Here is a 72,089-nt window from a genome sequence, read left to right as displayed (position 1 = left end):
TCAAATATAGCTATTGCTTGTGACATGTCTAGAATGTCCATGTTAGTCCTTAAACTTAAAAAGTGGTGCTTGGTCCATTTTTGGTGAGTTCATTCTGTTGCAATTTAGAACAAAATAAAGTGAGGACCCAAATGCAAATCACTAAGGAGGCAGGCACGTTAAAGTCCATAGGACAAACTTTATTTCACTAAAGCTGATGAATACAAAAATCAGAAACCAAAAGGTAAATCAAAGTTACAACAAAAAGGAGCAAAACACTCAGGAAAAAAACAAGAGGAACTAACATCAGAAACATGCCACAGGGTAACAGTGGAAGACAAGAGAACAGGCTTAGGTGGAACTCATGGGAACTTAGGACAAACTGACATAGACATGAGGAAGGACACAGACTATATATACACACAAGGGCTTAGTACAATAAAAACACAGGTGGACAGAGATTAATGGTGGGAAGTCAAACAACGAGACGACATTAAGTAAAACATGTCACATGAGGGTAAAACTTCAAAATAAACAGGAAACCACAGAGGAGGCACAAGCAGAATCATGACAAGACTGTTTTGTTACTCATGCCTGTAGTTTATTTCAATTACCTGCCGGTAAACATTTAGAGGTGAGCTGCTTGAATCTGAGTAGACCGACACCCCAATACCAAGACAGAGATTTACTGATACTTAAGCGGAAACCATCCGGCGTCCAAGGAAGGAAAAGAAGAAAAGCAAAGGAAAAAAAAAACATGAAGAAGTTAGAGGTACAGAAATGTCAATGTGATGAAGTGAATGAAATTAATAGTTTAATGCATTGTAATTACTGTTGTTGGAGCAGAGTGTTAGCTTGCTAGCTTACTTCAGACAATGGCAGCATTGTTTAATAATCAGTAAATAGTTAAAGTCAACGTAAGTTCATGTTACTCCATGTTAAATTCATCAGGGACATTTGGAAAGTTAAAATTAGGCCTGTTCAGGTGTTATTTTAACCTGCCGGCTGCAGGCACATGCACACATAGCGCCCAAGGGGTGCTTGAGCCACTGCCCCTTTAGTCTCATATTAACATGACAGTGGAGCGACTTAAACCTGTGAGTTAAAAATCCATTAACATAACTTCCTTGCCCTCCAATAAATAGCCTAATAATAAACCAGTGTTGTATTGCTTTTTAAGAATTGCAGCTGAATTGCATGTCTTGCTATGCACATGCATGTACTGCCCTTACTGACTTTGAGCCCCTGCCCCTCTATAATCATATGCACGTCCCTGGTTGGCTGTGTTTTCCTGCCTTTATGTCAGTTAAAATGCAATTAGTTTTCCATCCCCTCTTTAAGCAATAGGTCGTTGTAAGCCTTTGGTTTATTGTGTCACAGTTTAAGTTTACATCTGTGTTAAAGTCCAGTTAGTTTGTGTGTATTACTGTTAATACTCCATACCTTGGCTTTCCCATATCAATGAATTTCATTGCAATGACAATAAAGTTGAATGAATTTCCATTATTAGTCTAATGTATAGCACACATCAATCATCTGTGTGTTTTTTTTTATTAAAATGTAACATCCAGTGGTTGCATAAACTTCTCTTCAGATGTACTTTTACAATATTTAAGCACCACCCCAGTGACACATCATCAGATGCTCCTGTCCCTCTACCTCAGCACAGCAGAATGACACAGCATGTTTTTATTTTGTATGTAAATAGAATATTCTTAAATATATTTGTGCAATGCCTTATTTATATTGTATTTTTATTTTATCATTTGTTTTGTTCTTCAGTTTTATTTTGTGTGATATTTTTGACGTAAAAGAAGTAAAATCTTGAACATGCAGTTTCTGTGTGAGTGTATGGAAATTGTGAAATAGACTGCGATGCAAGAGGGGTGCCAGCTAAAATCTTGCCAAGGGGGCCATAATTGGTCAGGGCCGGCACTAGCCCTACGTGTTATGCCTTGTTCTCCACCAGGTGTCACCCTTGTTTTTGTTTTTTTTCCTGTCAAGTTATTGGCCTGCTGTCTGCCTTCATGTAGTGGAAGGTCTATAGCAGGTGAGTCTTGAGCAGTCAATTTTGATGAAAACTTAATGGTATCCCTTTTTCACTGGTTTGCAGGTGTGTCAATGTCAATGTGTCAACAAGAGAATGAACCGTGGATGTGATTGACGTCCTGATATAAATGCAGGCCCCAAAAATGCATGAAAATGGCCTTTGATGTTATGGTTCACATTATATTTTAGGACCCAAATGCAGACAGTGACAAGAAGTACTGAAGTGAAGATTTTTTTAACAAACTGTGCTGGAGGATTATGTGGACAAGATGATGAGGGTTGAAGGAAGGCAAGGAAGGAGGGTTAGTGGAGCTGTTGTGGAGGAACTCAGGTAAACAGATGAGCAGAAAGCAGAAAGCAGAGCAGAACGATGCTGGAAATCACTAGAAGGCAACAAAGAGAAGGGCATGAGCATAAAGGTAAAAACACACAAAACACAAAGTAGCAGCACCATGAGGTCACCATATTAGATGCAACGATCTAGTGCTGAGGCGGTGGAGCAGGTCGATAAAGGCAGTGGATGACAAGTTGATCCTCCTCAGGCGTGCCACTCTTCTGCTGCAGCTGCCATGCCCACAGACACACACACATGCAAGCTGTGTCTCAGTTCAGTCTCTGCATCCTTCGAAGGACCTGGCCTTTGCGATCTTCAAAGGCAAGTCCTTTGGAGAGATCTTTTTAACCACATCAGCTGTTGTTAAATGGGACTTGCCTTCGAAGACTGCAATGGCCGGGTCTTTCGAAGGATGCAGACCTTGAATTGAGACACAGCAACAGAGAAGGAGCAGGTGAGGGAAAAATGAGTGGAAACACAACCAGGCTGCCACAGTAGCACCGTGACATTTGAGGCAGATTATAATGTACAGATGTACAGAATTTAGACATGTATTTCTGTCATATTTCTGAATCATTTATGAGCAATTTTTGTAAAAATAAATACATAAATAAATAAATAAAAATAATTAAAAAAAATATTGAATGGTTGACTTTTTTAACATTTTAAATCATTTTGGGTTTTTTTTATAAAAGTTTTTGAATTAATATTTAATCTACATGTATTTGTTCATGAAATGAAATGTTTAGTTTAGTTTCTTTTTCTAATGAGGGCAGGCCCTATGGGGCCCTAGGCAAAAATTCACAGGGGGCCCACTGAACAAGCGTTCATAACCATTATGTCATAAATAATGTGACAACAATTGTGAAATGTAAACTTTTTTTCCATTTCAAACAATGCTACTTTTGTGAATCTACATGAAGTTGAAGAAAAATTATATTCTTAATTTGTATTGGTCCTCTTGTTACAATTGTGCACTTTTCTGGATGGTTCAACACATCTGGCCGTGCAGGGTCATCTGATATTAGCAAAGTGGTGGTGATACAGCTGGTCAGGGGTGATGCGTCTTCACTATGAAAACATGTTGCCGTATCACTTGAGGTGAGGTGGATGGTGACTGCCTGCTGGAGGTGGATGCTGACTGAATTGATATGACCAAAAAAGAAACATGGCATCACATGTCACAAGGCATATTACATATATTATTTTGAGTGCAATACATATGCAGTTATAATCAATCAAGTGGAATACTGAATTTACTTTGAATTTATTGGGTATAGCTTGTTTGTACCATTGTTTACTATTACATTTAATTTGATAGGGACAATATAATTTAACATAGTTTCAACACAGTAGAACTAACTTATGTGCTCGAGCATGCACTCTGGCAACTTAAGTTTTTACATTTACAGCATGATGAAAATACACAGTGTTTAGTAGGCCTATCATATAACCACTTGGTTCAGTCAACCCCAAAATACTTAAACTCCTCCACCTGAGGCAGTAGCTCTCCCCCAACCCGGAGGGGGCAAGCAAACTTTTTTCCGGTTGATAACCAGCTGCAAACCGTCCCAGGACATGCTGGAAGTCCTGGCTAGTCGGTGACAAAGGGCAGCCCTGCCGGAGTCCAACATGCACCGGGAACAGGTCTGACTTACTGCCGGCAATGCGAACTAATCTCCTGCTCTGGTCGTACAGGGACAGGGCCCCCTTAACAGAGGGCCTCCGACCCCGTACTCCTGGAGCACCTCCCACAGAATGCAATGAGGGACACGGTCGAATGCTTTCTCCAAGTCCACAGAACACATGTGGACAGGTTGGGCAAACTCCCATGAACCCTCGAGCACCCTGCGGAGGGTATGAAGCTGGTCCAGTGTTCCACGGCCCGGATGAAAACCGCATTGTTCCTCCTGAATCCAAAGTTCGACTATCGGCTGAATTCTCCTCTCCAGTACCCTGGAAAAGACTTTCCCAGGGAGGCTGAGGAGTGTGAACCCCGATAGTTGAAACACCCTCCGGTCCCCCTTTTTGAATAGAGGGACCACCACCCCGGTGCCAGTCCAGAGGCACTGTCCCTGACTGCCATGCGATGTTGCAAAGACGTGTCAACCAAGACTACCCCACAACATCCAGAGACTTGAGGTACTCAGGGCGGATCTTATCCACCCCAGGTGCTTTGCCACCGATGAGCTTCCCGACTACCTCAGTGACATCAGCTTGGGTGATGAATGAGTCAACCTCTGAGTCCCCAGCCTCTGCTTCCTCGATGGAAGACATGTCAGTGGGATTGAGGAGCTCCTCGAAGTATTCTTTCCCATGACCGACAATGTCCCCAGTTGAGGTCAACAGCTCCCCACCTCCACTGTAAACGGTGTTGGTGGAAGACTGCTTCCCCCTCCTGAGGCGCCGGATGGTTTGCCAGAATTTCTTTGAGGCCGACTGATAATCCTCCTCCATGGCCTCTCCGAACTTTTCCCAGACCCGAGTTTTCGCTTCCACGACTGCCCGTGCTGCGCTCGCTTGGCCTGCCGGTACCTGTCAGCTGCCTCAGGAGTCCCCCGGGCCAACCAGGTTCGACAGGACTCCTTCTTCAGCTTGACAGCATCCCTTACTTCCGGAGTCCACCACCGGGTTCGGGGATTGCCGCTATGACCATATGGCCACAGCGCCGGACAGCCGCATCAATAATAGAAGTGGAAAACATAAAAAGGAAAACATAAAGACCTCCCTGACAGAGGGATCTGCCAGACGTTCCCAGCAGACCCTCACACCACCAGGTGGAGATCATTGACCTCCGGCCTAGGGTGTCCTTGTGCCACGACACATATGGACACCCTTATGCTTGAACATGGTGTTCGTTATGGACAAACTGTGATTAGCAAAGAGGTACAGTAACAAAACACCACTCTTGTTCAGATCGGGGAGGCCGTTCCTCCCAATCACACCAGGTAACAGTGTCGCTGCCCACGTGAGCGTTGAAGTCCCCCAGTAGAATAATGTAGTCCCCAGTTGGAGCACTCTCCAGAACCCCTCCCAGGGACTCCAAGAAGGTCGGGTACTCTACACTGCTGTTCAGCCTATAAGCCGAGACAACAGTGAGAGACCTATCCCCGACCCGAAGGCGCAGGGAAACGACCCTCTCGTTCACTGGAGTCCACTCCAACACATGGTGGCTGAGCTGAGGAGCTATAAGCAAGCCCACACCAGCTCGCCACCTCTCACCGTGGGCAATTCCAGAATAGAAGAGAGTCCAGCCTCTCTGAAGGAGTTTGGTTCCAGAGCCCAGAATGTGCGTGGAGGCGAGTCTGACTATCTCTAGCCAGTACCGCTCAACCTCTCGCACCACTTCAGGTTGTTTCTCCCCAGTGATGTGACATTCCATGCCCCCATGGGTCGCCGGGGCCCCTGCCCATGACCACCACCCAAATCACATGCACCTGCTCCTTCTGGACCCTCCTGCGATTGGTGAGCTCACTGGAGGGCGGGCCCACGTTGCTCCTTCGGGCTGCGCCCGGCCGGGTCCCGTGGGCAAAAACCCTGCCACCATTATAGCATCTGCAATAGCTTCATTCAGATATGATCTTCCTCACAGCAGAATTGGCCTTGGTAATCCAATATTTCCTCCTTAGTGCAGATAGTGTCTGGCTTCGACCACTGTGACCCAAAAGTTGGTGCATGTCTTTGAGGATAAGCAGAGATATGCTGATCCTTGGAGAGGATGAGGGAATGTTTTCCCCCCATAGGCATTGCTCCCTTGCTTAACCTCTTTCCAACTCTTAGGAGTCCATCTTCCCAAATAGCATCCAGTTTGTAAAAGGAACTTTACTTGCTTACTGTTCCTTTTTCAGCTAACAGTTTCAGCAGTTCACCAGCCTGATGTAAGTCACAGTCCTGTAGGCATCTTTACTGGCATCTACAAAGTGATGTAGTTGGCTGTGTATGGGCTCACCAAAGTCCTTTGGCTTTCTGCGTCTGTCCACCTTAAATTGTGCCAACAGCTCAATCTCTTCCAAGCACTGTTTCCACAGTTTCAAAATATCTGGTGGTGGGGCGGTCGGTTAGGAGGTTGACCAGCAAACTTGTATAATTAACCCTTATTTTAAGAAATACTAGATTTTTTTTAAATTTCAGAAGGCTCTGGCTTGAAAATGGTTTGAGATAGAGACAAAGTGTAAATGAGAGAAATATTGAGAATGACTTGAAGTTTATCTTATTTGCATATTATGACGTCATATGGTGGCGGCCATATTGGATTTTGTCATTTCCATGAAATACCTGATATTTTGAAAGAGAGTTGAACTTATTTCATCAGATTCATCCCCTCCATCCATTTGTTATGTTGTCCACACATCAAGTGAACAGGGAAAAAGTAAATTCTAAGCCAACAGTTGTAAACTAGAACTATTACTACACCACAAAACTCATGTAAACAGTATGCGTTTTCTTTTTTTTTACCCACCACAACCCCCCCCCCCCCCGTACACTTTATCTTTTTCTTGTCTTTTTTTCTTCCCTTTTTCTTGTTTTCTCTTCTCTTCTTTATTATTATTATTATTATTATTATTATTATTATTATTATTATTATTATAACAGTAGGCATCTTTTAGCTGCAGAGGCCTTATCTGTGCCCATCTATCCAGATAAAAGTTTGCAGTATTTGTAGAGTGTGGAGCCTCTCATTGCAAGGCACAGAGAGAATAAGAACTATAGCTCTGTCACCATGATATCCAATTTGCTCATCAGAGAGCTTTATCCATTCCCGATATACTTCCTCATCTCTCAAGCAAGCCCATCCACCACTACCATCATCATCATCATGCCCAGCCCTGTTCTGCCTTCCCCTGTTTCCCCTACGAAACCCATCAGCCCTTCTACGGACACTTCGCCCACGTCTCCCCCTGCCATCCCCTCTAGTGTTGTGAGAAGAGTTGGACTTGTGTGTGCTCTGTGCTTCGTGAACACTGCTGCGTCGCATAGCTGCACCACTGCCGCGGATGGAGGCTACATGACCATCGCGGTAGAAAGAGTGAACACTAATGCTGGTCCCAGCGCTGTTCTCACCACCCCCGCTACTTTTACCACATCCATTCACTCCCCTACTGATACGAGTTTGTGTATCATTTCCATTCCCACCTATGTTGGGCAAAGGGTTGTATGTTTGTGCTTGTGCGTGTTCCTCGCTCTGCGCGGCAGCGCCATTGCTATGCAAAGACGCACCGCGACCAGCAAGCTCACTAATCGCCCGACCGTCATCTCCCAAAGTTAGATTTTCCATTTCAGAATCAGAATCAGCGAATGGGAGCTCAATCACTTCCCTACGTGTCAACTATTTGTTTGCCATTGTCGTTTATTTCGGCTCAATAACTTCTAAATCCACCAATACCACTTCAGCAGAATAGCTTTGTTGCGTGCTGTCTCCGGTCTCTCACCCAGCAGTTTGTATGGGATTTCCTCGAACATTTTGCATTGAAGCATGACGTATTTATGAGCTACGGTCTAAATAAGAGATGTCTGCTAACTAGTGGTGAGGAGTATGAACGACATGTAACCCCCCTTTAGGAGAAAACAGCTGTTTTGTTGAGTACAGTGGGGTGTCGCAAATTTGCGACTTTGGCGCCTAAAGGGTTAAAGAGCAAACAACACCACCTTGGGATGTCACCAAGGCATAATATACCTCAGATTAAACAGACCTTCAAAGACACAGAGGTTTGCGATACTTATGAGGCTAGAGACATGGTTCCATTTAACAATAATTCTGTTACATTTGAGACCCAAAAGTGGACTTGAGGCGAGAGTGTTTTGTAAGGTTCTTTATTGAAACCGAAGTGCAATCAGATGAGGGAGCGAGCTGGAAGTGGTTTGAGAGCAGTGTGGCAAAGACTTATAAGCGTGCGCTGATTGTCGATCTGCTGCTGGTGTGTATGATGGTCCGGAGACTGCAGCTCCGCCCAGTTCTCCAATGCACCTCTGCAGGCAGACAAACACACAAGCACAAAAACACAACACCCACACACATACACTGCAGCCATATGATTGTGACAATTTCATTTTTATTTTAACACCATACCAATAAAAGGCCAATAACAAAACAAGGACAATGATGGAAGGAGGGGAAAAGGAATGGCCGAAGCTGGGGATTACAAGTGGGAGGATGGGTCACCAGGAGTGAGGTATCCAAGGGAGAGAGTTGCCCCAGTCACACATGCACACACATCGCCACACCCACACCACCACACAAACACACACACGGGGAGGATTACACCACGGATCGACGCACAGCACACAATGAGGCAACACCATCACTGATGGGCACCACCCAACGCCACCTTTAGGCTCTCAGCTTCTGCACAGAGAGGGGACAAACACGATAATTAGTCGTACTCGGTGCACCGGAAATGACGTGTAGTTTCTGTAACAGAGACGGGAGAGCATAGGACCTCTACCTGTCTTTATAGGTTGCCTGTCTACAAAGAAACTGGAGCATAATATACTGCAGCCCAATTCTGCTACAGTGGTATAGCATTGTTCCAGTCACAGCTTCTCCTGCAGAGCTCTTGTTGCATCATCTTTGCCAACAAAGTGACTGGTGCCACTATAGAGTCTGATTCAACACACCAAAGCAAACCTAAAGCTCTCTTAATAAGAAGCTTATCTCTGTCCAGGTTCAACTCCTTTAAATCCTTGGCCCATTTATCTTCTGCAATAGTCTGCAACACTGCTCGACTATTGCTGATCCATTTCTCCAAATGAAACCACCTAATTTACAGCGGGCATTGAGTTCTTTAACCATACGTATTGCCTCCTCTTCTGAGCCCAGGCTCATCAAGCAGCTGTCCACATAAAAATTGCACTTAACCGCTTCAACAGTGTCAGCAGAGAGGTCCCACTTGTTGTCCTCTGCAGCCTTTCTTAGTGCATAGCTAGCGCAACTTGGTGATGACACAGCTCCAAACAAATGTACAGTCATCCTGTATTGCTTGGGCTCTCCACTGAAGTCTCCTTCTGGCCACCAGAGAAAGCAGATAAAATCTTTATCCTCCTTTGCAACCACCACAATGCCACAGGCTCCTGCCTGAATCACGTTAGAGCCCCAAGCAGAGAGCTGGTTAGGTTAGGACCTTGCACTAGGTTGCTATTTAATGATGTTCCTTGAAAGTTGGCTCCACAATCAAAAACCACACATAGAGAACACTTTCTTGGACGATGTACACTGTGGTGTGGAATGTACCACACTTTTCTACCTTTCCTCTGCAACTGCCACTGAGGTACTGGTTATGCATAACCTTTATCAATGACCCCAGTAAGGTAGCTTGATTACTCCTTATGAATCTGCGGTTTATTCACAAACTTTCTTCTTAGTCCAAGTATCCTTTGTTTGGCCACTGCAAAGTTGTTTGGAAGGCAGATATCAGGTTTCCTAAAGGGCAACTTCAGACAATACCTTTTGTCTTGTAGCATTGCACAGAAATCTGTGATTTTCATGAACATGAGGTCCTCTCTAGACATTTCTTTGTTTTCTATGGTCCTTTCATTAAAGTCATGGTTGTACTGATTTTTCAACATGAGCTCCAGTTAAGAGACAGATATTCTATTCACCACAACGTCCTGAAGCTCCTTACCACGACTGCTGCTATTTTCAGTTAAAGGACCATTAATGACCCATCCTAACACTGTTCTTATCGCGTAGGGTCCATTTTCACAACTGTTGACATCTTCCCAGGGTTCCAATATCTTGGGAGCATTGGTTCCTACCAACAAGTCAGCGTGGGCAGTTATGTCTGTATCAGTAATAATGTCATTTACAGAGACTGGGATAAAAGTCATTTCTCTCAAGACCGGACACCTCCAAATAAGGAGTATGCTGGGATGACACCTTCATGTCCTATGGTCTTCAAGAGAATAACCATGTCCTATGGTCTTCAAGAGAATGGGCCCCTGTAAGTCTGAGGAAGAGTTGATGATGTGACTTCTGGTGGTTTGTTGGTTTGATGTGACTCATTCATTGCCTTCTTGATGTGAAGCACAGTGCGATGTTGTTTATCACAAATTTCACAAGTCAAGCGCTTATTACAATCATGGCTTTCATGTCCAGTAGAAAGGCATCCAAAACAGGTTCCTTTCTCTTTAAAAAGAAAATCTTGTCTCTGTGCTTCTTCCCTTTAAACTGTTGGCATTTATCCAAAAAGTGAGCATGTGAACAGCAGTGACACTGCAAGCCTTCCTGAATTCTTGAGTGATTTGTCATGGTCTTTTCCTCTTCTGAGTTATCTGATGTCACTGTAGTGGCGAAACTATTACCCTTTGCTATGGTCTTTTCCTGTAGATGCAACTTGGTGGAAGGTCTTAAGCCAAGTGTATTTTGTGATGCATCTGCAATCTTTCCAAAGATCAGGTTAGACAGGATGCTCACATGCTTCTCCAGAAATGCAACATCAATGAAGAGAGCCTTTCCATTGGATCTTGCTATGATGTCATGGGCCTTAGCTTGCCATTCTTCAATGAGTTTATGTGGCAATTTAGAAACCATCAGTCTCATGTTGGTTGGCAGAGCTTTAACATCCTCAGATTTTATTGTTGGCCAAGATAGAGCAATCTTGTACTTGTTTCCAAAATGTTTTTGTAGAAGGCCCTTGGCCACATTGTAGCCATGTATATTGAAACGCTGTGATGCCGCCTCCTGTGATGCCATCTCCTGTGACGCCGCCAGTAATGTATATCAGGACTTCTGTGAGATCAAAAGCTGTGTTTACTGTGTCTCTCTCCTTCTCCGTCTATCTTAGCTGTTTATTCTTCTTTGATTTCTTAGTCTTTATAGTCACACAAGTTTTGTACCATAGTTAACTCTAGACTTCATAACCTGTACGTATTTTGTTGAATTGAGCTTCTTTTACCGTATAGTCTGTTGCTGTGCGGTTAGCTTCCTCAGACTAGCTTAGCTCATTGCATCTTTGCCTTTCACTGCAGTCAACACAGCTTTGATAAACAAGTGTTACGATGGCCTGTGTTGACTGTTCTGTAGGGTGTCTCTATTAGAGAGATGTGTCCGTGAGCTTCATTCAGCTAGAAACACAGGCCCTGTAGATAGTATTAGCCCCAGGCCTGCTAGCCTTAGCACTAGCTCAGTCTTGTCGGCAGCTGCTGTGGAGTTTGTTTCTGCTCGGTCGCGGCATGGGAGAGGGCGCAGGAACAGGCCATTGGTTGTGTGGGCTAGTCAGCAGTCACCCCTCCCGACTGCTAACCACTTTTCTGTCCTTCCTAGCCCACTTGTTAGCCCGGCTGGCCCGCGCGCCTCCCCAGTCCTGGCCGACGGGGCTACACTCCACAGTCAAGTGATAGGGGACTCCATTACCCGCAACGTTAAGTTAGCGTCATCAGCCACTGTTTACTGTTTACCTGGGGCCAGAGCTTCCGACATAGAGGCAAATCTTAGGGTGCTGGCATCATGCCGGGATAAACAGGGAACTCAGCACACAGTACCGCAAACTACAGCAACATTGTAATTCATGCTGCCACCAACATTATTCCTCAGAAGCAGTCTGAGGTTACAAAAGATAGCCTAGCCAGGAATTTTCAGGCTGCAAGAAAGATGTGTCAGCATCGATTAATTGTCTCTGGTCCCTTACCCCAGCGGAGAAATGATGAGATGTACAGTAGGCTTACAGCTATGAACCGCTGGCTGGCGCATCACTGTGGGGAGCAGGGATACAGGTTTGTGCGTAACTGGCTCTCTTTCTGGGGTCGCCCCACCTGCTGAGAGCAGACGGCCTTCATCTTACCGGAGTCGATGCCGCTGTTTTGCCTATAGACTATTTGCAATATAGACAGGTGTTTGAAGCAGGTTCGACACTAGGGATGTTGCACTCAGCAGGTTGCAGGTCTCTAGAGAGCCTGTTAGTGTTATTGTTAGTGCTCTATGGAGTCCACTAGCCTAGTTAACATGGTTAGTCAGGGACATAGCACAGAGTACCAGACTGATAGTTTAGTTCATAACATTCAGACTCTCACCGTCCCTCGCCACTTTTTCACTGAATCCTCTAAATGTGTAAATCATAATAATCTAATCTTGGTCTCCACCTCTGACAGTGGGGAAATGTCTCAGCAAGGACCTTACACAGTCTTACATAATAAAATACCGAAGCTAATCACTTCGGCACCCCGGCATCCCTACCTGCACAGGCAGCCAAAACCTACTACTACTAAAAGGTACCTGGTTCCAATTCCTAAATTATCTACCATAAGCTCCACCGAACGGCCGGTCATTGGAAACTGCAATGAGCTTAAAACCCTCAAATTGGGCTTTATTAATATTAGATCACTGTCAACCAAAGTGTAACTGATTAATGATTTGATCACTGAGCATAAGATGGACATGAGTGGCTTATGTTAAACATGGCTGAAACCTAATACTGTTCTGCCATTAAATGAAGCCTCTCCTCCTGACTATAGCTACACCCATGTTGCTCGAGCCTCTAAACAGGGGGGAGGTCTTGCTCTAATCTACAAATCTATTTTCAGTTTAGGCTCCAACCGAGTTATTGAATTGACTTCATCTGAGGCTCTGGTTTTAAAACCATCCTCATCAAATAGTAACAGCCTTGTCTAGGGAACAGGCTTTCACCTGGTTGTACTGTACAGACGTCCAAGGCCTTACTCCCAATTCCTAGAAGAATCTGGTGAATTTCTTGCAGATCTTGTGACTCGCTCAGATAAAATCCTGATTATTGGGGATTTCAATATCCACTTAAATAAGCCCTCTGTGTCATGACTCCTGTTTGTTTTGTCCTTGTATCTGGTTTTTGGTTTTGATTCATGTCCTTTTTTCTATGTCTTGTTGTGTTCTGTGTTTTGGTTTTTCCTTGTCTTGTGTCTCATGTCTTGATTTTTCCATGCCCTCATGTGTCCTTTAAGTTCTCCTGTGTTCTCCCCTCTGGCTCCCTCTGTCTGTTGTCTTGTTCCCTCCTGATCTGTTCCTCTGTGCTCCTCCCCCTCATCATCACACCTGGCTTCCTTCCTCCTCTCTCCTCACCTGTGCCTCGTCATGTCATTAGTGTCTGTGTATTTAGTCTCTGTGTTTCCCCTCACTCTTTGTCTGGTCATTGGATTCTGTCTTGTGTATTCTGTCTTGTGCTTTCTGTTCTCTGTCTGATCCTTGCTCCTGATTCTTGTTCATGTTCCTGTTTGGTAGGTTTTGGATTTATTTTGTATTTTGTCCTGTTTGATTTTGTACTTTGACATTGATTTGAACTTTGTATTTTTTTTTGCTTTGCTACTTTGACTCATTCTTAGTTGTTACTTTGTTTTTCCATCCCTGCTTGTCCGCTTTTGGTTTTTGTATACAGCTTTTCAATAAAGCTCGCCTTTTGTTCTCCTTATCTTGCCTCCAGTAACTGCATTTGGGTCCACCTTCCCTTCCATAGTTTTCCCCTAAACCCCAACATGACACTCTGACCCTCTAGGGAAAGCTTTTTTGAGACTTCTTGATGTTTTCAACTGTATTCAGCTTGTCCTTCTCATTCCAGTGGTAATACTCTGGGTTTGATCATTTGGACTAGGTGTGTCAGCCCTAAACGTCGCTTCCGTCTCCTCTGCTGTGTTGGACCACTTAGCCTGTCCCTATGTCAGTGACACAAATGTTTTTACTTCTTGTCATTTCACCCTGGCAATCATAGCAAGACTAAATGATAAACTGCCTGAGGCCCTGGCTCCATTGGCGACTGTGACAAAACCTGTGGAAAATTTCACAAATTAAGTTAACTCAGTACTTGTTTCTTTCCTCGATTTTGTGGCACCGGTCTCTACAAAGACAATACGACAAAGAAATCTAATCCCTGGTTTACTAATGAAACCCAAGATCTCAAGCTGGCCTCCAGTAAAATGGAATGAGCATGGCGTAAATCTAAATTCTGGATGTCAGAAAACTGAGATGCTGGGGGGGTGTGGCCAACGAGCCAGAGTAGCTGTGTTCTAAGGAGGCTCTGCTTGATTCTTATTTAAACATAAATTTCCCACTGAGATAACTCTTTAAAACTTGCTGAAGCTCAGCATAAAAGGATGATGAAGACAAGGAACAACAAAGGAGGGGAAAAGAATGACTAAACGACTGATGAACTTGGTGAAACGAGTGGGCAGTTGGAGAATTAGCTACTGAGCTAAGCGAAGCTAGCTTAGGCGCAGCTACCTCGTGCACAGAGTTGAATCCATCCACAGCAGACCTCATGAGAGCCATCACCTCTTTGAGCCAAAACGTGACAGCCAAATTCATAGCCATCTCAGACACCATGGGCGCTGTGCAAGCTACCGTGAATGAACATGATGGCAAACTAACTTCACTGGAGACTTTGTGCAGTAACCTGCAAAACGATTTGAATGAACAATGTAAGAAACTAGCGACCAGTGGAGTTCATCACCAAGCTGATTCCAGCTCTGCTCAGGGCTGAACACTTCAGAAATCCGACGGTGGTTGTGGACCGAGCACACCACTCCCCGGGTCTGAAGTCAGTGGATGGAGCTCGCCCGCAGCCCTTCATAGTCAGACTCCACTACTGCCAGAGCTCATCCTCAAAGTAGCCGCACAGAAATCTCTGCCACAATACAATGGGACGAAGCTTTTCATCTTTCCAGATCTGACAGTGGGGGTTCTTATTCAACGCAGAGTGTTTAATGAGGTCCGCAAGACATGCAAGGCGGCCGCCCTCCACTATGGCTTTCTTCACCCTTCTAGATTTTGTGTGACCGTGGATGGTGTCACCAGGATCTTCAACAACCCTGATAAAGCAGAACGCTTTCTCTGTGACAAGTTATCCGCCTCCTCATCTTAAATCAGCGGTCACTGGGATGAACATGTACTTTCAATAGAGTCTTTCGAGTGGAGCCTGGGAGGGAAAAGAGCGATGCCTGCGCACCAATGGACATTAGGGAGGTTTGAAGCGGGTTTCAGTTGGGGAAGCCTGTTAAGTTTAAAGGGGTGGGGGTTAAGTTGTTCAGGGCGTTCAAACTGCTCATGTTTTATGTTGGTGGTAGAATGGACACATGTTATGCTGGGATGTTGACAGAGAGTAAGCATGTTGATGAGGTTATGAAAGGCACATAATATTAACAGTAAGTCACACAATGGCACAGTTAAGATAATAAGCTGGAATGTAAAAGCCCTGGGTAATCCAGTGAAGAGGGCTAAGGTTCTTGCTCATCTTAAATCATTGAACCCTGATGTTGTTTTATTACAAGAGACTCATGCCAAACGCTCGGTCCAGATGGTGCTATGTGCCAACTGTCTTTTGTTTAGGAAGAACATTCCTTTAAGACAATAGCAGACCCTAACGGCCAATTTCTAGTGGTGTCGGGCTGCCTGTGTTCCACTCCAGTAACTTTTGTGAATATATATGGTCCAAATTTTGACTGCCCAGAGTTCTTTAGAGTTGTATTCAACTCTATCCCAAATATAGACCAAACAAATGTCATTGTCGGGGGGATATTAATTGTGTTTTCAATGTAAAATTAGAGAAAACAAATTCAAAATCTTTGCAATAATCAAAATTAGGACAGTGTTTAAATACAGTCTTCAAAAACCTAAACATTGTGGATATATGGGGAAGTTTTCTTACTTCTCTTCAGTGCGAAAATCTTATTCTCGCATTGATTATTTTTTCCTTGATTCTAAACTTATTCCAGGGGTGGTTGATGTCACCTATCACCCTATCTTAGTTTCAGATGATAGCCCTGTTACCTTAACCCTGAAAGTGGCAAACTTGAGCACAAGAAAGCAAAAATTGGCGCTTTGATGCTGCCCTATTGAAAGATGAAGTCTTTTACAAACATATGGAGGAGCACATCAATTTTTTTATTGGATCAAATGATAAGGGTGACGTTGATGATTTGGACTCATGGGAAAGTTTAAAGGCAGTCATGAGGGGAAATATTATTTCATATACATCATGGAAGAGTAAAAAGCAGGATGCGGCTTTGAAAGACATGGAGCCTGAATTACGCCGGCTAGAACAGTCTTACCAGTCCACTCCAACAACAGACACCTTGGGTAAGATCACCAAATTGAAGTGTGAGTATAACACCATACTTTTAAAACATGTGTGCTCTCAAATGACTAGCTCAAGACAGAGATTATTTGAGTTAGGCGATAAGCCACATAGGTTGTTGGCGTGGCAACTGAGACACTCTCTGGCATCACGGGCTATACTTCAAATAAAGAACAAAAGAGGACAGACTGTTACAGATCAGCAGGGAATAAATAAATGTTTTGAAGATTTTTGTCATAATCTATATAGCTCAAATAACACTACTAGTAATGATGAGATCAATGAGTTCTTAGAAAAGTGTGATCTACCCAAACTTGATCACGATGCTGCAACAGAGTTAGATGCCGAAATCACTCTAGATGAAGTTAAAGCGGCAATTGTCCAATTCCCGAATAATAAGGCTCCCGGGCCTGATGGGTTTGGGGCAAAATTTTATAAAGCATACAGCACACTGCTGGCTCCTTTAATCCTGCGTGTGTTTAATTGTTCTAGGGAAGTGGGCTCTTTAACTAACACACTATACCAGGGCAAGACCGGGACCACACGAATGTCTCCTCATATAGACCTGTGTCTCTTCTCCCGATGTGGCTGCACATTTGAACTTTTTTTTTTCATTTTGGTTGGGTTGTTTGCCAGGCAATAACCTGGAGGGGATGCCTGCATGGTTACAAATTGAACACCTCTCCTGTCAATGCACTTCTCTACCAGCACTCATTAATAGCCCAGTTAAAATTAAGAAGCACTGGTATAATGATAACCCGATAATTTATAATTCTGTAAGGATATGGAAGCAGGTAATAACAACTCTGAAAACACCCAAAGTTTATTTGGATTCTCCTATTTGCTGTAATCATGCATTCAAACCTGCACTGGATGATGTAGTTTTCTCAAATTGGAGAGAGAAGGGTATTATCACTTTTTATTTGGCCTCCTTTCAGCAGCTACAGTGAGCATTCCAGCTTCCGCCTTTGCATTTTTTCTATTTCCTACAGTTGAGGCATTTCGTGAGAACTCATGTCCCACAGTATAAACGTAAACCTCAGCACGTAGCATTAGATAGTTTTTCTCAAATCAAACCATTTACAAGAGGGGCTACATCTAAACTCTATGGCATCATACATAATTTTAATAACACATTGTCAGACCCTTTTAAAGAGGCTTAGGGGAGAGAATTGGATCGGGAAAGCTCAGATGAGATGTGGGAAAATTGTATTAAGAACATTCAGTCAATGCAAGACATAATTTGATACAATTCAAGGTAGTACATAGACTACACTATTCTCCCTCCAGATGGTAGAAAATACCTCTATGTATTAAGTGTCAAAGTGAGGAAGGAACACCATCCCACTTATTCTTGTCATGTCATAAACTACAATTATTCTAGGGCACCTTGTTTGAGTTTTTCACTGAGGCCTTTGATCATCCATGTAACCCAGACCCACTCACTGTATTGTTAGGGGTTGCCAATCCAGATAGTGTGAAAAGTACTTAGGAATCTAAGGCTGTCTCCCTCTCAACATTTTTAGCCAGAAAGCTAATTTTACAATCCTGGAAATCTGAAAGGTCTCCTACTTTTGAAATGTGGTTGAGAGAGCTGGGAAATGTATTACACTTGGAGAAAATCAGGTACATTATGTCTGCCAAAGAGGATTTGTTTGTTAAGATCTGGCAACCTTTTCTTGATTTGATGTCTAAAACTGAACTTGTGTTGCTCTGTTGTTGTGCCATTATCTTTGTCCAGTGTCCTGTTTGTTGCATGTCAAAAACCCCTGTCAAGAAACCTGTCCTGTTCTGTGTAGCTCCACCAACTACCATTAATATGTATCCATTTCTTTGTTGTGAAAACAATGAAAATAAACACACACACACACACACACACACACACACACACACACACACACACACACTAAACAGAGACACCATGCTGATCAAGTGACCTTAACTTTTGACAACTGTTATTTCTCAAAGTTCAACTGACAAGAATCTAGGTGTTACTTTAGATTCTACACTCTCTTTTGATTAGCACATTAAAGAAATTACTAAGATCGCTTTCTACCACCTGCGCAACATAGCTAAAATTAGGTCCTTCCTGTCCACTGCGGATGCAGAGATCCTGATTCATGCCTTTGTTTCGTCAAGGCTGGATTATTGCAATGCCTTATTTTCGGGTCTTCCCTGTGAGAGCACTAAAAGTCTTCAGATGGTTCAGAATGCTGCAGCTAGAGTCTTAATAGTACAAGAGTGTCTCTGCACTGGCTCCCAGTACATATAAGACTTTAAGGTGCTGCTGACGGCATACAAAACTGTACACGGCCTTGCCCTGTCGGACATGTCAGATCTATAACACCATATATTCCAACTTGGGCATTACACTCTCAAAATTTAGGGCTCCTGATGGTTCCCAAGTCGGCTGGTTCCAGGGCTTTTTCCTGTTAGGCTCCTTTCCTCTGGAATAACCACCCAGCTGACATCAGCCTTTAAATCTAAACTCAAAACTCAATTCTTCAATTTAGCCTTCAATTAACCCTTGATTTCAATAGTAAGTTCTTCAGTGGGTAGGTGTCAGTCTCAGTGAGGTCCTGTTGTATTAGATTTTACATTGTGCTGCCAACGAGAAACAATCTGTTTATTCTGATCAATATTTTCGCATTTCTCTAACCTTTGTTTTTGTTTTCTGTTCCCACAAGCTGCAAACTGTGTCATTCTCTACACTCTCTATAGCTTCCTCCTCCTCTTCTTTTTCCTCCTCCGCTCTTTCATTCAGGCTCCCTTCTGATGGACCACGGGCCCCTGGGACCACCTATCGTTCCCGGGCTCCTGCTGCCGTGAAATAATGACTGATCTAGATCGTCACACACTGGGCTCCGCTGGATCATTGCTCCCCTCTGCTTCACTATCTCCTCATGTGTCTTAAAACAACACAAAGGGTCACAGGTCACAAATCACATTACACAATTACACTGAACATTCCTGCATGTGACTTCTATTCACATCTCTCTTCATGAAATACAAAATTTCCATCACAGCAACCCCCACGCAATGTTGAAGAGGTGTGTCAACCAAGACAGCCCCTCAACACCCAGAGCCTTCAGCATTTCTGGTGGTATCTCATTGATTCCTGAGGCTTTGCCACTGTGGAACTGTTTGACTACCACAGTGATTTCACCCAGGGAAATCGGCAATGATACCCGTCATCCTCCAGCTCTGTCTCCATTACAGAGGATGGCTGAGTGGGATTCAGGAGGTCACCAAAGTACTCCTTCCACTGCCTTGTGACCCCCTCAGTTGAAGTCAACAAGGTCCCATCCTTGCTGTACACAGCTTGGATGGTTCCGCGTTTCTCACCACCAGGTGGTGATCAGTTGACAGTGTCCAAAACAGACGGCCTCAGTTCAGATGATATGATCACAGAATCATTGACCTTCTACCAAGGGTGCTTTGGTACCATCTACACTTATGAGCATCCTTGTGTTCGAACATGGTGTTCATTATAGACAGACCGTGACTAGCACATAAGTCTAATAATAGAAGACCACTCCAGGTATCTCCCTCATTGCCAATGTGCACATTGAAGTCTCCCAGTAGCACCATGGAGTCCCCCACTGGAGCCCCATGCAGGGCTGTCAGGCACTCGCTCACGGGCCCTCCGTCCGGGCCTGGTTCCGGACGTGGGCCCCGGGCTTCCTCCGGGCAGGGTCTCTCACCTCACATCTCTATCTCTCATGGGGTATTTTTGAACCTTACTTAGACTGGCTCCTCCCCTGAGACCAATTTGCTTTGGGAGTTCCTACCAGGAGTGCATGGCTCCTGACAACCTAGCTCCCATGTTCATTGAGACATGCAAACCTCTCCACCACGATAAGGTGATGGTTCCCAGAGAGGTTCTCATTTCTATATTTCTGTAAATCTGTCTGTCCTGGAAGGGGGATCCCTCCTCTGTGGCCCTTCCTGAGGTTTCTTCCATTGTTTTTTTGTTTTTTTTTTACCCTGTTAAAATGGTCTTTTTTTTCCATCAACATGGCAAGTTTTTCCTCACTCGAGTTGAGAGTCTAAGGACAGAGGATGTCTTTCACTGTACAGATTGTAAAGCCCATTGTGGCAATGTGATTGCAATTTTGGGCTATGTAAATAAAATTGATTTGATTTGATTTGAAATGGATCTCCCTCAAATATGGGAATATCTCGCACCGGCAGAGACAGTAGGCACTGTTGGTGAACAAGAGCAGCTGTTATTTCCGTTTGCTTGTGCATAATAGTAACAATATCACCAGATGGAATATGATGACTTTTGTTTTCACAAGCACTTGTTACACCAGGTTGCAAGGTCTGTAATGTTTCCTGATGCTAATTTTTTAATATTTACAACTTAAATGTTCAGAACAATTTGTGTATGCAAACATTTACTGGATCTGCCTGAGAGCTGACCATGTTTTTATTCAATGAAACCTAAATGAAACCCATAAAAACATAAAATATACTACTGTATGAAGACATGATGACTTCAAAATGTTTTTGATGCACTTTAATGTACTGTACGGTACAGTACATTAAATTTAGGAAATGTGTTTGTCACCTCAATAAATTTAAGGTAGTTTCTATTTAATTGGTGTACATTTTAGTCATTTACATTAAAAACAAACTGTTTTTGATAGTATAATAAGAGTAAAAGGAAAAAAAAGTGATTTCCAAAGATTGAAATGTAAAAAACTGAATACATAATATATAATATATATATTCATATTTGAGCAAGGTGACAGGCTAAAGTGCACAACAGTGTCACCATCTGTGTTTGCTTGTCCTGTCTGCCCCAAATTCACAACCAAACGGGAAAGTGTCATCCAGAGGCAATTGCTTAATCATGCGGCAAATGCAGTGCATTTCAAGGGTTTGCTCATCAAGTATCTTTTTGAGACCATATGCCTTTACATGTAATTTTGAATGATACTTGTGTTTTTGCATGTCTGAGGGCATATTGTAACCAGTGTTATACTGGGTTGCACTCTTTCGAGCTCCGTGGATAAGTTTCAGCACAAAAAGCAAGTTACTTTCAAGAGATACCTAATTGTAGCAGTCAGTGGGGTTGTTTCACTTTTTGAAGTACACATTACTGTTTAAAGTAAGGAAAAATACATTTGTATATACTGTATAGGATGTTAAGTAAATACTTGTCTCTCAGGTACTGTATGATTTTTAAGACAAATTACTCTCCCTTTTTAGAAAAGGTCATCTGTTAATGCAATCTGCCCTGCAGAGATGGAGGCCATTTTCACTGTCCATTTTATGGAACTACAATAATGCGGAAAGACGCCATTATGCCCCATCTTATACAGTGTAAAAATAAATGTGATATGGCCCAACTCACGTCAGTTCCACTTTCTCAACCGCCCTCACCAGAGACCCACCCTACTGTTTTATCATCAGTGAGTGCAGAACATTCATACACACTCCCAACTTCTGTGTCAGCCATCAAAATTGACCATTCCTACACACAAACAGCATCCCTGAAGACCCCAGATCTATCTCAGTCAACCCCAGCTCCAACCTCAGAAGATCCCATTGCTCCAAAGGAAGAAGTAACTGGAGATATGCCACCAACCCATTTGAGGTGCCCAAGCTGTCCAGTTTGTACAAGAGGAATTTGTTTTTAAATATCCAAAGAAGACATGGACAAGTAAAAGACACAACAGCACAATCTCACTTACAGGGTACATCTGTTTACCTCCAGAGGATTGAGTGTTCCAGTGCATGTGCAGCACAAGACATGGGGACAGCAACATGTGACAAGATGTGAGATGGATGTTTGTTTTTTCTACTTTGGAATATTTGGTGATGGAACACAATAAAATGTTTGTCACAAAAAAGTCCAAGTCAAGTTATTAATGTTGCTGGCATGATAGTGTAATGTTGTGTTTCACTGTATTCCAGAGATGAAATAGAATTAATAGAATGCTGACAATCTGACTATAAGAAAGTCTAATTATTACAGTCATTTAATAGTAACACATGAAAATGAACACATCTCCAGACCCAGGACCTCCCCGTTCTGTTGCAGTCACACTTGTCTGGGACCACTGTGTTGCTCATGATGCCCCTCTGATCCCCTCTGATCCCTGGTAGGTGAGGAAACAACCAGCAGGACTGTCTTTTAGCTAAGCTTCTCTACTATGATTTTGAGCAAACAATGTGTGGGTAGTCTGCACTGTGTTTAATGAAGGCATCCTCTGGTGGGCAGGCTCGGCCATATACAGGAAGGACAGGGGGAGCATGCCAGCTTCCTGCAAACAAGATCCTGTATAATATCTGGGCAATACAGTCCTTACACTGTGTTACCACCAATAATTTACAGTGCTGGCCTTATAATTTCCAGTTCTAGCTTGAATGATATGTGTGAGTGAAGCCCCCTACCACCACCACCACACAAATATAATATTCACATTTCATTCTTATCTTCGTAATGTTGATTTTGAAGCTAAATCCATGAAATGTTAACAGTAAAACTTAGTGATTATTATAGGCTTCTAACTAACTTGTGAGTAAAGTCATGGCGAGAATTAATTAATCAATTATACCATTACGATAAACATGAAACTGCACAAAATACATAGAATTATGTTATGTATAAACCATATGTAGCCTGAGTACCCTCACTCCTTCTCACAGCGGGGCGCTGTGTCTCTCTGGTGCACTAATTGATGGGCGGTCGCACCTCTATTTAGCAGGTGGTTTCACCTGGCATGCCCTCTCCTTTTGCTGTTCTGCTCGTACTCGCTGGTGGCCGTGGCCTGACATGGTGGAGAGGATGTCAGCATGGTGAAGCTCAGGTGGTGTCAGTCTGCTCTGCTAGCGCTGGAGTGTCCTTGGCACCTCCGCCACAGATGCACGTTATCTCTGCAGCGCACAGGTAAAGCGCGGGAAAGCGCACCACCTCTTCTTCTCCCCACTCAAGTGTCGATTGCGTAAATGTGACACAGTTGTCTCCGCTGCAGTGTGGCAGACTGCTGGTGCTGTGGGGCTGGGTTGTCTCACTGGAAGCCCTTCTGGATGTCGTTGTGTTCTCCACGCGGTAAGTCAGCGTTGTCCACTCCTCGCTTTCCATTCTGTTGTTCTGCCTCCAGCTGATTGCTATTGTATTGTGTGTTACCTTAGAATATTTATTCTGACATTCCACGATGTTGTGAGGTCCAAAATCACCGAAGCCATTACCTCCTGGACCCACTGCTGTTTTGGCTCACTGAAACCGTGTTTTGTGTCCCTAATCCAGCACATGTGACAGGGCAGTATTGTTGATTTCCAATTAATTACAATTAATCTTCTGGCCAGCAGGATGGCAAAAACAAGTACATCCTTTTTGGACTTAGTGAGGGAAGGAGGGCCAGCTCCAAATAGTGCACTCAGTGCATTTGGTCTTATTTTCACCCCAACTATCTCTGACAAGGTATTAAAAATCTCAGTCCACTAATTATATAGAGAAGGACGATGCCAGAGCGTGTGTATTAAGTTTGCAGGAGACAGCTGACACCTATCACACGTTGGAGTTACACCCTCATAAATTTTAGCCAAACAAGCCTTAGTGTAATAGGTGTGGTGTACAACTTTGCACTGAATAAGACTGTGTCTTGCACAAATAGAAGATTTATGTACCCGTGTCAAAATCTCTGCTGAGACTTCCTCTGATATCACCATCCCCAAGTCCTCCTCCCAGCGAGACTTTATCAAGCTCAAGGGCTCTGAACATAAAAGATTAATTTGGTTACAGATATGTGAGATAGAGTCTTTAAGAGTGGTGATTTGTAACAAGAATCTAAGGCTGCACCAGAGGGCAAATTAGGAAAGCTAAAAGTGTCATGAACAAAGCTTTGGACTTGTAAGTATCTAAAGAAATGTTGCTTAGGAAGCGAGAATTTATCTGAAAGTTGCTGAAATGAACCAAATACATTATTGATATACAGGTCTTTAAAGTTATGAATGCCAAAATTTGACCACCTTAAGAAAACACTGTCTATTAGGTTGGCTATCATGATTGGCTAGAGAATGTCTGTAGGCCAAAGTAGCGCTTAAACTGAACCCAGATCCTGAGTGAGGTCTTAACGATCACATTTTTAGTATAGGGAAGAGTGGAGGAGTGGATAGGAGAGTGCACTAGGGCTTTCAGGGAGACTGGCTTTGCTGAACTTGCCTTCATAACCAGCCATGCCAGGGGAGGTTCAAAAGTATCATACTGAAGCCAGTATTTAAGAATCCTGATATTGGTAGCCCAATAATAGAACCTAAGATTTGGCAGGGCCAGCCCTCCCGGTGGCTTCGGTCTTTGCAAATATTGTTTGCGCAGCCTAGGACTCTTCTTATTCCAGACAAATTCTGAAATCAGGCTATTTAGTTTATGGAAAAAAGACTGAAGGAGGAAGAGTGGTATGCACTGGAATAAATTGTCTTGGGAGCATATTCGTTTTAACACAGTTGACACTTGCCAGCAAAGACAGATTGAGCAGGGACCACCGTTCAAAGTCTTTCTGGATTTGAGCCAGTAGGGGGGCAAAGTTGGCTTTGTAGAGGTTTTCAAATTTGTGTTTAACATGAACTCCAAGATAAACAAAACTATAATGAGCAACTTCAAAGGGGAAATTTTCCAGGGGATACATCTCAGCAGCGGGGTTAATGGGAAATATCTCACTTATGTTTAGATTTCATTTGTAACCAGATATTTGACCAAATGAATGAAGGGTGGCTAAAGCAGCGGGGACTGAGACAGGCAGGTCAGAAACATATAAAAGGAGGTCATCTGCATAAAGGAAACTCGCAGCTGAGTATCGTTTCTAAATATGCCTGTGATAAGAGGATTAGACTGAGGGGCTATCGAGAGAGGTTCAATGGCAATTGCAAATAATAGAGGGCTGAAGGGCGGCCCTGACTAGTAGAGCAATGGAGGCGAAAATATTCTGATCCATGAAATAAAATTATTCTTAAAACCAAATTTCTCCAAAGCATAGAAGAGGTAATCCCACTCAACCCTGTCGAAAGCCTTTTCGGCATCTAACGAAATAATGGCTTTGTGAGTGTTTGAAGAAGAGACATTGTAAAGTACATTGAACAAACGTCTAAGGTTAGAGAACAAGTGCCTATTTTGTGGAATAAAGTGAGATGCTGATGCCTGACATAACTGGTGTGCTAACAATTTGCTGGCCTTATCTCCGCATTCATAGAACTTGCACTTTGTTTGTAGGAGAAGTTCAGTGGTAGGTTGTGTCGTCAGAACATTGAATTCTGTTTATATAGCTCTGGAGTTTTGTAAGTAGCATACAACCGGTCAAGTTCAGATATACGTTGTGTCAGCCTGGTCAATTTTTCCGTCCTAAGTTTCTTCTCATAGCCTGTGTACAAGATTATTTCCCCCCGATGTATGCCTTTAAGGCCTCCAAAAGTACGGAGGCAGAGACTTTGGGTGTTTTATTAAGGCTCACAAAGAAATCAATTTGCTGTGAGACTAAGTTAACAAAATTGGCATTTAAAAGTAAGCGTGTATTGAGACGCCATCGTGCATGCATAGAAATAAAGTTCTTAAAGCATATATTAATAGTGATAGGGGCGTGATCAGAAATAACAAAAGCATCATATTTGCAGTTAGATACCGATGAGAGCAGTCTACTATCAACCAAAAAGTAATCAATGTGGGTGAAAGTGTGATGGACCTGAGAAAAAAGAAAAAGAATATTCCCTCTTATAGGGGTAAAAAAAAGGCACCAGATGTCAGTGACAGCAAATTCCTCCATAAAGGACTGGATTTCTTTAGTCGATTTTGATGGAGCGCAAGCTTTGGGGGGAGGAACGGTCCAGCTGAGGATCATGCCAGCAATTAAAGTCTCCACCTAATATTAAGTGGTGTGATGAGAAATCAGAGAGATTTAGAAAAAGACATTTAAAGAAAGCACTGTCGTCGTAGTTGGGAGCATAAATGTTAGCCAAAACCACCCGGGTGTTATGAATCTGGCCAACAACTATGATAAATCTACCATTAGGGTCAGCGATGGTCCTGAATGAACAAAGGGAACAGATGTATGTAATAAGACAGCTGCACCCTGAGATTTGCCTTGAAATGAGGAATGGTAAGTCTGACCTACCCACCCCTTCTTCAAGTTAGAATGGTCTGAAACCTTGAGGTGGGTTTCTTGCAAAAACATTACATGGGCACCAAGATGATGAAGATGGTGTGGTATCTTAGGATTATTGAGCCCTCTACAGTTGAAGCTAGAGAATCTAATGGCACACCCACTGGCTGATGTTGCACTGGATGGGGTCATAGCCAACTAACAGGAGTATTATCTAAGAGTGATCTGTGGCAAGGCTTTAAGTGAAAACTTGACTGATGTGAGACAAAAAGAAACGTGACAAAAAGAGACAAAAACAGAAACAAAGTATAAAAAAACATGTACCTTTTCCCTCCCACCTGTCTGTCCACCCACATGGACTTTTGCAGAAGCATCTCCCCAAACGGGATGTGCGCAATGTACCCCTAAAACAAAAACTGTCACACCTCTTATAGCTCTGAACAACTGAAGAACTACCACTAATTAGGTGTTTGAACTGTGACATAGAGTTAAATAATGACGTTACACTATGATAAATGTCCTTATAACCCAGCTGGGTAACACAAGCTGACTAATATGTCAATGCATATATATTTATTGAACAATAATATGAACAGTATGCAATAAAGAACACTTTTGTAGCATCTTACAATCAATTGTGTCACAACAGTGAGGGGCATATAGTGCTACAGCTTTAGCCTGAGGTATTCCTGCATTCAAGTGGTCCCCATGAGTGTCAGGCCTGGACTAAAAGGAGGACTCAGGAGAATACAGGGCGAAATCAAAATTCAACAGACTTTTAGTCTGAAATTGTTGGGCGTTCAATACAGAGACAAACAAATAGGCTATAAAAACCTAACCTGCCTACACTATAGGCAAACAAGGAAAACAAAACCAACAAAGAACTCAAATCACTCCAAGGGAGGGAAAACAAGAAATCAAAACACCCCACGAGGGAGAAAAGCTAATAAATCAAAATCGCTCCACAAAGGGAGGAAAACTAAGACTAGGTAAAAATAAAACTGATCTAAGAAACTAGGAAAATAAGGACACTCCAATAGGGAGGAAAACATAGGCTATCTAGCTACTCAATAAAAGGCTAAATCTGAAAACAAGAACAGAAAGATACTATCAACATTTACAAACCAAAAATCACTCTTCTCGAGGCACAAGGATTACAGAACAAAAATCAACATGAACTTTAAATACTTAACAAGGCAAGACTGTGACGAAGGGCTGGGGTGTGCACAGGAACGAGACACACTGGCACAAGACAAACAAAGACACAGACTGTTTAACACATAAGGGAGAGGGGAACAGGTGGAAACAATCAGGAATCAGGGATGACATCAGACCGGGAACACATGAGGAAGGGAAAGTGACCTGAAACGATAGGAAGGTTAGACTTTCAAAATAAAACAGGAAGTTCACAAGACAAAAACCAAGACAAGACCTCACGCTGTGTGACAATGAGCCAAATTGGGGAAAGTCAAGAATGACAGGAATAAACAAGAAAACAAAGTCATATCAGAGCTGTAGTTCACAAAACACATTAAACACAATATTTATTCCATTGGTAAAAAAAATCTGAATTAAAAATCTCACAAACTAAAAAATCCAGCATGAAACAAAAAGAGCAATGGTTTGATAAAGAATGTGCTGTATCCAGATGAAACCTGAGAAAACTGTCAAACAGAAAACACAGGAACCCAAGTGACCTAATGGGACGGCTTGAATATGTCCAAGCTCTGAAAGATTACAAAATGCATTATATGGAGGGAAAACTCAACAAAATTGAAAAAGCTATAAATTAAAACATCAACAGAAAGCCATGTACAGAGACCAACCAAATTCAAAATAGCAGAATCTGGAAAAATTACTTTGATGACCTCTATAAAAATCCAGAGTGTCACGGTCTGAATCCCAACCAAATTTAACAATAGACAAACTGAAAGAACTAGAAATGACAGTGAAGGACACCCAGTGTGCCCAGTGTGCCCCTGACTACCACTGAAGAAATACAGCACAAACTCAAAACCCTTAAAAATGGAAAAGCTTGCAGTATAGACAGCATTAACTCAGAGATGCTGAAACACAGTAATTTAAAACTCCAACTTGCCATGCAAAAACACTTCAACCTGGTGTTAGCTGCTGGATATTACCCCAGTGTTTGGAATAAAGGTCTCATTTCTCCTATATTTAAAAGTGGAGACAAGTACAACCCCAGCAATTACAGGGGCATCTGTGTTAACAGCAACCTGAGTAAACTCTTCTGTAGCATCCTTTACTCCAGATTAATCACCACATTATCTCACTGATCATCATATTCTGTGTAGCAGCCAAATTTGCTTTTTACCCAATCATCAAACATCTGACCATATCTACACTCTCCATACACTAGAGGTAAGATCTTTAGCCCGAGCCCGAGCCCGAGCCGGCCCGAAATTCGGGTCGGGTCGGGCCTAAAATGTCAATCATTACGTTCGGGTCGGGTCGGGCTCGGGCTTCTCTCTCGCTGACTTTTTTTTAAATAAATATATGTTTATAAAAATGTATACTAAAACGATGTGTGGATACTAAACTAAGGAATACTTGTTGTAAATAAATAATTTGGATAAAACAGAGAAGGCGGCGCTGTAAGGTAATTGCTATATAACTACTACTAAACAGGAGGCGCAGAGCAAGAGCACGCTTTGCGCACGGCTTTGCGGACATTTCGTGAACGTAATCTTGAAATTTCGGGTTTGCTTCGGGCTCGGGCCTGCAAATCAAGTTAATTGGTCGGGCTCGGGCTGGGTCGGGCTTTAATGCCTGCGGGCCTGGGTCGGGTTGGGCTGGATTTTTTAGGCCCAATCTTACCTCTACCATACACTCATCCAACAGCATGTTCATAAAAAACACAAAAGAAAGATGAAGCCCAGGATTAGATCTACAAGGCAAAGAAATCAAATTTCTCATGTATGCAGATGACCTGGTTCTACTGTCCCCAACAGAACAAGGTCTACAGCAGAACCTCTCTCTGCTGGAGACGTTCTGTCAGAACTGGGTGGCAGATATCAACCTTGACAAAACCAAAGTATTGTTTTTTTTTGTTTGTTTTTTTTCGGTATTCCAAAAAAAGGCCAGGCTACAGGCATCCAAACATGTTTTCAGGGTAAGAGGGACCACACTTCAGCATACAGTGGAATACAATTATCTAGGCATCATCATCAGTGCATCCGGCAGCTTTGACAGAGCAATAAACTCCCTCACAGAGAAGGCACGCAGGGCCTACTATAGCATCAAAAGCTCACTATATAAATTCAATCCCCCAATTACAATTTGGCTAAAACTATTTAACAGTGTAATCAAACCCACACTTATGTATGGAAGTTAAGTGTGGGGCCCTCTAATTGCCCAGAGGCACACCTCATGGGACACAACACCCACAGTGCATGTAGAGCTGAGCTGGGACACTTCCTTCTCTCTCTACACATGATCAAAAGGTCAATTAAGGTCCCATATTATACTGTTTTTCATCAATTTCACACAGCTGTCAGAGGTCCAACAGCTCTGTATTCGATATGCATTGCCCAAAACCCATCCGTGGTCCTGAATTTCAGCTGTCTAAAAGTCGTTGTACAGAGCTCTATTCAGAGCAGTCTGTTTCTGTGCCTACACTTTTAAATGCTAATGACCTCCGTCTGTCAACGCCTACTTGGAGAGCCCTGCCTGCTACCTCACTCTCAGGGAGATGATGCCCCTTGCGTTAGCAGTAGCGTGTGCTAATGTTTACAGTGGATGTATATATGTATCGCTGTGGCTCGCTGAGATTTTTTCGTTCACCCATACCAGTTTGGCATAGAATGGGACCCACAAGGAGAGGCCCCTGAAGAATTACAGACTCTGTGGCTGCAGCTGGACGTTTCAGAATGGTTAGTGTGCCTGAATGATGTTAGTTTGTTCGTATGTGTTGTTACATTTACTACTGTGAAGCTAATGGCTAACAGCTAGCGAAAGCTGTGTTTGTCTCCAACTTAGTCTCCAAACGCTTGGACACTGTTACCATTGTCTCTGTCTCCAGTCTGCACATGTTTCCAGACTTTTTACTGTGACAACCAAGCTCCATCGTAATATCATTAACATTAAACTAGCTTCAAACGCCATTGCAAAGTGGACCGAAGTGGAGCTAACTAGTTAGCCGATTTCCAGCTGACTTCACCATACTCTTAGGCAACTATAAATAACGTTACTATTAAACCGCGGCGACACTTTCCGGTGGCTTGGGTGCAGTTTCTGGGTCTGGTATGGTTGGGACTGATCCTTTTACGAGGGTCAGTGTCGAGGCAAAGCCAGCTTTGTACTGACCCTCGTCACTGAAGCAGTCCGCTGTGAGACGATTAGCACACACACACACAAGCTAACACGAACCGCAGCCGGCACGTTGTCATAAAATATGAAACGCAACCACTGTCTCTTCTGTTGCTCTGTAGCTGGGACAGAATATAGGCACTTATTGATTTTTACAACCAACAACAGAGCAATTTGCGTGTGTAGCTTTGAGTGGCGACATTGTGAAACACTGCTACCTCACCGCAGGACACACTGAACTTCACCTCAGGGATGGACGCCCCCCTTTCAGATATCTCCTATCACTGCGCAGAGGAGGTCGGCCTATGATAATGACTCCTTTCGTTATGTAATGAAAGGAGCTGAATCTGAACAGCCTGTAGGAGCGCCGTGTTACCAGTGGGTGGGCTGCAGAGACCATGCAGGAATTGCTTGTTGTCCTCATTCTGGGAGTTGGCAGGCTCAGGGAGGACCAGCTTATATATATGTGACCAGAGAAAACTTGTTTTTTTTAATGATATGGGTTAGGGTTAGGGTTAAGTACAGGTTCACTTAACACAAGCTGATCCTGATTCCTATCATCACAGAGCCTTTCTCAGTAACAGCCTCTGCCCATAGACAGACCCTCTGAGAAACACCAGAGAAACCTGTCACCTCAAAATCCAAGACCTCCAAAATCTCTCCAAAACTCACCTGGCATCTATAGACAAAAACAACAAAATGACTTACACTGACAATTGGAAGAATGAAATTAAATCCATCAATAAATTAGAATGCTATCGTACTGGATAGAGAATATTCTCCAGCACAATATCTGGTCAGCATAAAAAACCCCAAACAGAGACGCACATTAACAATGTACAGACTCACCGACCATCAACTACAGGTTGAAAAAGTTCAGCATCAGAAAACTGAGGCATAGAAACTGAGGCCCATTGTCTCCTCTTCTGCCCCCTGTACCAAACTGAGAGAGAGCCTTTCCTCCAGCAGATAACTGCAGCAGATCCATCATATCAGGGAACAAATGTGATGAACTGTTAAAAGTATGTCTGGGAGAAGATCCACAATTTATAAAATTAGCTGCACAATATGTAACACTCTGCCATGATGCTAGAGAATCACACGAATGTTGATCTGAGCCATTATTGTTGATGGTATAATATTATTGTTTTTATTATTATTATTATTATTATTATTATTATTATTATTATTATTATTATTATTATCATTTAATATGAACTATATGTGTATATATGTTTTTCATAGTATAAGACAACTTGTATCTAATGATACCCAATCTTATTAATCCTTCCACACACACAATATTCTCTTTATTTTTTAAGTTTCATTTCATTTATTTGTATTTCACTGCAGTTCTCTCTCTCTCTCTCTCTCTCTCTCTCTCTCTCTGTCTCTCTCCCTCTTTCCGACACTTTCTCTATCCCTCTGAATCTATCGCTCTCCCCAACTAAATCGCTCTCCTCTTACTGTCTCTCTCCCTCTTACACACACTCTCTCTCCCTTTGACACTCTCTCTCCCTCTGACTCTATCTTTCTCGCTCTGACTCCCTCTGACTCACTCGGTCTGGTCTCGGTTCTGTCCGCAGTTCTCTACTTCTCTCTGTGAGTCTGAACCTTTATCAGTGCTTACTATTAACCTGTGCTCAGAGCAACATTCAGTTGCTGAGTTGTTTTGGATCGTCACAGTTTCGGGTAGAGCAACCCGCCTCTTTGGACCGTTGGTTCCTCCGGATGGTGGCGTGCGTCCTTCAGGTCCAGCCGCGCTGTCTCTCGCTTCCACTCCCGGCGTGAAGTTAACGGCTGTACCGGGAACTTTGCCGTGTGGAGCGTCCTGACAGATCTAACAGCTTCAGCGCTGAGAGGTGAGGCTGCTGTTTCCACTGTCTGACTAATACTAACGATTCATGATTCAAATAGCAATAACATCGATGATGTGATACAAATGTCATCTACTTATTAATCATGAGCTCATGGCCTCATATGACACATATTGTGCTGGTGTATTAAGCTTCTTGCTGTCGCTGATGTAATTTTTGTCGGATTAACATGACACTGGTATCTTAATGTTGTACACACTGTTGGGTTGTTAAATTTCTTATATTTTATTAACTGATTATTTATTTATTTTGTCAGTAAAATGTATTTGCAGAGTAACTCCTAATATAAAATACATGTCGTGGAGTTTAAAGAAGTACATTTCCCTCTGAACTGTAGTAAAATTCAGAGAGGAAATGGGGGGAAAATGGAAAATTGAAGTAGTAGATAAGAACCACATATCCTATTGGCTGATATTATTTTATGGCACATACACTGTTTCAGAGTCAGGCTGACAAGTCCCATTGTTGAAAGTAATTTAGAAACAATTTAACCATTACATAATTTGTCCACAAGGAAGCACTGACAAGTACCAAATAATACAGTACAAAATAATCAACAAAATGAAATGAATGAATTTTTTTTTTAACTCTTTCAAATTAGATACAAGATACTTCTGTAAACATCCATGTCAGTATTTCCCTTTTGAACAAAACAAATGGAGTCAGAGGCTGCAGGATCTCTGTCTTTAATGCATCAGCGCTCTTTTGATCAACAGGGCTATATTACGAGCATGATCAACTATCTATCTACTGGATTTTGATTTTACCAGATGCTGCCCTTTGAAAAATAAATAATACAGGAATGGTTAAAATAAATAATGAGAAACAATGCCCATATCGTTTTGGAAATAAATATAAGACTTTGCAGAATGGGTATCTGTCTTCTTTAACAATCTCCAGGTCATTCTTTGTGCATCAAAAATCCCCAAATCCCATACCAACGACTTGGGGCTATTTTTGGTAGAAACAATGTTTCGATGTTGGGTCCCTTGGCCATTGTTTAGCTAATGTAACGTTAGCCCCGCTCAAACACTAACTGGGGGAGTCACTGTCGTCGTGACACAGCATGTGTAACTTACTACCTGAACTTGGTCCACCAGGTTTGTTTTCCTTCCGCCTGCAATCTGCCGTTTGTTCTTGTTTGTTTCAGTCTCGTCACTGCTCAACCACTGTTCATAGAAAAATAATGTTCTATAATGTCCCTTTTTTAAGAGTGAGAACAGAAACACTCAGTGTAGCTGTGCTTTTACAGTTACAAAACTGTGGTGTTTTAAAGTGTAGTTCACAGTGAAGTTGGTTCATCGCTGCATCCCCAATGACAAGTATTGGTTGGTACCTTAAAATACTACCCTGATATGGCAAGATATGTTTGAAATACATCTATTTATGTCAACATGAAATAAGGAAATGTAAATGTATTTTAAAGCTGGTGCGTTTAGCTGTCTCCTATTAAATGGTTGACTGACATTTTTTTAAAAATACTTCCACTGCATGTGGGGTAAAATGTCCGTCATACGTTCTAAACGTGAGTGATGAATTGCTTGACCCTCCATTGCCATAAAAACTCAGAAGAGTTTCCCTTTTTACATCAGGAAGTGATTGTGCTAGGTGATGACTTACTTGACTTTATTCAGATCCTCATATGTATTTTCTCGCGGTTACTTTAGTTACTTGATGCCAGAACGTGTGGCCTTTGTTGTGTGATGTAGCTTCTGCTCTTTTAACTCCCAAGGTTTAAGGATAGGTTCACATTATTTTGAAGTATGTCTCAAAACATTATTGATTTGCTTATATGTACTGACTGGTGAAGTGATCAATAGGGGTGTCACGATTCTCCAAATCCTCGATTCGATTCAATTTTCGATTCTAAGGTCACGGTTGGATTCGATTCTTGATTTTTACGTTTATTTTTTTAAAGCACAGGTTTCTATGTTATTTTTAGACTATACTTTTATGCAATATAATATCTGACCTTTGTTCGCAATGTATCACACAACATTATCAAATTTAAAACATTTATTATCAACACAATGTAACAATAACTTACATCTTCAGACAACTGGAAGCTTAAAAAAATAATAGTTTCTGCAGAGCTTGCAAACTGTGACTTTTTTGTCAACACAACTCACTGGAAATCCAAAATACTTCCATACCTGTGACTTCAGTGAAAGAGGAGGGGGTTCAAGTTCTGTCTATGGGTCTCCAGTTGCCATTGATGTAAGAGTGGGATAGCCCCTTTCAGGAATAGGGTGGTGCGTGAGGTGTATGTGCGTAAAGTTCGTAAGGTGTAAGTGGGCGAGCAAGAGTGAGGGAGTGTGCGTACGTGCGGACAGTGAGTGAATGGCAGAGGAAGGAGAAGCGAAAGGAGTAGCAGTAGTAGTGACAGCAACACAAGGGAGCTGAACAGGAATGGTGTAACACCATGCTGTCGTTTGGCTGCCTGTAGCTAATAGCTACTGGCTTAGCTCGTAGCTAATTTAGAGGAAGTTGACTCGCAGCACTTCAACACTTACAGTGTGTGTTTTTTTCCACAGACGTTTGATGTGATAAAATGTGTGACAAACAGTATAACAATGAAGTATTGAGTGCTGCAGGGATGTCCTGGTCTACAGATATGTCTCTTCTCCAGGTGAAGGAATGGAAATGAAAATTGTCATGCAAAAATTCTCATTCCCATGTGAATTATGTCACACTGTAATATCCTTTAAAATAATTTCAAGTATTGTATTGTGGTAGACATAAAAAAAAAAAAAAACAACAACAACAACAACAAAACAAAACAAACTGAACCTGAAACCTCTTTAATATCATCAAATCACCCTCGTCCACAGCAGAGCCAGCTGCGGGGATACTTTCACATTCAGGTGGTGTTACTGCTATATATATAATATGCAATATCTTTATATCATGATATTACCATTTTCATACTTAATTTTAAGCTATACTGGTATTAACATGAATGTTATGATATGGCACAAGACAGTCACTGACTGTACTATGAGCAGTCCAGTCCTACATGAACTTGTCTGTGCTTTTCTCATTGGTTTGAAATGGGGACTGTCAATCAAATGTGAATTCCACATTATTATTTGAAAAAACAAAAAACAAACTTGTTTTAGTTTACAACAATGGCCATTAGATTGGTTCAGATGTTGACCCTGCTTTAGATATCTGTAGATGTACAAAATGGGTCCTGGCGAGTCATCAAGATAGCTTTCTTGCACGTCCACAGACATCCAGAAAGAGTCTTAGTTGACGTTCAGATACTGAACCTGTGTTGCGCATAAACCGACGTCCAAAAAGATGTTCAAATATTTTACCTGCTTTACAAAGCAAAACTAATTTTCTGAATTTGTTGACAGCAGATCAGTTTGAAATATGTGAGGGAGTAGTTTTATTTAGTCTGTTGGAGCAATGGAACAAAAACGAGCTGTTAGATGAAGAGCTCACAGACAGGCAGCATACATCCAAGTTCTCAGTGAGGTAACTAACTCCTTCTTCCCTAACTAATGTTATCAGGTTCCCTCATAGCATTGAGTCAGATAGATACTTGTGCATTTCACTTTGCAACAAATCTTCCTGACATGACTTTGTCAGTCAACTATAACTATTGTCACATAAGTGAAATGTCACTCCTGCTACTGACACAGCCAGCCAGTCTACTGCCGAGTACAACTACAGACTAGCACTGAGCACTTCTTTTAGTACCATCCAGATTTTTTGATAATGGAAAAACAAAAGGAACTGTTATGTCTAAAGAACTAAACTGAACTGATCTAGACTATACTATAAACATTGCAAAAGTTCAACATATTTGTTTTACAAATGTTTAATTCATGTTTGTTTGGATATCAAGGTTACACACAATGTGTTTATGTGAGAAACATTACACGTAAACTTAAAATGTGTTTTAACAAGAAAACAGGATTAATCTAATGTTTTAATCAAAGTAAATCTATTGAATTACTTCCATCAATGGATTTCATAGGCATTGTATAGACTATGTACTGATGAACTGAAGACTAGACGAAGTTAATTGTTTATAGAATATTATTTTAAAAAAGCAGAGTGCTGCTGTTGCTCAGATGGTTTATAATACTGATCAAATGAAAAAATATAAATAGATAGAGAGCAGTGGACCAGCAGTACTACATGGTCAAGTATTATTGTCTAATCAGAGATGGATAAATGCTTCAAATAAGACGCAATACACAGTGTATATATAACAAGTACATATATAAGATATACACACAGAGGAGTAGAGTCAGCAGTGTCAGCACTAGCTCATAGTAGACATGCAAGTCATCTGTCAGTCCTCTTTGTGGTTCTCTTTCTCTCACAGACATAAATGTTTTTTTTTTCCTTGCAGGTACTTGTCTTCTCTCCCTCCTCTTCCTTTTATCAACACTTCTTCTTGTCTCTGTCCTGCCTTCATCCTCCAGCTGCCGACATCAGTGGAACATTTCAATCCCCTTTGATATTCAGGTTAATCTGATTATGAAGATTTCCTCCACGATGCCTCAATGACAGCCAAGATGGAGACTCCTTTCTACCACGACGACTCCCCCGCTGTCCCTGGCTTCAGCCAGATTGCAGAATACGAGCGTTACCCATCAAACAAGATGCTGATGAGCAAGAAGGCCATGTCAGTGACAGGCAGTCATCACTTCAGTGGTGGTAGTGGTCCAGCAGGAGGAAGGGGTGGGAACCACAACAACCTGGGGCTCACCGGTAACACCTCCCTGATGACATCAGTGGCACCCTCAACAGACATGAACTTGCTGAAGCTGGCATCCCCCGACCTGGAGCACTTGATCATCCAGTCAAACCAGGGACTGGTCACCACCAGTCCTGTATCCAACTCGACCACCCCCTTCATTTACCGCAACCAGGCTACCAACGAGCAAGAGGGGTTTGCTGATGGCTTTGTCAAAGCACTCGCCGACCTTCACAAGCAGAACCAGCTCATGGGAGGCAGCCCCATGTCCCCATCCTCCTCCACTGCTGTCTCAGTGCAGGGACCCTATCAAAGGAACCTGATGTCCGGCGGGGAATTGCCTGTCTACACCAACCTCAGCAGTTACAATTCGGGCCAGATGGCATACTCTGGAGCACAGATTGCATACAATAGCCACGGCCATGGTGGCGGTGGAGCTGCTCAACACCATATCAGAAGCCTCGACAACCCTCAGACTGTCCCTGAGGTATCTCACCCACCAGGTGACCCCACATCTCCTCCTTCCCTCTCCCCAATCGACCTAGAGACACAAGAACGAATCAAAGCAGAACGCAAGAAGCTCCGTAACCGCATCGCTGCATCAAAGTGCCGCAAGCGGAAGCTGGAACGGATCTCACGGCTGGAGGAAAAGGTGAAGGTCCTGAAGAACCAGAATGCTGACCTGGCCTCCACCGCCGCACTGTTGCGAGAGCAAGTAACTCAGCTCAAACAGAAGGTCATGAGTCACGTCACCAATGGTTGTCAGATCACTGTTGGATCAGCCTCTGCTGCCAAATCCGGAGGAGGGGGAGGAGGCACCGGCAAGGACTCCAGCTGCTGAGGAGGCAAGACATCAGGAGAATGAGGTTGTGAAAATAAGCTGAGAGGCTGAGGGTTTACTTTATGTTTATAGCATGTTGGACAGTATAATCAGAGAGTGAGGTGTCACCAATGTAGGACAGATAGTTATTGGTCCGGTAAGCAAAAGCCAGTGCTCAAGCCAGCTTTGAGTAGAAAGAGAAGACACAAAGGAGAAATCTCTGACATGACCGACGTTCAAATTTGAACAATTTCAAATATGATGGCTACTTTTTGAAGACAGATTCAATCTGAAGACACTGTTTTAAGAAGGACGATTTGTCACTAAGAGTGTGTGTGTGAACCGACACAGCACATTCACTTGACAGGGGACATATATTTTTTGGATAAATTTCAAGTTTCCAATACAGGAGTTTTTGTGCAGTTTGAACATTAACCGCACTAGAAAAGGTGGATATAATTTTCCACAATTGTTCTTTTTTCCTTTATTATATGAACATTATTGAACACTTGTTTATTTATTTATTTATTTTTTATATATAATGTGACATTTATATTTTACCATTTAAAGAAGTAGTGAGAATATTGCCAAGGTTGCCAATTGTTAGAAAAGTGTTTTTTAAATCTCATTCCCAACTCATCATATTTTATGTGTTGGGCATGAGACTCAAAAATCAACATATCTTACAAATAGCATCTTTAATGGTAAATAATTAATGTATCACGTAATCAGAGAACGTTGAGTTACAGAGTTGTCTGTAATTGGAATATTGGTGTCATAACATATAGTACTCTGTTTTTTTCAGAACAATTTTACATTTTTGTGAATGCCTAGTCAAATCAAAATGGCTGATGCTGCAATTTGTTTTGTAATCTAAGGAGCATCATGTTGACATTGCTGACCCTTTTACTACATCTCTTTATATGTCTGTAGCTAAAGTTCAGCTGTGGTTGGTAATGATTTAGTGATTACTTCATATTTTTTAACTTTGATTCTGTCTGTTGCTGCTGGAAGTGAAGAAAAACAAAAACTTTGAAAGCTACAGTTTGATCAGTTTTCTTGCAGCTTGTCTTTTTCAGCTGGTGGAAACTATTTGGATAGTTTCTGACTCCCTGGATCTGTCAGGAAATGTAAAAAAATGTGGGCCTTATTGATAAGATAGTTTCAGAGAGATGACAGGAAATAGGATGCGAGAGGGGGGTGGCATGCAGCAAGGGGCCCTGTCCAGACTTAAACCTGGGGCCACTGCAGCGTGGACAAAGCCTCTGCACGTGCTCTACCAACTGAGCTAATTGGTACCCCAGGAAATGTTCAATTTAAAGTGTGTGAGTGAGGATGGCTGCAAATGGATTAATGTTGGAAGGTGACATGTGCAAGTCAGATTTATGTTTACTTGAATATATTTAATGAGAGTTTTAATCCCTCAGTTTAATGTGAATGAATGTTGACATTCATTTTTTCTATAGCAGGAAAACATTATCAAACAAAATTGAAAATGTCAGATTCAGTGTTTCATGTCTTATTTATTCTCATTTCATAACAACATTGTGTGAACAAGACTTACCTTTTGAATAATATTTGTTTTAATGAATATATTGTGAACATTATTCTATACTTGTTATCCCTATTCATCTTCCACACACAGTACAAAGTAATTTCACATCAGTAGTAATCTAATGAATTCCTGACCTGTCATTTTATTTATGCCAGTTTGACTTCAAATTTACAACTAATTCTGACCCTGTATCAGAATTTTATCTTACTGCTTAAATCATGGTCGGTCTAAACATTGCTTTCCCTTCTTGGCAGTAATTGGCTACCACAGGTTTTGGTGTACAAGCTGCCAGCTGCCTGAGAAAACCAAGACTCAATTTTGAGTTTCCGGAAGACCTTTGAGAGGTTGTAAAAATGTTTAAGTGGGTTCCTGAGGTCCTCCAGAAGGTAGTAGGGGTCCTTGAGGAGCTTAAAAATGGGCCTTGGGGGTGGGATAAAGGTCTTTTACAGCAGGTATTTTCTGGAGTCCTGGAGAAGGTAATTGAGGTTCTAGAGTAGGTTTCTGAGATCCCTGACTGAATATACCACTAACTGTTTGTGTGAATACATTTAAAATTTGTAAGGTGAAAAGACTGACAGATTGGGCCTTTCATAATAATAAATAAATGATACGGTAAATGTGTTGATTTAAATTCTCAGACATTTTCAAGCATGACATAAATGATCCCTTTCTTATGTTAAACTCTGTTTTTTGAGGACTTTGTTGTCCATCTGTATCATGTTACAGTTTGTAAATTGCAGCTGTCATATAGGCTTACTAAAAAGAAAGAAATTGAATCTGTTTTTTGTAAAAAAAAAAAATAAATACAGAAAGATCTGTAACTTTTTTAAATGAGCTTAAATACTCAAGTTAAAAAAAAACAACAAAAAAAAAAACAGTTTCGGCAGCAGTAACATGTTTCCTGTTTGACAAATGAGAGACTTTCCTACAAAGTGTTGATGACTGTCAACATTTTTATTTTTAATTCGATGCATCTAATGATTCTATTTTTGTACAAATGTGTAAAAACTGTTGTAAATACTAATCCAAAATGATGTGTGTGTATAAGCTGTTTGACTTGATCAAACATTTCATGTAACTATTTATTATGAAAATCTTTTGTTATACAAATATGTCTATTTCTCTCACGCCGTTCTGCTGTGTTGAGATGTTTCTGTCAATATACAAGTGATGAAGTATTCAGCTGCTGCTGTTGCTGTTTGTTCATTCAGGGATGAAGTGAGTTCATTCCATTAATTTTAGCTGGGTGTCTACATTTCACATATGAAAATATGAATTCTTTGTTGAATTTGCCATGATTTAAAGGTGTTATTGATAACATTCAGCCAATAAATGTGACAGTCGAGCTCCCCCTACCATTGTATTCATGTACAATGCTAATGTTGTTTGGATCATATGCCCTCTCAAATGGTTGGCAGTTTGTTGTAACAATTTTTGCTTATGCTAGCTAGCTAACCCCAACATGGCTAACGTCACTTCACTCACAAACATTGTTAATTCTAATGCTAACTAAGGTTAATGACACTACTGCTACCTAATATTATCAGCACTAACACTAGCTAGCAAACTAGCAGTACTCTACAAAACACAGATATCATGTGATTCCAACAGCATCATGCCCCTAGCTGACAAACCTTGTTAGAGGTCAGAATTCCAACACAGACACAAACAAAACAGTCATTTAGGATGTTGCAAACATTGTAAAATTATTAATTTACACTCATAACAATGTTTTTCAGGAAAAGAGTTATGTATTCTACTAGCTGTCGATGCAATATTAAAAAAAAATTACATTACCAATATATGACCTTTAAATTAGAATAGATATCGGTTTCATGTTGACATGTTCAGAGATTACTGTAATTATAATGTATATCCTAGACTTCCCTGTTAGCAACTTTTCTGGTTTTGTTTTCACTGTAAATTTAGACGGGTTAACACAACCAGTTGTATAAATACTAACGAAATCCTTGACCTGCAAATGTCCATCTGGGCATTTATACTTTCATAACTAGCTATATACGAGAGAAAAACTACTATGATAATACCTCCATATAAGGAAGCCTGGAGTCAAAATGTATGTTGACAGTCATATGTTACAAAATAATAGAATCAACGTGCTGCTCTATCACCCTGAAAAAGGAGAAATCCAACAGAGATGTCTGCAAGCAATGTATACTCTCATCCTCAAATAATCAAAAAAATAATAATCAAATTGTGCAACAAAAGACTGATCCAAGAATATAATTATTGACATTTTCCCCAATAGCCAACCAAAATGGTTAACACCATTAATACAGTATGTTAACAAAGATGGGCTAAAGAGTGAAGCCATAAACATGTAATTTAGCCCTGGTGGCTAATAGCTGTACAGATAAATAATGCCCCCTTGGTGTTAGTGAATGAGACATGGACCAAACTAGAATCTTAAAGTAAAACACAAACCATTTTTGCCCAAGATGTTTTATTCTGTCATTTCAGTTCATTCTTAAGTTAGTTATTTGATGCTATTAAAAGGGGGTAGATTGTATCTCGTAGATATATGGACAGGTAATCGAAACCATGGCTCTACTGCCAAGTCACTGTTGCGCAGGCTGTGGCTTGGATTATTGATTCCTACATGTGTTGTTCAGCGAGATAATCTAAAGACATACTAGTGAATAGCCTAAATGAGTCTCTGTGTTTGGTGTAATACTGTTTAATGCCCTAGAAGTCTTCTGTAAACACTTCTTAACTCCATGTATTTAATGACATATTATATGTTGTTGCACAAAAAGTGAAAACTGTGTTAGCATGTTTACCACAGAACTTAATTCAGGCATCTAAACAATAACCCATTCAAAAATCCATTGACTCCAAGGGAACCAGAAGTGAAAAAGTTCTTACCCATTTCAGGGTTTTCTGACTTATTTTCAGCAGCACTCTATTAAAATGTCTGTACACAATGTTCACTCTGGCATCTTTGTCTAGAACAAATCTTGTGGACATCTACAAACGTAGCCAGTCTATCAACTATGACATCAGCTGTGTTAAAATCATGTTTTTATACAAACCGCAAGATGGAAAAAGACTTGAGTCATTTTAAAATAAGTTTTGTAGGAAAATGTCATTTTCACCAACTGTGACAAAGAGTTCTGGTATCTGACTGAACATTGACAAATTTTTGTGATGACTGTCTATTTTCATAGTCCATAGTTTTGTATCCCGTACAGTATATAAAAGTACACCAGTGACAATTTGTTTGCTTGCTGCAAAAGGAAACAGACCAGAGTGAATGTTGATGATTGAATCTGAGCATGAAAGAACCAATTATTTTTGATATTATGGGAGAAATGATGGGGGTCAATCAGATCAGGGCTCTGTGAAGGCCCACATAAAACTGGAATTTTTTTCATAAAGTGGAGCTTTATGACAATCTGTCCATTACGGCCATGTAAAAATTGATTTTAGGTTCTGCATGACCACATTGTAGTGCATCACAAGCCTTTTGCAAAAACTTATAATCTTTACCCCTGGCAGAATGTATTTCCTCAAGTGTGGATTTAAGACAAGCTGGCTCGCCCATATGAGGTCCAGGCCAAGCAGTAACGGCATGCACAGCTGGTCATCTCTGACTACATTTATGCTGATGGTGATGTGTGCATCTTAGAGTGTGAGGAGCAAGGTGGTCTTCCCTTTGGCTTTACACTCTTGTCCACTGGCCATAATAAACCTTGGAATCTCACTCAAACTCAGTGTCTCGCCTGCCTTTTTTATGTTGTTCCACAGGGTGCTACTCATCATGGAGTAGGTGCACCCTGAATACAGGACAGCATCATCCTTTGAGCCTCTGATAATTACTGGCACCACAAAGAGAGATGGAACACCCAACACAGCAGCTATATCTGCACCGTGACCCCGGCCCTGACCATATTCAGGTTTTCTGGGTGGCTTTTTGGAGAAGCTGTCAGTCGGGTTACCTTGATAAATTCGACTCGAAAGCTCTTTGGAGTTACTCCAGTCCTTTTCAATCAGAGAACCCATCTTAACTACCTGGTCCACAGTAGACACGATGCCCCGTAGGCCACTAGCCAACTTCGGATTGCATTCACTGAGGATGTGCCGCACCGTCTTTTCCTCAGGCATCTCTGGTCTCCACTTCAGGCAGAGTGCGTGGTGATCATATCTGAAGTCCCTCAGACATTGAGAAGGTGACTGCACATTCAAACAGAGTTGGTCCTCAATTTTAGCCTGGTAGTCAGTGGCCAAGGAAAGCCCTTTCAAACTGGCCAATTCGCTATCTTGCTACAGGTAGCTCACCACCAGCTCTGTGCCGGCCCTTTTAGAATGGCGTGCCTAAGAGCTCAATGTCACTCAGTGGTTTTAAGGTGAGAAAGTTCTCTCACTGCTCAATGAAACTGGGGAAACTCCATTCTAATAGGGGGTCTGGCTATGGCTGCAGGCAGAAATGAGCAGGTAACCTCGTCCATGAAGTAGGACAACTTGAAGGAGCCAGCACTGCAGGAGTGGAGAAACTGGCTGGCCACCATGTTTAGCCTCCTTAGCCATAGCATTTATTGCAATCCTAAGACCCCCTCACCGACTAAGTGTATCCACCTCTTCCTTGAGACTGTTTTCCAAAACCTCAATCTTCAACTGCTGATCTTGTAGCTGGTGTGCAAATGAGACTGCTTCAACATCTTCAAAATATTCCGCTGGCTGCTGTTCCTCCTAAGGTGCCTCAAGATACATGGACTTAAGCAGGCTGCTCAACTTGGCTATGCTGCTTTGATTGAGTCTGGTGGTGATGCGGCTGTGAGCGTTGGCTTCAGCAGGAAGAGTGGGATTCTGAATTAAGTCTATGAGGGAAGTTGAACTGTCTTCTTCTGCAACGTGATCACTGGCCGCACCTTCCTGGCTTGTAACGTACGTTTGTGTTTACAGGTCCCTCATGGGGTCAGATAGAACTACGGTTCGAAAAGCTTTCTTTACAGTCCCTCCTCACTGCACGACTCCCTCTCAAGATTCATAACGTCTCATAATGTTACCAACTCACTGAAAATTTGGATGAAATTCCATGAACATTATAGCGTGAATAAACCTTCAACATTAGCCCCGGTTGTTAAAAAACATCTATTTCCACCCTCTCTGTTTGACCCTACTTCTAGTATCTGGTGAAACAAGGGCCTGCTATATGTCAAGGACCTTTACAAAAAAAACATTTTTACTAATTTTACAGAGCTTACAGCCAGGCTCGAACTACCTCACTCTCACCTTACCTCCCTATGACAAAGCGGCAGGTACTGGCTGTTCTGGCTTAAGGTAAGTTGGTTGCTGTTTTCATCATATACTGTGTGAGACAAACTGCCTACTACCTTCCAACAGGACTACCTGGATACATTGGATACTCAAGTATTGCTGTTTGTGAACTAAAAATCTAATAAAAAGATTTATAGAAAAAAAATAATCAAACTCAGCATCTTTCAGTTTGGATAGCATTAACTCTTATGAGGCTATAACTGTCATGAGTTCAATTCTATCCTCATAACAAGGTGTTTATTAATGGTATTAATTAACCAGATGCAAAACACTATGACCAATGTTTTACCATTTCAAAGACAATGTTGTACAATTCTATATTTTGCAGTGCCAGTCCCCCTCTCCTTCTTGTGGTAAACAACTAAGTCTGACTAACACCGGGTTTCTTTCTAGCCACATCATTATACTACTTAAGCACTGACAGAGGAAAATTAAAAGGAATCATCATAGCAATATAATTAGCTTTGAAGATACTATCATTTTAACTGTGTTTATTTCCCCCACAGAGATAAATAAAGCATTTTTTACATAGCAAAGTAAGTCATAACTTCATATTTTGCAGCACCAGATTAATATTTATTTGAATAATCTCCTGAAAGTCTGTAGGCGATTTTATACTAAGATATTTCATCCCAGCCACTTAAATGGAAACACAATAATGTCGGCAGGGGAGCAACCCCTTCCTACCTTCTTCTCCGTTAATTCTCAAATCATCTCTGATTGACAATGCCAGTGGTTCCATGAACAAAGCATATAGCAACACAGACAGAGGATCACCTTACCAAGTCCCACATCCCAGTTTAAAGAAAGGGGATATAATGCTGTTTGAAAGAACTGCTGCCCGCTTTGCTGAATATAGTATAAATCCTGCCCCGAAGCTAAACACTTACGAAGTATACATCAGATAAACCCATTCCACCCTATCGCTTTCATGGCATCAAGAGAAAATGCAGCAACTGGAAAATCTCCCTTACTACTAAACCACATATTGTAAAGCTGAGTAAATGACTGAGGTTGACAGCTGATGATGTACCTTTAATAAAACCAAAACCATATGTGCCACTAAGTATTCGAGACAGTTTCTGTCATTAGTTTACAGTTTTTCTTGATTACTTTGACCTGTTTAAAGAAACTGGGATTCACTCGGTTTTCATCATCACTGTCTCAGCAGAGCACAAGACACCTCTTGCAAATGTGTTAACCCTTTCTCATTGGATTGACACATTTTCCCCACCCTTTTGCAGAGCAATTAATGAGGATGTCATTCAAGCAGTCCAAACTACATTGTTTTAGCTATGTAACCAAATAGAAACCATCTGTTCCTAACTATTAGAAACGACATACATCAGTATGAAATCACTGAAGCACCTGTTTGACACTCCTTCACACAAATCTTCAATGAGCAATCAGTCTACAGGCCTTAAATGTGCAGCGTCCGCGTTGTTCTTTGCCATGGATGGAAGAGTTTTAAGGCAGATGAGAGTGAGAAATAGGTGCAGAGGAATGTCAAGGTTGGATGAGGCATGCAAGACAATTTTTCCCTTGGTGCACTGCAAGAGAGGATGTTGAATGTGATGTGGATGAGGCCATGTGGCCCCATTGTCAAGACAGAAGAGACTGAGTATCAATAGTGGCTATTTCACATACTCTATGGTAATACATTTTTATACTTTACTGTAATAGATTTTACATTTATCTTCTTCTCTACATTTTAAAACAAGTCCCCTATCAGGCTTCACAAAATGGCTGGCAGGAACCCAATAGCACGACACAAAAAACAGTTCAGTTGCAAAAGAATATGTTTTAATTTCAAGCGAAGGTCAAACCAGGTAGTCAGTCAGCGAAGCAAACAAATCCAAAGGGAGCAGGCAAGAGGGAGGGTCCAAAGTCCAAAAGGCAGGTCGAATCACAAGCAGGCAGGATCAGAATCAAAATACAGAACGCTGGAGAGCTAGGTTAACACACTAGACAATCTGGCAAAGAACTGAGCGAACAGGCTCAGTAGAAATACTGAGGGGGCTGATTAGCTGATGAGGAGCAGGTGAGTAAGGGGGTGGAGCAGATCAGGTGGATCAAACCAACAGGTAATGCAGAGCAGGGGGGAGAGGCAGGGTCTGAAATGACATGAGAGTTAGTGAGGAGAAAACAGGAAACAGACAGATGAAAAACTAAAGTCTGGCTGAAGTTGTGACAGAACCCCCCCTACAAGGGACGGCTCCTGACGTCCCACCAGGCTGGTCAGGATGGTCCCTATGGAAAGCTGAGATGAGGTCAGAGTCCAAGATGTTACGAGCTGGAACCCATGAGCGCTCCTCAGGGCCATAACCCTCCCAATCGACGAGGTATTGAAGACCCCTTCCCCGCCGTTGCGACTTGATGAGACGATGAACAGAGTAAGCAGGACCCCCATCAATGAGCCAGGGGGGGGGCGGGGGTCTGGAGGAGGGCTGAAGTTGGCTCTCTTTAACAGGTTTGACCATGGAGACATGGAAGGTGGGATGAATCCTCATGGAGCGAGGAAGGCAGAGACGGACTGCAGCAGGGTTAATGACCTTACTGATGGAGAACGGGCCCACAAACCTTGGGGCCAACTTCCTAGACTCTACCCGGAGTGGGAGATCATGTGTGGACAGACAAACCCTCTGTCCAGGAGTGTAGCGGGGTGCAGGGGTCCGACGGCGGTTGGCATTTCTCTGGTACCGGTTGGACGAACGCAGGAGAGCAGAACTGGCCCGTAACCAGGTGCGCCGGCAGCGCTGGATGAATGCCTGGACAGACGGGACACTGGCTTCTTGCTCCTGCTCAGGGAACAGTGGAGGTTGATATCCCCGTGAGCACTGGAAAGGAGAAAGCCCCGTTGCAGAGCCTGGAAGTGTATTGTGAGCATACTCAACCCACAGAAGCTGCTTGGACCAGGAGGATGGGTTCTGGGACGTGATGCAACGCAAGGCAGTCTCCATTTCCTAATTCATCCATTCAGTTTGTCTGTTTGACAGAGGATGGAAACCAGAGGATAGACTGACCGTGGCTCCCAACAGCTGACAAAACTCTGTCCAGAAACGAGAAGAGAACTGTGGCCCCCGGTCCGAGACAATGTCACAGGGGATGCCGTGCAGACGGAAAACATGATGCAACATAAGTTCAGCAGTTTCTTTGGCAGATGGTACTTTAGGCAAAGGAAAAAACTGAGCAGATTTAGAAAATCTGTCCACAATAGTGAGAATGGTGGTGTTACCCTCTGAGGGAGGCAGTCCAGTGACAAAGTCAAGTGAGATGTGGGACCATGGACGATGAGGAATAGGCAGTGGCTGAAGAAGGCCGAAAGGGGCATGGTGAGCGGTCTTGTGCTGAGAGCAAATCTGGCAGGCTGCAATAAACTCCTTGGTGTCCTCTTCCATGGAAGCCCACCAGAAACGTTGCTTCAGCAGAGCTAGGGTGCGCCTAACCCCCGGGTGACAGGTAAGGCAAGAAGAATGTCCCCACTGGAGGACCTAGGAGCGAAGATTTACAGGCACATAAAGACGATTATCAGGGCAAGCACTGGGAGCTGGGTGGTCGGCCTGAGACTTTTTTACCTTTTCCACAATGTCCCAGGTAACTGCGCCGATGACCACCTTCTTGGGGAGAATACTCTCAGGTTGTGTGGGATCGTTGTCAGACTGGAACTGACGGGACAGTGCATCTGGTTTGACGTTCCTCGAACCTGGGCGATAAGACAGGGTAAAACGATTAAAGAATAACACCCATCTGGCCTGACGGGAGTTCAACCGTTTGGCTGACCGGATGTACTCCAGGTTTTTGTGGTCTGTCCACACCACAAACGGATGTTTTGCTCCCTCCAACCAGTGCCTCCACTCCTCGAGAGCCATCTTGACAGCCAATAACTCTCGATTTCCAACATCATAATTCCTTTCTGCTGGGGACTATTTGCGGGAGAAGAAAGCACATGGATGCAGCTTTTGATCCTCTACTGACCGCTGAGATAGGACTGCCCCCACCCCGGAGTCTGACACATCCACTTCCACAACAAACTGGCATTCTGGATCTGGAAGGATGAGAATGGGAGCAGAAGAGAACCGTGCTTTTCTGCTGATCTTTCGGTTGGGAACACTTCGTGTTGTTGTTTTTAATAACACAGAACTAGACAGACTGCAAACAAAAACTCCCACAATCTGTCTTCTGGTTTTGTGGTTCAATGTTTGTGTAAAATTGATACAACACAATAATAATAACAAATCAATACACATTTTACAGGATACATAAATGTACATGAAATGATGATAAAGCAAACATTTGCATCTTTAACGTGGTTATTAACTTATTGTAGTAGCATATTGCCCTTTTTGGAACAACTACACATTTTAATCAACACAAAAATATGAATTTAACCAATTTCTGACTTATAACCATGGACAGATCTTTTCCAAGTAACAAAAAGAAAATGCTGCACATGCTGTAGGCTGCTAGCTCATCAACTGAGCTCATGGTGATGAAATGAAACTTGAAAGAATCAACTATACCAATTTTACAGGAAATTCCTGGCTAATAATTGCCGTACATTTACTGTAAGCAGTATACAGGACTGTTACTGTAAAATATCTACAACAAGGTACTGTACTTAATACAACATCCCACTGTAATTAGTTAATCAATACATTCATGTAAATCTACTGTAACTTGCAAGGAATTTTCTGTAATTTCACAGGATTGAATACTGTACATATTACAGCAAAATGTTATATTTACAGCAACTCAGTAGCCTGTGATTTCACAGGACAGGATATTGTTAATATTACAATTAAATGCTGTAACATGGATAAATGTCCTCTTTCAGACTCCTGCAAAGCAAAACAAAACAACTGGAATTTTTGTTGTTTTTTGATATTTTATTTTCTCTTAAATTTAAGAGAAAACGGAGTGCACAATGCACAAACAATCATTCATCATTATTTTCAACAACAATCTTTAACATATAAAATTCACTGTCCCGGCATGTACCACGATTATTTTAGTAACACATAGCTGAAACAAGCCTGGTTTTGTGCAAAATAAAAGCTCATTAAGAAATAGAGGATAGCATCAAAACAAAAGAGTATCAAGACATACTTTGAGAACTACCCGCAAAAGCAGAGACAAAAAGGACTGCTCAGATGGGAAAAAATTGTCAAAGCTGCCATCATAGATTCCTTTCTATGCAGCCCTGCTGCTATTACTGTACCAAACTGGTTGAACACGAGTTCACAAACATATATTTCAAAAATCTAAACATGAGTAATCTAACAAAAGAGGAATGTTCAGCATTTTCAAGCACATTAATCTAATATCGTGATCAAGTTTGCTGATGGAGACATTTCCCCTAATGTCCCCTACCCACCAATTCAAAATCCAGCAGTTTTCTCAAAAGAGTGCAAACTGGTACGTTCAGCCCTTAGTGCATCGAAGCAAGGGTCTGCAATGCGAGTGCACCAGTTGGAATGGTGTACATCGGATAAAATTGGGCTGAAAACGTGATGCATCTCACTTTAAAAGCTTTGCATCGGTAAAATCTGATTTCCTATTATTATATAGGCCTGTATATTTTTAAATGATTATTTTCATTCAGTTTACTTTCATAATTATCTCAGCCATTTCCCAAATGAGCAGACTATTAGATGTGGAGGGATAGGTCTATTTTCAGGAGTAAATTCATGAGCATTGTTTACAAACAAAAAGATCACATGGCTATGATCAGTTTCATGACAGTGCCATGTTTAAACACACCTCTGGATGAACTCAAGTGTGCTTGCGGCTTCTGCTGGATAATGCAAGTTGAAGACATAATAGGCAGCGATCCATGCAGGAGGTTGCTGTGGGGCCCCATCACACATGCTCCTTCCATGGACATAATCCACGTGTCTGCGCCGCACAGTATCTCTCCTGAAACCAATGAATAATATGATAATTCAAAGCTGCAAGACACACTAGAGCCACCTAACATGAATTCATTAATGTTCACCTCCACTTGAACATTATTATCTCCTTTGACCACTGCACCCTCCATCAACAACTCAAAGAAAGACATTTTTTAGGCGCAACAGTCCTCCCTCAACCACATGAATTCATCAAAGAATTAACTTCTACAAAATAAGTGAAGATTATACCTGGTACAACTAATCGAGGTGTGCTTGGCAGGGTGACAGCTCTCTCGATATCGGCAGCTGTGGCAGAGGGCTGGAGAATAAAATCCACAAGTTAGCCATGGGTAAGTTGAGTAAGCAATGAAACAAGAAAACTTGCCTCAAAAGCTGTCATGTTCTACTCAGCACCAAGGGGGAAACCAGCTCATGAACTACACAGCATGTTAAGCCTCTTTGTAAAGGCTTTGAATGAAACAGGTGTCAGACTGTGAAGTGCTAGCTGGTGACTGATTTCTGGTAATTAACAATTACAAAATAGCAGGATAGAGATGGGAGAGAGGGAGTGAGGGAATGGTTAATTTATGTATATGCACTGCAAGTTATACTCACATCAGCCATGAGGAAGATACCATCCCCCTCCTTGAAGTGAGCAAGCAGGCACATGATGGCGCATTAACTTTGTTGCCACTCTCTTCATTGTAGGCTTTTAGAACCTTTCCCACCCCTGGTGTCTTCTGCTGTTGGAAGTACTCTATGATGTTTGGACTGTTGTTTGTGGCAGCTGGCAGCTTCTCCTGGATAGGAATTCCGGTCAGCTCACTGAAGTGCGAGAACAGGCCCTTCAAGGAGAAGAGAAAGGGCCAGTCATCCTTCATTTTTGAGATGCTGTGTGGAGGGTCAGCATTGTGATCACGATGCTGGAGAATGTAGGTTATCACATTGTGCAACCTCATTTGATCGACAAGCTCTCTGACCATTGCTCTTCTGGCGGCAGGATTTGGTCTAGTAAAATTTATGATGGCTGACTGGATCTCTGACAACATCTTCTCCCAGTTAACCTTCAAGGATGCAAACAGAAAATGGTGAAAAAAGAGACGATATGTTAATCTCAGCCTTGTTTTCGTTGGGGGAATCCCGGGGGCATCCCTGAAATCAAACCATTCTCGGTTGCGTGCTAATGATTCTGATTTGAGCCAAGTTCGATTTGGATGCATGGGCGGTCCATGGCATCATACACGAATGCACCTAGGAATTTCAGATCATAGACAGGCTTCTCACTGCATCACTTCAAAAACAAAAATGAGGCTGAGATTAACATGGCTGTGGCGTGAATAAGGCAAATCGGTCCAACAAAGTGGCACTCACTGAAGACAGCTGAAACTGATGTTTATGTCATACCAACAATGTTCAAAATGCAGCCTACCCAGCTGCAGAGTTGCAAAACTATCTGTGACATAACTGACATAATACTATTGTATTCATTTGGGGTTTAATTCTATTCCATTTATCACTGTTTTAACAAAAACAAACATCAGCCATTGCCAATAGCCACAGGCAACATTGCTATTTTGAACATCAGCATTTGCCCAGAATTTAGCCATTGGTGCATCCCCAATTACTTAAATAGAAATATATTTTAGGAATCGCCACGACCCCCCAGCCCCACCTTAAAATTTCCAGGCCACGGTGTGCGTGGTGAGGGCAGAGCTAATGGGTTGGACATTCGGGGTGTCAAAGGTGAGGAGAGCTGTGGACTTCCCGTAGGGGACAGGGTTGAGGAGAGTTGTGGAGAGCCAGTAGAAGATACGGCTGAGAAGGAAGCTGAAAAAATATTTACCATTAGACCCCTATGATCCAGACATACTATGGTATATTAAAAAACCCATCATATTTTCTAGAAAACAAAATCATTCATTTTTCATTTATTTCAAACTTTTTTGTTGTGGTAGCCCCAAACTGTAGAAAGCCACCTGACAGCCACCTGACAACACACCATCACCACAATCATATTGTTATATTTACACAATCCTAAATTCGAAGAACACATTATGCTGCATGACACAAAGCACACTCAGGGCATAGTTCATGAAATAGGCTAGTAAGGCTACAAAATAAATTCATTTTTACCTGCCATAAAAAGCGGCTTTGATGGGGTGGCTATGGTGGAGAGGCTATGATGGTGGAGCAATGATGTGAGTGGCACCATAAAAGTAGTCTACAGATCGCATAGTTAAGAGATTAGGGTTGTGTTCATAAATCAACTCTAGGTGCAGTTTCCGAACCGTCAAGAGTGTGGCAGAGCATGCTCTGAGTGAATTTATGAACCCACCCTAGGTTTACAAGTTCAACTGTGAACATTTCTATGTGTAGCCTAATATACATAGAATTAAAAACAGTTAAATCATTAGGTTACCTTGAGATGAAAAGGCACGGAGGAGCTTTCTAGATTGGACCACATTTTCTTCACTTAGACGGTTCATGTTCTCCTTGTTCTCCACACCAAGTTCCCCCAGGCCTGCCATCAAGGTAGTTAGTGTGTCTGCAGGGAGGTCCGGAAGGACTGCCAGGATAGCCCTCCTGAGCTCCTTTTGTGCTGCAGCCATGTCTCTGCAAAGGAGTGATGGAGACAGATCATTACAATGTAACACATTTGGAGGCTGGCAAAGGATAATAATCCAGTAGATCAACATGCCTCATGCCCACAAACTGTTCTTGGGGTGTCCCCAAAACACTATAGACCCCAATGTCCCCCAACTTAACAAAACAATATTCTTCTGAAACAAAGGACACAGAGCCATGGTGCACAATGACCAGCTCTATCTTGCCAACCTCCAACGCGTCTTCAGTTTTCCCCAGCAAAATAAACATGCCCTTTTTGTATGATGTGCCCTTTACCGTCACTGTGTGAGATGTTACAGTATCTTTAGATTCAAATGCAAACCAACAACATTTTGTCACTGTAGTCATTTACATAGAATGTAACTTCTTTATCCAGCAACACACTCGGCAGAAACATTTCACCTGCACTCAAGTATGCCTGGAAGAGCTGGTGTCTCTCTGTGACTGTCTTGCAGATGTTCTTGAAATTATGTAACTTACTAGCACATCTTTTGAAAAATGTGTGATTACTCTCAAACCTGAGAGTCCAAAGGTGAACTAGGGGACCAAAGTAGGCAATGAGCTGTGGATAATTGAGTAAATAGTGGTGTTTGGGCTTCAGGGTCTCATTGGGAAAGAGCTGCCTGCGAAAGTAGATATACTCCTCGATTAGTATTTTAAGATAAGCAACCTGATCTGTAGTGATTTCTGGTGCACAAATGAGCTCTACAATTTCTCTGAGCTGCAGCATAAGTTGCCAGGCAGCATTCTCACATGGATTCCTGATCCTATCTCCTATCAGGAGAGGGAGCAAACGCAGGAAGCACCAGTTCTGGACTGTATGTCCACTAAGTCTTTTGCTACCTGGTGAAACATCGGCTGGTTTTTCCAATCAGTCACATGATAGTTGAACTGATCTTTGCACCTGTTGAACTGTGTATAGCTGAAATGTTTTTTCCTCAACTAGATCACCAATCAACAAACTAAGGTCACAGGAAACAATGCCTCCAAACAGGTCATGGCCAAGACATGGGGGTAATCCAGGCTGGCAAACATGAAAGAAGGACAGTTGGTTGGCTGACTTGATACCGCATTCAGAATTTGTACCACAGTTTTCTAATTCTTGTAGATGATTCAGAAAAGACTGTTCTGTACGCTTGTTGCCACATTATAATGGAGAACTCTCAAAACTTGATCTTTTAATATCACAATACCTACAGAAGTAATGGCTCACACTAAAGTTCTCAACAAATCCCCCAACACCGTGAGACCCTAAATTGTCACCCGAAATGGCACAGTAGACCTCTGCTAATTTGGCCATTATTTATCTCGATGCCAGTCTCCTCAAGAGCTTTCAGGTCTTTAATGAGCGGCTCAAATAGCTTGTCCATCCCAAAATATTTGAAGTCCTGCTCCTTACACAAGAGAACAAGCTGCATTTGAACTATGGCTGATCTGTTATGAGGCAAAATATCCGTTAGAGTGAGATAAACTGCTAGAATCTTGTGTTTCTTTTTAGAAGAACCAAGTGGATTAACCACTTCAAATGCATCCTGATAAATTATAAGACCAAGAGAAGATGGCTCCGCTTTAAATAAAGGGTTTCACTGAGCTTCCTTCCCATCATTTATGTCCTGGAAAATACCCTCTGATGATGGTTGGGAACGTGTTGCTGCATACTGTTCCTGCATGGACGTGCTTTTAAAAAGTGCAGCCATGCAGCCATGTTTTTTTAATAGGCAGATACTGGGCAAACAATTCCTGACCTTTCTCATTTATACCTAATAACTGAGGTACAGGCTCAACATAATTGATATGTTTATTAAAAGCTATCTTTCTTTTCTGGTCTGTGCTCACAGGCTGTGAGGAGATCGTCTTTTCTCATTTCATCCATAATGTTACTAATTGTGGCTTGGGGATTCCAAGGACAGTTAGTTTCTCACTCAAGGTATTAAGCAGATTTGTCAGAATGACATCATGGACATCTTGATATGCCTCAATAATAGTCTGTATTGTAGTAGCCAGCAATAGTAGCTTAGCCTGAAGTTTTAGATAGAAAAGTGTGATATCCTAAAGAAAGAGGGATCCATCAACTGCAACAGGCACTTCTTGCTCATCATCAGAATAATTAACGTTAAATGGTTCACAGTGACTCACTGATTCACTGGCAACAGGTCGTCCTACATTGGAGGGGTTTTCTACATGCTCAACACTGTCATTGCGGTGCTTCTTAGAAAGATGGGATGCAAAACTCGACAAAACAGAGAACCTTCTATCGCATCCTCTAAATGGGCATTCAATGTGTAATCCTTCAAGCAAATGTGACCTCAAGTGACAAACTAGTAAAGATGATGTTTCACACCTTACTGTACAGAAGTTACACTGTATAGGAGTACATGGTTGCTGACTATTCCTCAAAGGCACATCTTCTTTGTGGTCTCTGTACATGTGAGTTTTAAGAACAGCAATTTTAACATACTGTCTGGAGCATTCAGGCACACCATACTGATACCTGTAATTAGCTTTATTACTATGCAACTTGATGTGCTGAGTAAACTCACAAACTATGTTAAATTCCTTTACATACGTGCTTAACTTGGAAAGAAACATTTTGGACCGTTGCTGTGTGAAGCTGGCTAGCTAATCACCCAGTTGGCTGCTGGTTGAGCTCACCCTCACAACACGTGGTGGTTGTCTCAATATGTTACAAAAAACAAGACAGAAATATAAAAGATAATGTTGTAAAATCTATTCTTGATATAGGTTTTATAGTTTTAAGTTATAAGAAGATAGCAAACACACAAGTTACCTTTTTAAACTAACAGCTAACAAGCCAACATGCACTGACATGAGGCAGATGTGACGTCTTCTCAGAGGTCAAGAGTGCAATGAAAATCTTTCCACAGAACACCGGACTTTCAGCAAGCGAACAAAGTTGAGAAGAGACCGTTTCATGACAAGCGCTTGGATTTTTTTTTTAAGATGCACATGTGCAGTTCAGTTTAAGATTACAGTTCAGCTAGCTTACAAACAGAATGAGTCGAGCTAGCTAGCCAATCAATCCAACCAGTGAAAGAACCATGTTAACGTTACTTCAGGCAGATTAAAAATAGCCTTAACTTGTGATGAACAAGCTAGCTAACATTAGCAACTACCGGTACAAACCTGATTTCAATGGACAGATGGAGGAACATTAACGTTAGCTTCGTTAGCCACCTATGTCTGCCCTTTTACGTGTAACGTTATGTGTCACTTAATATAAAAGAAACTTCAGCACCCACCCCTTAAGTGTATCTAGATTAGCTATGTACCAAAAATGAAATTGTACCGTGACTCGAAGAGCTGTAAACAGTGTTGTAAGGCTGTGTGTACAAATCCAGGAGGCAGCTGACTTTAAGTTAGCTAATGTTAACTCAGTTAACTACTCAACTACTCACAGCAGACGAAACCGTTACCACCCACTCAGATAGGCTGTGACCTGACATCACCTACCAACGAACACAGTTGCTTGGTGGTCATTTCCCCGGCTTAAGAGTAACTCTTAGTGGTGCAAGTTTAACATTAGCTAACTTAATTTAGAATCACTTTACATCACAGAAAACTAGCCTAATATTTAACGTTACACCTGGTATGTGAAAGTCACATACAAGTTAGCAGATATTATTGTAACAGCAGGGCCATTGTTGGTGTGCGTAATGAATTATATTTACTGCTGTGCCATATCTAGTGTAATGAAAGTTAGCTAGCTGCTAGCAATGTTTTCAGCGTCAGTCAGTGTTTAAATCTAGCTAACTCACTAGTTAACCTCACTAGCTAGCTAGGTTAACATTATAGCTAGATTAAACACTCATTGTTTGTCTTTGTTCGTGGCACATTTCCCTAATGAGCATCTCTGTTTGCAAGCTAGGTAGATAACGTTAGCTTGCTAGCACCTTTATTTATTGAGCAACCAAGGCACAGCAGCAATATCAATCAGCAGAGACAGTGGTGCAGTGGTGTGTGTGTGTGTGTAAGCATGTGTATGTGGGTCTAGTAGTCAACAGAATACAATGCATTTATCCCTCTGTATATTTCCTTGTTTCTTCTAGATGAGAACTGGCCAGCCTTGAGGACTGAGAGTCAAGCTAGTGAATTTAACAGGCATCTTTGGTTAGAGTGGAGGGACAGAAAGTTAGGTAAATATCAGACAAAATGCAAAGCTGTAATATAAACAATTGAAATTCATAAAGCAAATTCTGCAAAGTATAGTTAATTTATGGTCATCTTAAAGGGTAGTGGTCAACCGATATGGGCTTTTCAATGGCGGATATCAATGGCGATATCATTGTTTTTATTGTTTTTATTGTCTACATTGTCTCTGTTTGCTTAGATGTTTGCGTAGATCTGCACTCTGTCTGCAGTGCACTTATTTTAAATCAAAAAATTATCAACTAATTAAATGTCCACAGACAATCAAACTGAACTTTTTTAGCAAACTTAACATCAGCATTTATCAGCAGATAGCAGCATCTCCTTGTTTGTGAGAGAGAACCTGTTACTTGACATAAAAAAAAAAAAGTTAGTGCATGCAGTAGCACCCACAAACAGGATAGAAGCGTTTATTATTTACTTATGTCCTGAGAGAGTGCAAGTCCCTACCTTCTGTTAAATTTGACAGGTATTGTTCTTGTTTGATTGATGGATGAGGGGGCATGACCGAAGGGGAGATGGGGGAAGTGGAGGGGTGCGATGTGGAGAAAAAGGGGGAGACGTGTTTTATGGGAATCAGAATACTCAATGGTATAATTTTACTCACTTTGAGAAAAAGAATTTGCCATGTTTTGGTGCAATAACTGTGGAAAACCTGAGTTTTCAAGGGGGGAACTTGTTCCTGATACATCGGATGAAGAAATCCAGGGGATGCATTTGAGGATGGAAAAACAAACCCTTCAAGCCATCCCTGATTAGTGAAACTCCCGTTTCCATCTATAAAGATGGTGCATCAACTTAAGATATTTACCTTGACGCTCTGCGAAAAAGTATAGTGTTTCTGAACCATTCAGTTGCCCCCGGCAGAGACCTTGGTGGAGAAATGGGTCTTGGAAGATTTTGGTATGGATGGTGCATCATCTTATCATGTGAAGGAGTTCAAGTAACTCAGGGTTTTGTTCACGAGTGAGAGGATAATGGGGAGTGAGATTGACCAGAGAGTCAGAGCAGCGGGTGCGGTGTTGCATGCGCTTCACCGCACGGTTGTGATGAAAAAAGGGAGCTGAGCCGGAAGGCAAAGCTCTCGATCTACTGGTCAATCTTTGTCCCTACCCTCACCTATGGTCATGAGCGATGGGTCATGACCGAAAGAATAAGACTGCGGGTACAAGTGGCTGAAATGGGTTTTCTCCGCAGGGTGGCTGGGGTCTCACTCAGAGATAGGGTGAGAAGCTCTGCCATCTGGGAGGGACTCGGAGTAGAGCCGCTGCTCCTCTGTATGGAAAGGAGCCAGTTGAGGTGGTTTGGGCATCTAATGAGAATGCCACCAGGGCGCCTTCCTAGGGAGGTGTTCCTGGCATGTCCAACTGGGAGGAGGGGTAGACCCAGGACCAGGTGGAGGGATTATATTTCTTCTCTGGCCTGGCATCGCCTGGGAATTCCCCAGGCAGAGTTAGCTGATGTGGCTGGGGAAAGGGAAGTCTAGGGCTTGTTACTGAAGCTGCTACCCCCACGACACAATTTTGGATAAGCGGTTGACAATGGATGGTATGGAAGGATCCTTTGCATACGTTTTCAAATATGAGATGGGTGATCTCTGCTTATACCAGCTGAAAGAGAGTGGAGAGTCAAACCCCATCTCTGATGCTACATCCTTATTCACTTTGGATTGGGATGTGTTGAGTATGGCGATGCATGATTTCCTGTGGTGCAATTCTTCTCCGGCCTCCAAGCATGTAAAATCCAAAGGAAGCTTGGTTACTTTCCCAACGGTGAATGAGCTGAACGAGAGAAGAATACCATTGAGTGCCACATGGGAGACAAAATCTGTGACTTCAGGTTGTTGGTTTTACCGTGCCAGTCTCTGTGTTCCTAAAATTACTGGTCCAACAAACTTTAACTACTCATCCTGGTGGACCGAGCCCGACGTCTTTGCCCTGGAGACTTTCAACTCTGAAAGTGGAGTGTTTACACCAGTGGTGGTCATGCCCATAACAGCTTGGAGAGGGCATATTGGGAAAATGAAGGAGAAAATTGACAACCTCTTCCATAGCTGTCGCAGTTGGAGTATGGTGGCATTGAAAAGAAGGCTGTCCTTTGAGGACACACCCCCGGCAGGTACTGAGAACACACTCCCTGCTAGTTTCAACCAATCTCCTTTGAGAACACAACCCCACTTCAGTTAAGACGCCCCACCAGACAATGAGAACACACCTCCTGCTTCAGTTTGGACCAATCCATTGAATCCCCCTTTGAGGACCACCACCCGGTCTTTGAGAACACACACTCCCCAACCTCTCTCATCACAATATCAAGGCCCAGATTTTTTACAGGGTATTAACTTTTTTTTGTGCAGTAAATAGGATGGAATACAAGACAATTAGACGCGTAAAGACCTGCCCTCTACTACGATTTTATAAACTTTCACCACCCGTGAACATGAGCTTCAACCCCCCTGAATTGACGGCTTTATCAGAGGAAAGCGATGACGAGATGCCTTTAGAGTTGTCATGCTATAGGCGTGTCAGACGGGTGTCGAAAATCAGCAGAGGTACTCAGACAGACACGGACATGGTGGAGGAGAAGGAAAATGAGGGGGTGAAGGAGGAGGAGGAGGATTGTTGTGAAACTATGGTAACACCGCCTCCATCCCCACCACGCACACCCTCGACACCGTCATTACTCTCAGAACCCTCAGACCCCTCGAGCTGGACCGAGTCACAAGTAAACGAGTGGTTGAGATCTATTGGGTGAAAGAGGCACACATAGAAAAGCTTCATGAAGAGGAGGTAGATGGGAAAGTTCTTGGAATCATTAACAAGGTTTTTCTGTGTGGTAGAATGAGAATGAAAGTGGCACCCGCTCGTATGCTGATTCAAAGGAGAGACATACTCTTTTTCAACTTGCAGCAAAACTCACACTTGACAACACACATTGCCGAAACCGACAGTGTGGTAACATTGTTTTTTGTCAACACGGTGAGAATGGCTGTGTTTCATCTGCTCAACCTGGCTCTCACCAAGCTCAGGCAGAGCAAGTGCTACGACTGTCAGGTGAACCACCCAAGCCAGACACAACACCCATGCTCGGAACCCCTTGAAGAGGACTTCCTCCTGTCCAACTATTCCGGAGTCATCAAGACTCTGTGTACGTCTAAATTCATTCAGGCCATTCAACGCTTGGTGATGCTTTGTCGCATCAAGGCCGAGGATTCAAGGGTCAAAACTTTTGCCGAGTCTATGCTGTCTTAACTGAAATCTGAGAGAAATGTCTGGATAACCATAAATGACATGTACACTGAACTGGTGGAGGGTGATGAAATGACTCTGAGACATCTTGATATGGTGACAGAGTGTTGAAAGAATTAATTATTGGAGAAAATTTGTCAGCTTTGTCGAGAACCATGCTGGTATTTACCTGTTGATAGAAGCGATAGAGCCGGTAATTCTAAAACGAGACAAGCCTCACAAAATTGTAGATACTGAAAAACTCAAAAACCTTCTCATCCGCTCTTAGCCTACCTGGGAAGCAGCCGTCTCTCTTGCTCTGTATCAAAGTTCTATAACCTTGTCCGAAACTTTTAACAGAATTTTGTCAGAATGATCTAAAGAAAAGTCTTTTCATCCTTCACCTGATCACGTGTTCATTTCATATGCTCTGTTTGTTGATAAGACATTGTATCATATGCATTGCAACACCCCCGTAAATATTTTTGCTTGAACTACAAAAACTACACAATACGATTAAATACACCTACGGTATCCTGGTTTTACATAAAACCTTGATGATGATGAGTTAAAAAAAAAAAAATTAGAAGTTTTAGAACTATTAAACTGCTTTGATGTTTTTTTTAGAAATGTTATTTTAGAAATATTAAACTGCTTTGTATGATTTGTGTTTTCTCATATTAAACTACGTAGATGTTGTTGTTTTTTTTAGAAATATTAAAACTGCTTTGTATGTTTTGATGATTTAGAAATGTTTTTTAAGATACATCATTTTTTTTTATTTTTATTTTTTTCAGTTTTCTTTCAATAAAAAAATGCGTACCACGCAATCTGAGGTCACTTCTTTGTCATCATTCCACAATGACGAAAGCTATGGAAAAAGCGTACTATACATCCGTACATCCAGGTAGTTTCGAAGGGGTACGTCGACTCCATAGAGCCGTACAGGATGAAATGGGGAAAAAATGTCAAGAGAGAAAATTTTCAAGAATTTTTAACTGACCAGGATGCCCATACTCTCCATACACCTTTCTTTGTAGTCTTTGTACCTCGCCCTTTAAACCAGTTTCAAGCTGACCTCTGTGACATGCAAGCCTTGGATGAATATAATGACGGTTTTAATTATTTATTAATGGTCATTGATGTATTTTCCAAGAAGGCCTACGTGACGGTTTTGAAAAGAAAGACCACTGACGAAGTGGTAAAAGCATTTAAATCAGTGTTGGAGGAAAGCCAGACCCGTCTCAAACTACAAACCGATGTGGGGTAAGCATTTTTTAACAAACGTTTTCAAGCTTTGATGAAGAAACACAGCATTACACATTTTGCTACAGCCAGCGATCTCAAAGCCTCTGTGGTTGAAAGATGTAATCGTACTTTGAAAGGTAGAATTTGGAGATATTTTACAGCCAGCAACACTATGCGTTACCTAGGTGTCTTACAAGACTTGGTGAAAAGCTATAACCACAGTTATCACAACAGTATTAAAATGAAGCCTGCAGAGGTGACTTTGGAAAATACCCCCCAAGTGTTTCAGAACCTCTACGGCTCAACCACCGTATGCAAATGCAAATGCAAATTTGAGGTGGGAGACATGGTGAGAATATCCGAAGTGAGAGGAGTGTTTGATAAAAAAATATAAAATGTAAAAAAAATATTAAAAAACAGAGTTTTACAGACGAAGTGTTTACAATAACCCATCGTCTCCCGCAATTTTGATGGAGAAATAATAGAGGGATCATTTTACGAAGCCGAGCTGCAAAAAGTAAAAGCAGGCAAGGACAAACTCTATCATGTGGAGGAAATTCTAAAATGATGTGCGGTTCGCAGTAAAAAACAGATTCTAGTGCACTGGAAAAACTGGCCTGAAAAATCCAACAGTTGGGCTGACACCAATGCCCTAAAAAATGTATAAAACAATCTGATGCAATGTAGACCCTCTAGTCTCGAGGACAAAATCCTAATGAGCATCATGGATTTCTCCAACGAGGGTTTTTACATCACCCTACCCTCCAATGCCAGCCTCGATGTTTTTAAGAAAAACAAAAATTCCTATTACCAGATACCTAGATTTGGCTCAACATATAGATATAGAAGGGTCTTAGGAGGTGGACTTAACGGAGATTTCATTCCCTCACACGTGGTATGTTTTTAGCAATGGGGTATTTTTTGAATGGAGAAAGAAACCCTGAGAGGACCAACCTGAGTTTTTCGTCAAAAATTTAGAGGAGGATATTATATGCACATTTTTAGGTGAGATGAGCGAAAATCTCAAAAAAATCTACACCAATGTGACGCTAACCTACAACACCATTCAAAGGCGAATCTCCTATCAAGCGGGGGGTCAAACTCATTTACGTTTTTTCCCTCCCTTGGTTTATATCATGGGAGTGATACCTGGAAAGTGAAACAAGTTTGACGAGAGGTTGGCCCCCTATCCCACGGATATATAAAGGCCGGTTTTTACCACCTTTACCGTTACCGCGATGTGGTGCGGCCTCAGCTGGTAGGCGACGCTTACGCTCCCATCGTTCGATCACATCGATTTTACCTATGGCAAGACTATTGTGAAGCTCCACTTTAGACCCCCCAGAAGGTTAAATACGAAGTGAGAATGAGTCAAACCATGTATGCCCCTCTACGTTTAGTGAGTTATTATGAAAGCCAAGTGGGGGGTTCCCTCCCCAGGTTTGCAGATTCACTTGTGATGTACAGGCGTAGGATAGGCTCCGTGTTCTCAAGGCTGCTTCGTTTTGTATCCCCTCTGGTGGGTGAAAAAAGGTTTTGCCCTTGCCAAACCTCATCTTAAAACAGCGGCAAAAAGTATCGCTTCCGATGTATTCAACCAAGCCGTTGGAAAAATGAGCGGACTCATGGACCAGGGGGTCCAAGAGGGATTAGGGGGAATAATGGTCCTGGCTAGAAAAAACAGGAAGAGACCCCCGGGCCATCAGTCGCCAGAAGCCTTACTAAGAGAAGGACCGCCGTCGAGACCAGAATATATCACTCTCTGTCAGGCGGGAAAACAAATACCCTCTAAAGCTCTCCAACCTCAATTTAACCAGGAGGTTTTGGTCAGAGAGTTTTACAACATGTTTGTTGCTACAGGCAGGCATCTGAAAGATTTACCTCTGAGCATCGACAGACAAGATTTTGAACGGGGGTATTTCCTGTTTCTGTTTAATCTCAATCCGGGAGAGGACGGCAATGCATTGTCCAGGGTTTCTAGCAGAGCTTTAAGGCTGGAGATGAGATTCAGACAGCTGTTGCCCAACACAGTCACTCTTGTGGTTTACGCATGCTATGACTCTATTTTGAAAATTGATTCCAAACGATAAGTGCTGGTGGATTATTATTGATGAAAGAAATTAATAATCATCATTTGGAGAAGCTTCTGCGAAAAGTGTTGGGGCATGTTCTCTGCGGTGTGTGGGCCTCTGACCAGCTTCCCTCACTCACTCGCTCCTTTGCATTACCCTCCTACTTTATCATCAGCACGCATGAAGGACATCAGCCTTGGGAGCACTGGTTATCTATTACTCTGGAGGAGGATGGGACTGGGACTCTTTTTTATTCTTATGGATTTTCTCCTGATTTTGATTACTACCCTGGGAGCATCTTGCACTTTTTGGAAAATCGTTCTGACCGGATATTGTACCACAAACTCCAGCTTCAACACCCTTTATCCAGAGTGTGCAGTCAACACTGCATTTATTATCTGTACCATCGATTTTGTGGGCTGTCTTTTGAACAAGTTTTGTCTTTATACGATAGAGATGTGGTAAAAAATGACCTTGAATCATGTGCCGCGGTGAAAAAATTTCAAAGTTGTACTAGCTCTAATAAAAATAATAGTAGTTGTGGTGTACAAGACGCCTGCTCTTTATAAACTTATTTGAACCAATGTTAAAAAAAAAAAAAAAAAGCTGTACACACTGCATTTGACGAATCAAAACATTTTATTGAAAAAAAGTTTTGTCATGTCATTCAAGGTTTAGTCATTGTGGGGACAATTTCACTTTTTTATCTTTCCTTCTTTTCCTCTCTCCCCTCGACTCTTCCTCGACGGGTTGAATCCAACGCTCAGGGGTTAGAAATATTTCCTTTTACCTTGTTTTTGGATACAGCCTGGGGCCGGAGGCCGACTCACCATGTCTTCCTCTTTCTTCCTCCTCCTCTCATTCTGGTTCAAACTCCCCCTCCGCTTTTAGACGCATGTCCCGTGCTCTGGGGTTATGAATGGCCAATGTGGGGATGTTTAACTCTGTCATCGTGGATAAAAATCTTCTCCATCCATTGGGTGTGCGGGTTTGCAGTTTTTTAGTCCACTGCATCAGGTTTTTCAGTAAATCAACCATATGAGATCCTGGCACCAGTGCGCATTATGAACAAACTCTCCTTTAGAGGTCCATCCCTTATCATTCTCAGATCATTTTTTCATAATGTTTTCAGCATTTTTACAATTGCGCTGGGGAAGGTTTTTCATGACCTCAATCATTGTGACATCCTCCGACTCCCTGCCCAAGACCCCGTATGAGATATTTCCTGGACCAATGTTCCTCAGATCGTTGTTCTCCAGGTCATTGTTCAATGGGTCACCCCTCAGACCCTTGTGTAAAGTCACTGTCACCCTTTTCTCCTCCTTTTGCCCCTGCTTGCAGGTTAAGATAACTCTGCAACAGGGTGTCATATTTTTTGACACTTTCATGAGGATTCAATTCAGGTTCGTTTAAGACGGCTCTTATTTTAGCGTCCAGATCATCCTCTGCCAAATTTCTGATGGTTTGCTCTGAACGAGTCAGACAATTTAATTGTTGGGGGGATAGGAGAAACATTTTTTGAGCCTTCTTCATCCTCAACCTCTTCTGACCAATCCCCTGATAAGATCTCCTACAAATGGCACAACTGTAGAGAGCATGGGTAAAAGAAAACCTCCCGACTGCTTCATCAGAGTCTGTCGTTTGCGTTTCAGTCCGGTCCTTTTATCGGCCAGCAGTCTGATAATTTTCTTTTGTTTTTTAAGTTTATTGAATTGAGACTGAAATAAGGGCACATTGCCCTTCAGAATGTTTAAAGCACTTTCACACAGAGTTTGGATAAAGTCTGGGGAGCCATAACTCAGAATGTCTTGACGTTTTTGAGGCGTGGCATAGTACAGCGCTTTTAACATGGGAGCGTTCCTTTTTATCCGATTCAACTTTTATTTCAAATTATGTTTTTGGCAGGTACACAACAGGCCACTGCTGCGGAAGCACACCTGATCTCAGTCTGTATTGTTCTGGACAGAAACATGTCAGGTCAACCAATAAATACCCATGAGGCTCCAAAGTAGCATCCGCGAAACTTTCCAAGAAAAAACCTTTTTGGGTGGGGAACATTTGCTGAGCTAATACATTAATCTATAATCTGTCCCGTGGGTCCTTAAACAGAATCATATAATTGCAGTTCAGGCTAATGGTGTGTGAAAATTTACCCTGTTAAAAAACTGGGTCTGCATCTTAAAACTCATATTTCTATGATGTCTATACTGTGTGAAAATTTTGACCACTTCAGGATGATTAGAGGCCTGAAAAATAACATTGTCCAGAATGACCAAATGAGTTTGATCAGACAGAAACAAGTTTTCATCTTCAAAAGAATCAGGCAGGCCTTCAACAAATTTTATTTTTTTATTCATCTTTTGCAGTTCAGCATACATGGGTCGAAAGGTTGTATAATCCATACAATGTTCACAATTTTCCAATATAAATTTTACAAAAGAAGTTTTTCTACATCCACTAGGCGCTACAATCAGACATGAAAAAGGTGTATAAAGTCTAGGATCAAAGTCTACTTTTTTCATTTTTTTTTTTTTTTATACCTGAAAGGTAAAGTTTTGGTGTCAAGAAAGAGACACCTTTTGTCATACACTACTCTAAACTTGTTTTTCAAATTAAGAGTTTTTTAAAAGGAAGCCCCTTTTGTCATGAACGATTTTTTGATGAGGGGCGTACATCCCTCCCATCTTCTCTCCCTCTAGATATCCCTCCACCAGATCTTTAACGCTGTCAAAGTTGATCCTCTCTCAACACTCGCATGTTTGAGTAATTCCCTTGGCACGCAACAGCAATGATTCACAACAAACAATATATAATTTACAACCTGCAATAAATGTGTTTTATGAAATGTGTTTTATAAAAAAGGGAAGCCTGAGACCCCGCCCAACCCGGCTCATTTGCGTATTTTGACCCGTTGAGAACTCTAGAGACGGGTGTGTACGAGGCTGGGAGAGAATCATCACAATAAACCCACTACAATAAACCAGACTACTCCACTGGTATATCCCCCAACATCTCATTCACCTTTTGGAAAGATTTTGTCTCGTTCTTATTTGGGGCATATATGTGTACCCATTTATCACATTAATTCCATTTATCTTTGTCTCCACACATATTGTTCTGCCTTCGTTATTTTTATGTTGCCTCATCATTACAAAGTTTATTTTTTATGGACAACTATTGCCACCCCACACTTTTTGCTGGGGTAAGAGCTATGAAATATCTGCCCAACCTTGTCAGGTCGAGGTAAAAAGGGAAAACTAAGGAAAGGGAAGGTGGACCCAAACGCAGTTACCGGAGGCAAGATCAGGGAAACAAAAGGCGAGCTTTATTAAAAAGCTGTTTACAAAAAACAAAAGCAGACACACGGGGATGAAAAACAAAGTAGCAACTAAGGACAAGACAAAGTAGCAAAGCAAAAATACAAAGTTCAAATCAATGTCAAAGTACAAATCAAACATGGAAAAAATGCAAAACAAATCCAAAACCTACCAAACAGAACAGGAGCATGAACAGGAGCATGAACAGGAGCATGAACAGGAGCAAGGATAAGAGCAAGGACAAGAGCAAACAGAAAACAGAAAATAATGACCGGACACGGAGAGAGGGAAACACAAAGACTAAATACACAGACACTAATGACATAACGAGGAACAGGTGAGGAGAGAGAGGAGGAAGGAAGCCAGGTGAGATAATGAGGGGGAGGAGCACAGAGGAACAGACCAGGAGGGAACAAGACAACAGACAGAGGGAGCCAGAGGGGAGAACATAGGAGAAACTTAAAGGACACATGAGGGCATAGAAAATCAAAACATGAGACACAAGACATGGAAAAACAAAACATAACACAAGACATGATACAATGATGTAAATCAAATACAAGAAACCAAAAACCAGATAGAAGAACAAACAAAAACAGGAGTCATGACAAACCTAGTCTGTCTTAAATGTAATTACTACTGAGTCATTTAGATGGGTCTCCTGTATAAATGCTACATTGGCTTGTTTGTTGGGAGTCAAGCATTTCTTCCATTTTACTGGATTCTGGGATTCATTTATGTTGGAACTGATTAACCCTATAAAGTTAGCCATAGCCTGATATCTTTTGTAACTGTAAAGCCTCCATGATTATTTTCCTCACACACTCTGCCTCCAGCTTCTCTTTTAGCCCCACCAACTTCAAGTTCTGGCGTCTGTCCCAGTTAGCAGTGTCTTGAACAGTGGCATTGAGTTCCTCACACTTTCTGGCATTTTTTATGATAGGTATGTTGCACAATCTAATGGGGATCTTGCACATGGTTGAAGTCCCCAGTAATCAACATCTGGCCCTCCTCAGTTTCTCCCAACATCTGGTTAACTAAATAAATGAAGTTGCTATTACCTCTGTCTGGAGCATACATATTACATACAGTATATTAACTTTTACCCCTTTAATGGTGGCCTGTATACATATGATCCACCATCATACAACTAAATTTAGCCTCTTATGCACTACTATTGCCAGCCTGTTCTTCTTATTAAAGACTGAGTTGTTTGTGTGAGTTATTGACCAGAAATACACCATCCATCCATCCATCCATCTATCTTCTTCCACTTTATCTGGGACCGGGTCGCAGTGGGCAGCTGTCTGAGCAGAGACACCCAGACTTCCCTCTCCCCGGACACTTCCTGCAGCTCTTCCGGGAGGATCCCAAGGCATTCCCAGGCCTGCCAAGTGACATCGTCACTCCAGTGTGTCCTGGGTCTTTCTTGGGGTCTCCTCCCAGCAGGACATGCCAGGAACACCTCCCGAGGAAGGTGTTCCGAGGGCATCCGATACAGATGCCCGAGCCACCTCAGCTGGCTCCTCTAAATGTGGAGGAGCAGCGGCACCATTCCGAGCTCCTTCCGGGTGACAGAGCTCCTCACCACATCTCTAAGGGAGCGCCCAGCCACCCTGCGGAGGAAACTCATTTCGGCCGCTTGTATCCAGGATCTTATTCTTTCAGTCAGCCATAGGTGAAGGTAGGAACATAGATTGACCAGAAAATTTGAGATACTCTGTTCACCACGACAGACCCTCAACAGACCCATACAGCGACCGCATTACTGCGGCCGCTGCACCAATCCTCCTGTCAATCTCACACTCCATCCTTCCTTCCTTCAATCGTGAACAAGATCCCAAGATACTTAAACTCCTCCACTTGAGGCAGGAACTTTCCCCCAACTCAGAGGGAGCAGCCCACCTTTTCCCAGTTGAGAACCATGGCCTCGGACTGGAGGTGCTGATCCCAGCCGCTTGAAGGAGCCAACAAGACAGCATCATCTGAAATAAGCAGAGATGAAATCCATTGACTCCCAAACCAGACCCTCTCTGGCCCCTGGCTGCACCTAGAAATTCTGTCCATAAAAACAATGAACAGAATCGGAGTCAAAGGGCAGTGGGAACAGGTCTGACTTACTTCCGACAATGAAGCTCCTGCTCCGTTTTCACAGGGACCGTATACCCGGAGCACCTCCCACAGAATGCCACAAGGGACACAGTCGAATGCCTTTTCCAAGTCCACAAAACACATGTGGACTGGTTGGGCAGACTCCCATGAACCCTCGACCACCCTGCGGAGGGTATAGAGCACATCTAGTGTTCCACGGCCAGGACGAAAACCACATTGTTCTCCTGAATCCGAGGTTCGACTATCGTCCGAATTCTCTTCTCCAGTACCCTGGAATAGACTTTCCCAGGGAGGCCAAGGAGTGTGATCCCCCATTAGTTAGAATACACCCTCCGGTCCCCCTTTTTGAATAGGGGGACCACCACCCTAGTCTGCCAGTCCAGAGGCACTATGCCCAACTGCCACACGTTGCTGCAGAGACGTGTCATCTAAGACAGCCCCACACCATCCAGAGACTTGAAGTACTCAGGGCGGATCTCATCCACCCCCGGTGCCTTGCCACTGAGAAGCTTCCGGACTACCTCAGTAGGTCAACAGCTCCCCACCTCCACTGTAAACAGTGTTGGTGGAGAACTGCTTCCCCCTCCTGAGGTGGCAGATGATTTGCCAGAATTTCTTTGAGGCCGACCGGTAGTGCTCCTCCATGGACTCCCCGAACTTTTCCCAGACCCGAGTTTTTGCTTCCGCGACCGGAAGCTGATGCACACTTGACCTGCGTCAGCTGCGTCAGGAGGATTCCTTCTTCAGCTTGACAGCATCCCTTACTTCCAGAGTCCACCACCGGATTTGGGGATTGCCGCCACAACAGGCACCGAAGACCTTATTGCCATGGCTCCTAACAGCTGTGTCAACGCTGGAAGTAAAGAACATGGTTCAATCGAACTCCCTCTGGATCTGGTCAAAGCTCTCCCCGAGGTGGGAGTTAAAGACCTCCCTGACAGATGTTCCCAGCAGACCCTCACAATGTGTTTAGGTCTGCCAGGTCTGTTCAGCTTCCTCCTGTCATGTCTGTAGAGTCTTGTCTTTCGTTATGTTCTGATTTGGATTCATGCCTTTGTATCATGTCTTTGTATCATGTCTTGTCGTGTCTTGTTTTGATTTTCCATGACCCTCTGTGTCCTTTAAGTTTCTCCTATGTTCTCCCCTCTGGCTCCCTCTGTCTGTAGTCTTGTTCCCTCCTGGTTTTCTCCTCTGTGCTCCTCCGCTTTGTTACCACACCTGGCCCCCTCCCTCCTCTCTCTCCTCACCTGTTCCTCGTTGGTTCATCGGTGTCTGTGTGTTTAGTCTGTGCGTTCCCTTCACTCCTCGTCCGGTCATTGTATGTATTTGTCTGTTCCTGCTCATATGCCTGCTCCTGTCTGTTTCCAGTCTGTTCCTGTCTTTTCCCAGTTCCTCATGGTATGTGTTTTTGGATTTTGAGTTTTGCATTTTGGTTTGTAGTTTGTCTTGCTGTTTTCTTTTGTCGCTACTTTGTCTTGCTGGTTTGATTTGCAACTTTGACTTTTTGTCCTGGACTGTTTTTGTACCTGGCTCCCTTGTTTTTTGCATTCAGCTTTAATTTAATAAAAGCTCGCCTTTCGTTCCCCTTTATCCTTGCCTCCTGTGTGTAACTGCATTTGGGTCCACCTCCCCTTTCCATAGACTTCCCCTTTAAACCCCGACCTGACACCTCCCCTGCCAGCAGATTCGACTCATCACCAGGTAGTGATCAGTTGACAGCTCAGCCTCTCTCTCTTCACCCAAGTGTCCAAGACATGACACGACTACAAAGTTGATCATTGACTTCTGACCTAGGGCATCCTGGTGCCATGTGCACTGATGAACACATTTATGCTTGAACATGGTGTTTGTTATGGACAATCTGTGACGAGCGGTGAAAATGTTCCTGAATGTGGGGTGTGGGTGTAAGAGGGGGTATGCATGTTTTTCTTTTAGTATGATAATTAGGGGGTATGCATGTTTTTTCCTTTAGTATGATAATTAGAGAGCATAACAAGCAGTACTGTCATGTCAAGGCAATATTGTATGACTGGTGATCGGGATGCATAGCATGATAAGTAGAGAGTATAAGCTAAGCCATTAGCCAGAGGGAAATGCCTACAGGTGGTACCAAAAGAGCGCAACTCTGTGGATGAGATGATGATTCCTTTCAAGGGGAAATTCAGCAGCATCAAGTAATATATGCAAGGCAAGCCAAACCCATGGAGATTCAAAGTGTGGGTGTGAACTGGAAGCTCTGGCATGTCTGACTTCGATGTCTACCAAGGCAGTGTCATTGGAATATGAGCCAAATCTGAACTTGGATTGTCAGGTGATGTTGTGATGAAGCTTGGTTCCAC

At 42.3% G+C, this 72,089-nt stretch overlaps 1 protein-coding gene across 2 annotated transcripts; it reads left to right on the top strand.

The window, feature by feature from the left end:
* The first annotated feature begins 32,378 nt into the window (after positions 1-32,378).
* june (JunE proto-oncogene, AP-1 transcription factor subunit) lies at positions 32,379-43,509 on the top strand. Of its 2 annotated transcripts, none has more exons than XM_037116261.1 (2): positions 32,379-32,686; positions 37,144-43,509. In XM_037116261.1, the coding sequence occupies exon 2, from the start codon at positions 37,225-37,227 to the stop codon at positions 38,257-38,259; it is 1,035 nt and encodes a 344-aa protein (XP_036972156.1). In that variant the 5' UTR covers positions 32,379-32,686; positions 37,144-37,224; the 3' UTR covers positions 38,260-43,509. The 2 variants fall into 2 exon arrangements, with proteins under 2 accessions (XP_036972156.1, XP_036972155.1); XM_037116260.1 differs by having other exon boundaries at positions 37,071-43,509.
* Positions 43,510-72,089: the final 28,580 nt, after the last annotated feature.

The sequence above is a fragment of the Acanthopagrus latus genome, chromosome 12 (genome assembly GCF_904848185.1).
Source record: "Acanthopagrus latus isolate v.2019 chromosome 12, fAcaLat1.1, whole genome shotgun sequence".
Taxonomy (NCBI): Eukaryota; Metazoa; Chordata; class Actinopteri; order Spariformes; family Sparidae; genus Acanthopagrus; species Acanthopagrus latus.
Note: the sequence above shows the minus strand (reverse complement) of the source record. Positions and strands in the feature narration are given on the sequence as shown.

Coding starts and splice junctions, on each gene's coding strand:
- june (XM_037116261.1), top strand. CDS start 37,225: ATGACAGCCAAGATGGAGACTCCTTTCTACCACGACGACTCCCCCGCT.